This window comes from Tenrec ecaudatus, chromosome X (genome assembly GCF_050624435.1).
Source record: "Tenrec ecaudatus isolate mTenEca1 chromosome X, mTenEca1.hap1, whole genome shotgun sequence".
Lineage (NCBI taxonomy): Eukaryota > Metazoa > Chordata > Mammalia > Afrosoricida > Tenrecidae > Tenrec > Tenrec ecaudatus.
Genome location: NC_134548.1, coordinates 17,031,553 through 17,103,641, shown reverse-complemented (window position 1 = coordinate 17,103,641; position 72,089 = coordinate 17,031,553). Strand labels below are relative to the sequence as shown.

At 42.3% G+C, this 72,089-nt stretch overlaps 1 pseudogene; it reads left to right on the top strand.

The window, feature by feature from the left end:
* Window positions 1-41,898: 41,898 nt before the first annotated feature.
* On the top strand, window positions 41,899-42,976 carry LOC142433900 (mitotic checkpoint protein BUB3 pseudogene; annotated as a pseudogene).
* The last annotated feature ends 29,113 nt before the right edge of the window (window positions 42,977-72,089 follow it).

The following is a 72,089-nucleotide window of genomic DNA, read 5'->3' as shown; positions in this document are numbered from 1 at the left end:
TTTTAACATGCCATTCATGGAGAAACTGGATCTTTTTGGACTTGTGGAATGTTCCACACTTGGGATGTGGTTGACGGCTTCCTTTAGGTATCATTTAAATTTTTCCTTTAATGCTTATACAGTTTCAGTGTAACACTGACTTACAAATCAACCAATATATTAGATGTTCATCATAGTTCCTATTAGACTGTCAGAGGAGCCCTGGTCGCATAGTGGTTATACATTGTCCTGCTAACTGCAAGATGAGTAATTCACAACCTCAAGAGAAAGACAGGGCTTTGTACACCCATAGTTACAGTCTCTGAAACTCACAGGGGTATTGCTACCCTGTCCTCTAGGGTCACTATGAGTCAGCATCAATTCAATGGCAGTGGATTTGGTTGGGTTCTCAGACTAATACTTGTACACCAGTAGATAAATTTGGAGATGCAATTAAATTTAGGATCAATGCTTTTCTGGCAAGAAGACTTCTAGAAAGTGTTGGAAACATCCTATGACTTCACTTCATGAAGCATATAACGTCTGGCTATCCCACTTTGGGTGATTTTAAGATTGAATTTAGTTTAATTCTGCCATTATGGATTTCCATCTGTTTTTCTCTTACTTGGATACCCAATAGGGTCATTAGGGCAGATTTTTAAAAATCAAAATGCCCAGGATATTCTCTTGACCAATTAAATTTGAATCTTGGGGGACTGCACATGGGCATTAGCACTTGAAAGAAAATTCCCTAAGTGATTCCAGTGAGCGCACAAAGTTGATAGTCTCCAACTTAATGATTTTAGCATTCGTGGATTGCCATTGCTTTTAGATCTATTATTTCACTTAACATGTGAAGTTGATCATTTTCTAATTATATCATGTTATTCTGCATTTATTCACTAGGAAAACATGCTTAAATTCAGTAAAGCCATATGGGTTGATTTTATTCATCTGAAGTTCATATTTAATTAGTACTTTTTCATCAAAACTTTTTGTGGGGTTTCTCTGTCAAAAAGACTTAAGAACTTATATGTAGATTTAAACAGGAAGTTATTTCTATCAGATCAGTGTTTATTTGCTACCAGATGATAGCATGCTAGATCATGACTAAAACTGAAATGTCCCTCAAAATCTTTCCCTCTTAGGGTCTCCACTATATATGGCTATGTTATGGGAAATGTTGAATATCCCATGGACTTCCAGAAGAAGAAAATATCTTCCTTGAAAGAAGTAAAAAAAAACATACTCCTTAGAAGTGACTATGATTAAACTTTCTCACATGTACTTTGGACATGTAATCAGGAGGGACCTGTCCCTGAAGAAAGACATCATATTGGTAAATAAGAGAGTCAGGGGAAAAGAGGAAGACACTTATTGAGATGAACTGACACAGTGGCTGCAACAGTGAGCTCAAACAGCAATAATTGTCAGATGGCACATGATTGAGTAAGGCTTCATTCTGCTCCTAAGGTCTGCAGAAGTCAAACAGACTCAGCAGTACTTAGCAATAGTTACCGGCATGTACTATTCATAGAATGTTGGATATTTAACACACACACACGGTACACATGATGTGTGTGTGTGTGTGTATAAAATACAGTGTCTTGCAGGAAGGCTTACATCATACAAGTATCAGAATGCATGCAATATCCTGAGCTCTCAATAATGCATAGAGATGCGCACTTGAACTGGACATGGTTGGGCTGCATAAGCAGCCTTTCAGAATACTGCTCCTATCTTCCATGTACCCTACAAAGGGGAGTAGGTGTCCTAAGGGGTGTCATGCCATGAAGAAGTTGATATTTGTCGAGGTTAGAAAGAGAGATTCTAGAACTCAGAGGTTGACATTTTTTAATTCAGAGCGTCTGGGCTAATTCTCTGCAAAGCTACCAAAAAGGTGAAGTATGCCTCTAGTGAGTTCCAGATTCATCTCGTTAATGCCATAAAAATACAAAATCACACATACTTTTCCAAGACAAGCACACTTAGAAATGGCCAGTCTCTGTCTGATTTCTTTCCCTGCAATATTCACTTACAGGCTCATCTCTTTCACTTGATGTGTATTTATTTACTTATTTGGTACTTCATTTGCTGAACTTTTCAGAAGACCATTTATGAAGCAAAGGCTCCAGTAATGAGGAAACACAAGGCAAGTAACTTATAATTGAGAAGATGAAATAAGTCACCTAATATTGCATGTGAAAGTTGAATATAGAATACGGATGACTTAAGAAGGATTGATGCATTTAAATTATCATGCTAGTGAAGAATATTAAAAGTGCCAAGGAATTCCCCCCACACACACACACCAACCAACAAATTTGCCTTGGAAGAAGTACAGCTAGAATGCTCCTTAGAGACAAGAATGGTGGGTCTTTGTCTTACATATTTTGGACATGTTGTCTTCAAAGACCAATCCCTGGAGAAGGACATCATGCTCAATAAAGTAGTGGGGAAATGGAAAAGAGGAAATCCCTCAACAAGATGGATTTACACCATGGTTGAAACAATGGGATCAAGGTTGGGAACACTTGGGAGGATGGTTCAGGTCCAGGAAGTATTTCTTTCTATTGTGCTTAAGGTCGCTATGGGTTGGAACCAACTCATTGGCACCAAACAACAATAGCCACTGAATTCAGCATCAGGATTGGAAGAAGACTTATTAACAACCTGAAATGTGTAGATGACATGAAATTGCTTGCTTGGAGTGAGGACTTGAAGCACTTGCTGACGAAGATCAAGAATTGCAAGTTAAAGAAAACCCAAATCCTCATAACTGGCCCAATAGATGACATCATTGTATACAAAGAAAAGATTGAATTTCTCAAGGATTTCTTCTTGCTTGGATCTACAATCAATGTTCCTGGAAGCAGAAGTCAGGTCAGCAAACAATACACTGCATTGGCCAATTCTGCTGCACAGGACCTCTTGAAAGTGTTGAAAAACCAAGGAGGTGACTTTGAGGACTAAGGTGTGCCTGACCCAAGCCATGGTATTTTCAATTGACGTATATGCATGTGAAAGCTGGACACTACAAAAGGAAGACAGAAGACGACTCCATGCATTTGATTTATGGTGCTAGAAGAGAATATAGAAAGTACTATGGACTGCAAAAAAGAACAAACAAATATTTCTAGAAAGAAGTACAGCCAGAGTGTTCCTTAGAGGCAAAGATGTGAGACTTCATCTCACGTATTATAGATATGTTGTCAGGAGAGACAAATCCCTGGAGAAAGATATCATGCTTGGTAAGGTAATGGGGATGTGAAAAAGAGGACGACCTTCAACCAGATGAATTGATACACCAGTGGGTCCAAACATAAGAACAATTGTGAAGATGGTACAGGACCAGGAAATGTCTCATTTTGTTGTACAGTGTTACAATATCCATTGACGGCATTAGTGATAAACAAGGCTGCAGGTATTCACAGAACACCAACTGAAATATTTCAACAAGCTAGTGAATCACTGGAATCATGCACCTGTTTATGACAAGAAATTCAGAAGACATGTCCATATTTTTAGCTATTCCATTGAAAAGTAACCAACAGAATAAGGAAATTATCAAAAATATATCATTAAAATGACATGCAAGTAAAATGTTGCTTAATATCATTCAACAATAGTTCTGTCAGTCCAGAGAGCTGCCAGAAATTCAAGCTGGATATAGAAGAGATCTTGGCATGAGGGATATCATTGCAGGATACCCATCTTCCCGACATGATCACTGAAGACAGACGTGTGTGTAAGCAAATGTGGTGAAGAAAGCTGATGGTGCCCGGCTATCAATAAAAGATATAGTGTCTGGGGTCTTAAAGGCTTGAAGGCAAATAAGCAGCCATCTAGCTCAGAAGCAACAAAGCCCACAGAGAAGAAGCACACGGCCTAAGCGAATACAAGGTGTTGAATGGACCATGTAGCAGATACAAAGAACAAAAACAATCATTGTGTGATCACCTTCCTCACATAATCGCTGAAGATGAAAGTGTGCATAAGCAAGTGTGGTGAAGAAGGCTGATGGTGCCCGACTACTGAGAGATATTGCGTCTGGGGACTTAAAGGCTTGAAAGCAAACAAGCGGCCATCTAGCCCAGAACCAACCGAGCCCACACGGAAGCAGCACATCAACATAGGTGACCATGAAGGACAGAGGAGACCAGGTCTCCAACAACAAAGGTGGGGTGGTGGTGAGAATCACATCGCCTTGAAAGAGGGGGAGTGCATGATGGGGACCCAATGCCCACCTGTAGACAGCTGGACACCCCTTCCAGAGGGGTAATGAGGAGGAGATGGGCCACTCAGGGTTCAGTGTAGCAATAATGAAACTCAAAACCTTCCTCTAGTTCCTGAACGCTTCCTCCCCTCCCAATCATCATGACCCCAATTCTACCTTGCCTTGCGGAACTGGTTATACCAGAGGATGTACAGCGGTGCAGTGGGGATCTGGAGGCACAGGGAATCTAGGACAGACAAACCCCTCAACACCAGCGGTGGGAGTGGTGACACCAGGAGGGAAGGGCATGTAGAAAGGGAGAACCGATCTCGGAGATCTATGTGTAACCTCCTCTCTGGGAGATGGGCAATGGGGAGGCGGGTGAGGGGAGACGCCGGGGAGTGTAAGATAAGATATAATAATTATTTATAAACTATCAAGGGACCAAGGGTGGGATCGGGGAGGGAGGGGGATGGGGGAAAAAAAGGGAAACCGAGCTGATTCCAGGAACCCAAGTGGAAGGTGAATTATGAGAGTGACGAGTGCAACAAATGTATAAGGGTGCTTTGCTCAATTGATGTATGTACAGATTGTGATAAGAGCCTTATGAGCCCCAATAAAAAGATTTTTAAAAAAAGAGGGATATCATTAATGACCTGTGATGGATCTTAGCCAAAAACCAAGAATATCAGCAAGAATATCAGAAATATGTTTAATTGTGTTTTAGTGGCTATGCAAAGACATTTAACTCTGTGTATCACCAAAAATATAAATAGCATTGAGAAGAATACATATTCTAGAGCACTTCATTGTTCTCATGTAAAGCCTACACGTGGACCAATAGGCAGTAATTCAAGCAGAACATAGGAATGTTGTATGATTTTAAATCGGGAAAGGTGTGTGTCAGAGTTGTATCATTTCCCCATATTTATTCAATCCATATACTGAACAAATAATCTGAGTATCTGGATTATAAAAAGAATAATCTGGAACCAGGATTGGAGAAAGGCTTATTAACAATTTGCAATGTGCAGATGATACAACTTTGCTTGCTGAGAGTGAGGAGAACTCGAAATACATTTTGCTGAAGATCAAAGACTACAGCCGTCAGTATAGATTACAACTCAATGTAAAGAAAACCAAAATCCTCACAAGTGGATCAGTAGACAACATCATGATAAATGGAGAAAAGTTTGAAGGTGTCAAAGATGTCATCTTCCTTGTACCCACAATCAATTCTCATAAAAGGAGCAGTCAAGAAATCAAACAGTAACACCCAAAATAGCCCAATTCAAAAAACAGAGAACAACCAATGATGGAGAAGGTGTGGAGATAGGAGCTCATGTACTGCTGGTAGATTAGCAAATATGCGCAACCATTGTGGAAGGCAATATGGTGCTACCTAAAACAATTGGTAATAGAAATGCCATACAATCCAGAAATACCTTTGCTGGGCATAAACCTCAAAGAAATAAGAGACAGAATAGAAGCAGATGTGTACTCTCCCATGGTCATTGCAACATAGTTCATAATACCAAGAAGCTGGAAAAGTCCCAAATGCCCGTAAGTAGAAGAATGAATGAAGAAATCTTGGGCAAAGACACAACAGAATATTATGCATCCCTAAAAAACACCAATGAAAGCATGAAACACCGCGTGACATGGATAGCCTTGAAACCATTATGCTGAATGAAGTTAATGAATCACAAAAAGACAAACAATGTATGAGTCCATTTCTTTTTTAATAAGAATTGTATTTAATCAATAGTTCACTTTGAAGAGTATTGATTTTTTGATCATATTAAGTTGTACAATTCATAAGCATGGATGTTTCGGTTTATTTGGGTCTTTTAAAAAATCATTTTATTGGGGGCTCGTACAGCTTTAGCTCTTATCATAATCCATACATGCATCCACTGTGTCAAACACATTTGTACATATGTTGTCATCATCATTTTCAAAATGTTTTCTTTCTACTTGAGCCCATGGTACCAGGACATTTCCCCCCCACCCCTCCCTCATGAACCCTTGGGAATTTGTCGTTTTTTTTCCATGTCTTACACTTACCGATGTCTCCCTTTACCCACTTTTCTGTTATCCATCCCCCTGGGAGGGGGTTATATGTAGATCATTGCGATTGGTTCCCCTTTTCTCCCACCATCTTCCCCTTACCCTCCTTGTATCACTACTCTATTGGTCCTGAGGTGGGTATCTGTCCTGGATTCCCTGTGTTCCCAGCTCTTATTTGGACCAGTGTATATGCTCTGGTCTAGCCAGATTTGTAAAGTAGAATTGGGGTCATAATAGTGGGGGTAGGGGGAAGCATTACAAACTAGAGGAAAGTTGTATGCTTCTTCGGTGCTATACTGCACCCTGACTGGCTCATATCTTCCTTGGGACCCTTCTGTAAGGGGATGTGCAATTGTCTCCAAATGGGCTTTGGGTCTCCACTCCATACTCTCCCTCATTCACATTGATATGATTTTTTTGTTCTGGGTCTTTGATGCCTGATACCAGATCCCATTGACACTTCATGATCACACAGGCTGGTGTGCTTCATCCATGTGGGCTTTGTTGCTTCTCAGCTAGATAGCCGCCTGTTTATCTTCAGGGCTTCAAGACCCCAGACACTATATCTTTTGATAGCCAGGCACCATCAGCTTTCTTCACCACATTTGCTTATATACCCATTTTGTCTTCACCAATCATGTCAGGAAGGTGAGCATCACAGAATGTCAGGTTATTAGAACAATGTAAGGGCAGTGGTTCTCAACCTTCCTAATGTTGTGACCCTTCAATACAGTTCATGTTGTGGTGAGACCCCCAACCATAAAATTGTATTTGTTGCTACTTCATAACTGTGATTTTGCTACTGTTATGAAACAGGCGACCCCTGTGAAAGGGCCATTCAACCCCCCCAAAGGGGTCGCAACCCACAGGTTGAGAACTGCTGAATAAGGATAAATGCCAACACGAAGGCTGGCTTCTGCTCTCTCTCAGGTCATGTAACCTAATCTGATCTCCCAAGTAACAAGGTAGAGAGCCTTGAACCATATATCATATATATCACCTCCTTTAAACATATATCACCTCCTTTAAAAAAACATTTTGACAGAGGTTTCCTCACCTCCGCAGGGGCCAGCTGTTCAAGATGAGAGAGGGAAAAGACCATTCCACTGCTGCCATACAATATTGTGCTCAGGCCACACAAAATGAACAGAAACTCCTACCAGAGTGATAAGGTAATTCTTACTGGAAATCAAGTCAAGAAGTGAGTAGGGGACATGTATGTTTCTGAGAAGGCAACTACATTTTGTCAGCGAATAAACTCGGAGGATCAACTTCTCATAGGGAAAAAACACAATACTGACATAGAACCCAAGGAGAGAAAATACCCGATGGTATGTTCCCAATGGGACAATTTTTACCTAGTTTCTATACAGGCCTTGGTGACCCAGGCAATGGGCTGTAGAGTACTGAGATTTTAGACTCTATCCTTTCAAGATGCACAATATCCTTCACAGGTCACACCAGAAGAGTTCAATGTGGAACCCCCACTAAGTGAATTGGCCTTTACCTTAAACTCATGTATAGCAGATTTAAAGCACTGACATGCTCCCTTGGCCTTAAGGCCTGAACACCCTCGTGTGAAAAGAAGCAGGTGACTGCTATCCCAAGGTTATGGAATTGACTGTTGTTGGATTTTGGTTTGGATCTCTTGCGATGATGCCCAATAAATAGTGGCCTAGGATTACCAAATGTTTGCTACTTTAATTCCCTCCTTGCTGTCTTATGATGTGTATTAATCTGGTAGGCATGGTTCTTCCCTTATGAATGTGAGCTATTGAAAGTTTTGCCCTATCACCAACCACCATTATTTGCATAAGTTATGTTTCCAGTCACTTAAGAGCTTAGTCTGTAATAGTCAACAATCCACATATTGTGGTCTGAAGCCATCCTGTACTGGTATAATTTCCTTTTCTCAACAGTGTTTTAAATTCTATACCATTGTCTAAATTAATAACACTATAGATAAAATTACCTCCAAGGGGGTGATTTATAATGTTCTCTATAAATTATAATTATGTCTCTAAAATGAACCAGAGAAATACATAAACCATAGACATATGACTGGACTTGGGGCTCACACTTAATTCTAGCCCCAATATAATAACAACTAGTTCTCATGACATAGCCCTACTCAACACTCACCCTCAAGAAGAGATCACTGAAGATATAGGTGCTATAGAAAATTGTGGTGAAGAAACCAGATGGTGCCTGGCTATCAGAAAGAATACGATATATACTCGAATATAAGCCGACCCAAGTATAAGCCAAGGTTCCTAATTATTACCTGGGAAACCAGGAAAACTGACTGACTCAAGTATAAGCCTAGGGTGGGACATGCAGGATGTGAATTCACACAGGGACCAGAGGGGAGAGATGGAGCGCAGCCACAGACACATCCTTATCAGTTCAGCTGCCGGTGTAAGTGAATTGGAGCCGTCCACATCATAGGACGGCTCTGATTGGTTAGATGTGAGTAAACAAACATTCAAAACCCTGCAGTGTCAGTGGGGCTTTGAATGAACAGCAGAGGAACGGCAATCACCTGCGAGATGTTACACCTTGCTGGGGTACCACTGACCCGTGTATAAGCCAAACCCCAGTTTTTCAGCACATTTTTTGGCCTAAAAAACTCGGCTTATACATGAGTATATATGGTAAATGTCTGAGATCTTCAAGGTTTGGCTGCAAACAAGCAGCCATCTAAGTGAGGTGTCAACTAAGTCCACATAGAAGAACACACCTGCCTGTATGATCCAAAGACTGTAAATAATCAAATCCAAATCCAAAGCAGGGTATGGTATCAGAGATTAAATTGTGAATACCCAGTTTGCAAAAGACTATGGATGACCTTGGAAGCTTAAAAGCTTTTTGCAAGACACCACCAGTGAATCCCCTCTGACCATACTGGAGGGGTGTGAGTAGTAGCCTTGTTATCAGTCAGAGAGCATTGTAAAGTGGATAACGGCAGATACAGTTAGGTTAAAATGGAATATCTTATCATGTGAGTTCCCTTTTGACCCATTTTGAAGTTGTTTAATTTTTGTTATTTTCTGCTTTATTTTATTGAGGCTTTTCTATGTTTTGTCTAATTATTGTTGGCTTTTTTGTTTTTGTTTTATATGATTTTTTGAATATTAAATTCAGGATAGGAAGATTTATAGAAACAGTAACTGGACTGATAATTGCTTACGGGCAGGCAGGGGAGGATGAGAGGAAATAGGAAGCTAACAAAAAGGAATATAAGAAGAACATGTTCTGAAATTGATTATAATGGTGAGTGCATAAATCTATTCATGTGATTGAATTATTAAATGGTATGATATGTGAAATATATACTAATAAACTATTTTTTAAAAGAAATCAAACAATGCATTGCATTGGACAAATTTGCTGCACAAGACCTACTTTAAAGAGTTACAGAGCAAGAAAGTCACTCTGCGGCGATTGTCTCATAAACCTGTGATACTTGAACATGGAATAAAAAAGACTGAAGAATTTTGACTCATTTGAATTACAGTACTGGTGAAGACTATTGAACCTACCATGGACTCCCAGGAAAAACAAATCTGTCCTGGAAGAAGTACGGTCAGAATACTCATGGACACAAGAGTTGTGAGACTTAGTCTCATGTATCTCATGTACTTTAGACATGTTATCTGGATAGACCAGTGCCTAGACAAGGTAAATTAGAAAGACAGCAAAAAAAGAGAAGTCTCTCAATGAGATGGGTTGACACTGGCTACAACGGTGGGTTCAAACATAGGAACAATTGTGAGGATGGCACAGGAGCAGGCAGTGCCTTGTTGTACACAGGATCGGTATGAGTCAGAAGCAACCTTATGATACTTAACAACAACAAATATCCATAAGAGTGCCCTTGGGTAGTGCAGATTGATAAGCATTCGGCTAATCACCCAAAGGCTAGTGGTGCACGTCCACCCAGAGACGCCTTGGGGAACTGTGCAGCAATCTACTTCTGAAAGATCACAGTTCTATTCTACTCACATGTTGGAAGTGACTCAACAGCAACTGCTGGGTGGTAACATTTGTAACATAAGAGGGCTCTTCCGTCTGTCCCTTCTTTCTATCCTCCAGGTCCAATTTTCCTCCCTCTTGGACAGGTCTCCTTACGTTTGTTTTCTTCTTTTCCAAACCATGCTGCACACGTTTTTCAGATTACTTTCTCCAAAACCTGCTTGCCACTCTGGTCACAAATTCGGAGTGGCTCCCTCTTTGCCTCATGGACAAAATCTAAGTGTTTAATCCTTAGTTAAGCATTCAAAACCTCTTGTAGGTCTGTTTTGATCTATGCCTACCTTTTTCTTAAATTCCCACCTTTGAACTCGTCCACAGGGTATTTTTCTGTCAAACCACCTGGACTCATGACTCCCCTTACCTCCCCCTAAATCTTTAAGCTGAACAATAAAAGAATTCTACATTTCTGTCATGCTAAGATGAGGCTGTCTATGACCATAGAGCTTTATCATTAATAGTCTCAGAAACCCACAGGAGCAGTTCTACAATGTCCTATGGGGTCGCTATGAGTCAGAATTGACTCAACGGCAATGAGTTTCATTTTTAGCAGACTCCTACACCCTAAATCCATGAAGTTTTTCTCCCTTATTCCATCTTCTCTTAAACCCCTAAAACATTTAATAATTGTATTTCACCTTTTATCATCCTGTCTTGGTTTATGAATTTATTAACATATTAGACATGAATATCGCACATCCCCTACCAGAAGGTACTGCCTCTGAAAGCAGGAAGCGTGTCTCACACATATTCATTTTCTCCATACTTAATAGTGCTTCCTAGGCAGTAGGTACTCACTCAAAGCTGATAAAAATGAGAATATTGGCAAACTCTGGGAATGTGTGCTAGTGAAAACATTTTCTCGAGGATGTGGATTTTCAGCCACATTTCAACTGGTTCTTTTTCTCTTATAGAAGGAATGAATGTCTAAGCCTCTCCACCTTAAAGATGGAGATTAAAGGTTTCTTTGGGCCCCTCTGGTTACCACACTCTCTCTTGTTCCCTTCGCAGCCAGACTTCCTAAATGTGTAGCCTACACTTGCCGCCTACACTTTTTCACCTCCCATGCACTTCCTCAACCCACTGCCATCTGGCTCCCTCCACCACGCCACCAAAAATCTGCTGGCGGAGGTCACCTAACACCTCCTGGTTGCCAACGTGGATGGACAGTTTCCAGCTCTTTTTGCATCCCATCTCCATAGCATTTGATGCTGTTTCCTCCTACCTCATTCAGGAAACTCTAATTCAGTTCTTTACATTGTGCTGTACAATGTCCCTCTGCCTCTCTATTACTGCTCCAGCTCTACCATGAGCTTCTGTTTCCCCAGCCCTCCTTTGCAAGCTATTGCCAACCAGGTTTCATCTCCTTCTTCATTTGGCTTCCCTGCGAAACAGGCCCTCCAATATGATGTCTGGGCAAATCCTTTAGGAAGGAGGTGATCCCAGGAGAGTGGGGAAGTGAGACAAGAAAGAGAAGGTTGCCAAGAAAAGATGCTATAGCAAGAAAGTTACTACTGTGGGCAACTGGAGCTCAAAAACTTTCGAACATTCACCCTACAATTCGCCTGTTTGAAGAGAATGAGAGCTAATGTCTTTATCCACCTATCCCACCAATCGTTGGAGGAAGGCTGCTTCTGGAAGTGGGAGGGAGATGTATTCATCCCCTGCCCTTTCTTGCCTGCCTGCCTGCCTTCAATCACAGGCAAGTGGGTGAAAGGTTGGTGTACACAGAATGTTAAGGGCTGAAGATTATGGGCATGGCTTCTACAATACTTGCCTCCTCTCGGCGCCTTAAACATTGTCCTTAGGTTTTTGTCATCAGTGATAACAAAATTAACGATAATATGTACTGGGTTAGATTTTACCTATATTAGTTCATGTACACCTTAAAACAGCCCTATAAGGTCCCATTATCATTCTCATTTTATTAAGGATAAAATTGAGATACAAAAGGGCTAAATTCCCCTTAGTGATGTTAGCTAGCATGTTTGTGATTTGTGATGAGGTTTTTAGGCTAATGCACAACTCTTACCGCTTCTCCAAGCAGCAGACTAAAATTTTCTTTCAACAACTGAAATTCCTCACCCATTTTCTATGTTGTTATTATGGTTAAGTGCCATCAAGTCAGTGCTGACTCATAATGACCCTATTTATGACTGAAAGAAACAGTGCTCCTTCCTGCACCGTCCTCATAATGGCTCTTACGTGTGAGCCCATTGTTGCAGCCATTGTGTCGGTCCATCTTGTCGAGGGTCTTCGCTTTTTTCACCACCCTTCCACTTTACCAAGCATGATGTCCTTCTCCAGGGAGTGGCCTCTCCTGACAACATGTCCAAAGTACATGAGATAAAGTCTGACTATTCTTGCCTAGATTCTGGCTGTACCTCTTACAAGACACATTCCCGAAATTTAAAAAAAGAGAGAGCCAGCCCTGATTTTCATAAGCATCTCGATCCTAGCAATAAAAGAAATCTGTACTCATTATAAGGATTTTAGAAAACATAGGGAAGTTGGCATTGTTCTATATGTTTTAAGGTGTTTGAGCATATTCCGTGGGTATGGTGCACGTGTGTGCATTTGTGTGTGTGTGTGTGTGTAAATTTACCCCTTGATTTTGACATAATAAGCATTTCCCTGAGTCTTTGAAAAATTCGATAAACATATTTGAAAGGCTACATAAGGTTCCTGTCATGTGGATGTCCCCAAATTTGCTTAACTCACCCCTTGTTATTGAACATTTATATTGCTTCCTTTCTTTACTCTCATAACAGACACTGAGATCAATAGCTCTGTACTTCAGTCTTTATCTCCATTTTGGATTACTCCCAGAAAAGAAATCATTTTTTTAAACAACAATAACATTTTTAGAGCTTTAAGATACCGTGCTTTCAAGAAAGGCTGTACCACTCTATATAATCATTCCAGGAGGATGTGAAAGGGTCTCTCACCATACCCTTGCCAGCAAAGAGTATTTTCACTCTTTTAAAATTTAAATCCTTGTTAAAGTGAAATCGCAATAGCTGATTCCACAGCCTTTACTTTGATCTCCAGTGACAGTGATTTATTTTTTCACTTTATGAATCATTCATCTTTCTTTCTTTCTCTCTTTTTGGAAATTGCTCACATCATGTGCCAGTTTCCCCCTCTGGTTCTTGCAGCATTCCTTGTGATTGCTTCCACAAATTAGTGATAAGATGGGATCATATTTATGGAGAGAACTCTCATCTTGCCATTTGTCATTTCAATTTTTCATGATTTTTTCCTAAAGCTGCTTAATGGCTTTGTGACGTAAAATCTGTCTTCCCTTTGAGATTACTATGGTTACATTTGGATTTCTAAATGAAGTCTTTTCCCATCCGAAGATCAGGTAAATAGTCACCTACAGTTTTCCCAGTGTTTTCTGCATTTCTGCATGAGCTGAATTTCTGTAAAATTGAATGAAGTATGGCATGAAACTGATTCCCCCACTCCCGAAATGCAGAACCTGCTAACAAATTTCATTTCTTGAGTGCCTCATTCTAAATGGATCACCATGTTGCCATTATTGAAGCATTGTAGTAAGTTTTAATATGTGTTAGAGAAACACTCTTCTAATGCTTCCTCTCCCCTTCAATATTTTCTAAGCTAGTCTCACCTACTCACCCATATGAACTTTAGAATTATGTCGTTAAGTTACCAAAAAAAAAATCCAACATGTGTGAGTACTGTAATCGTGCCAAATGTAAATATTAATTAGGAAAGAATATACATGTTTAAAATATTTGAAATTTCTACCAATTAGGATAACAATGTCACTTTATATCTCAAGCCTGGGAGTTCAAAACCACAAGCTGCTCCACATGAGAAAGTCAGGCTTTCTACTCCAGTAAAGAGTGACAGTCTGAGAAACCACAGGGGCAGTTCGACCCTGTCCCCTGAGTTGGCATTGACTCCATGACAGGGAGCATGAGTTGATTCCTTTTATTTTTTCTACGTTAAATGGATTTTTTTTGTTCCATAATCTCCGGAGTCTTTCTGTTATCGAGTAAATCTCTCCAGCTTTGTTCATTTGTTTTCCATTCAGACACTATGATGAAATCTCATTACAGTAATTACAATATTTTTTCATTGATTCTTTTGAGTTTTGTCCTTTCTTGCACATCTATTTCTATTAGATCTCTTGTTTTTGTTGTACGTAGTTTTGTTTTCATTTTGGTTTCCTGGAACTTCCAAAACAAGTTTAACAATAATTCCCTTGGGTATACACAAGTAACCGGCTAAATACTGTTCTTCTGAGACTAATACGGTTATTAATGCCATACTAGGTTTTTGCTTCTTTTTAAAACTATTTTTTTAAATCAAAGTTATCCATTGAATTACCAATTTCCTTTTCAGCATCTATTACAATAGGCATGTGATTTTTCTTATTTGTCATACTGATATATTATATTAATATGCTTGTTAATATTATATTGTCCTTATATTCCTGGGATAATCCTATGGGTGATTTATTCTCCCCATATACAATTAAATTTTATTTGCTATGGTATTATTTTATTGCAGGTATATTAATAAAAAATTAGCCCATAATTTTCATTTTTGAGTTTTTTGGTCAGGCTTTAATATCAGCTTGCTGCTAGGTTCATAAAATAAATTTGGTGATAAAAATAAATGGGAAAACATTGTACTTTTTTTCCCATCTGGAATGGTTTCTCTAACATGAAATTAATTTGTTTCTGGTCCGATAGAAAGAACTCGCCATTAAAGTCATTTACCAAGGATAAATTTTTATTATGTTCTAATTATGATGAATATGTTGTTATATGTCATCGAGTGGGTCCTGACTCATACAGACTCTGTGTGCAACACAAGGAAAATCTACCTGGCTCTACACCATCTTCACAGAGGTGGTTATGTTGAAGCCTATCATTGGAGCCACTGTGCCCATTCATGTCCTTGAAGGTATTCTCTTTCTTCCCCTGGCCCTCTAGCACACGAAATACAATGCACTTTTCCACAGATGGAACTCATCTGATAGTATATAAAAAATATAGAGAGAGAGACAAGCTGAATTGATGGAAGAAATTACTTGTTAATATTAATAAAGAATAGGACTACATTTCACTGGTATTGTGCTTTCTTCACTTCTAAACAACCTCTTTGTTGTTGTTGGATGATGCTGAGTCAGGGCTGACTCATAGCCCCAGGCACAACAGAAGGAAATAACGGCCAGCCCTCTTCCATCTTCCATTGTTATGTGTGACCCCATCATTGCAGCCACTGAGTCAGTCCATCTTGCTCAGAGTACTCTGGTTTTCATTGCCCCTCTATTTTATCAAGCAGGATGTACTTCTCCAGGCACTGGTCTCTCCTAATAACATGTCTAAAATACATGCGACAATGTCTCGCTATCTTTGCTTCTAAGGAGCATCTCCCAGGTTAGATTTGTGGGTTCTTTCGATATTCTTCACCAGCACCATCATTCTAATGCATCCCATTCTTCTCTGGTCTTCCTTATTCAATGTCCAACTTGCCCGTGCCTATGACATGAGTGAAAATACCATGGCATGGGTCAGGCACACCTTAGTCCTCAAAGTAATACCCTTGCTTTTTAAAACTGTAAAGAGGTCTTGTGCAGCAGATTCACCTAATGCAATATATCATTTGATCTCTTGGCCACTGCTTCAATGCAGATTGATGATGGATCGAAGCAAGATGAAATCCTAAAGAACTTCAATCTGTTCTAAATTCATCACGATGCCCACCGATTGGTCTAGTTGTCAGGATTTGGGATTTCTTTACACTGAGTGGTCATCCACACTGAAGGCCACAATCCTTGATCTGCATCAGCAAGTGCTTTAAGTCCTCTTCTCTCTCAGCAACAATGTCGTCATCTGCATGTTGCAGGTTGTTACTTAGGCTTCTACCATTCCTGATGCAGAAATATTTTACATCTATACTAGTTATTATTACTCCCATGATATAGATGAGGCAACACTTGGTGTCATTGGATCCACAATTGAGCACCTTCAATGACCAATAATTCCTGAGGAAAAGTTATCTATTTGGGGGTCAGTCTAATGATGTTTTATGTTTTCCTGTAACTTCTTCAAAACTATTCTGGATCTAGCCCCAAGCCATCTGATATAATTCTGATGCCTTTTACATAGGATGGTTCTTCAAGTTTTTGAACCATATTTTCTTCAATTTTAAATTGTAATATAGATATGTAGAATATATATATATGATATATGCAAAACATTTGCCATTTCAACATTTTATGTGTATATTTTAATGACATTAGTTACATTCATCATGTTGTGCAACTATGATGAAGTCAAAAATTTTCATAAGATTCATTCTACCAATGTCTCTATCCCACCAAAGACATTGTGGAAATCTCTAACTCACAGATTGGTTGCTTGTGCCATTCTCCTGGTAAGACAGGCATCTCAGAAGCAAATAGACAATTCCTGGGTCCATTGAGGAAGAAGAGCCACTAGCTGAGCATGTTTGTGATCCCTGCCTGAGGCAAGGAAGCCCTGAGATAGGGCAGAGGAGCTGCAAAGAGACTATGAGACTGTGAGGAAGAGCAGTGGGTGGGCTGCCTGGCTCACGGAAGCTGAGGCCAAGGGACCACATAGCGGAGAGGATGAGGACCAGAGAGAGAGACGTGGCTGCTGGCTGAGGAGAGGTGTGTCTTTGGACCAATGACTCTATACTGAATGTTTTCTGATCCTGGCTTGTGGTCACCTGGTAACTTTCCTAATAACCGCTGCCCCTCCCCCCCATAATTGTGAGTCTTATCTGTGAGTTCTGGGTGGCCGTTGCAATGAATAATTGAATCCAGCTGAAAGCAGAGTGCTGTGGGAGGAACAACTGGTGTTGGAATGTTGTTTGTTATTAGGGGTGCCAAGGGGTCGGCTACAACCCATAGCGACCCTATGCGCAACAGAACGGAACACTACAAGGTCCCGTGCCATCCTTGTCATTGTTCCTGGGCTTGAGCCCATTGTTGCAGTCATGGTGTCAATTCATCTCATTCAAAGCCTTCCTCTTCTTTGCTGCTCCTCCACTTGACCGAGCAAGATGTCTTTCTCCAGGGACTGGTCTCTCCTGACAACATGTCCTAAGTAAGTCAGAGGATGTCTTGCCATCCTTGCCGTCAAAGAGCACTCTGGCTGTCCTTCTTTCAAGACAGATAGATTTGTCCTTTTAGCATTCCAGGGCACTTTCAATATTCTTCTCCAGCACCACAGTTCGAGTGCATCGGTTCTTCTTCTGTCTTCCTCATTTAGTGTCCACCTTCCCCGTGGATACGAGACAATGGAACAAAGCACAGAAAGATGGAGGGTGGAGGTGCATCTAACTTCTGCCTGGCCCTTGCAGCAACCTGACATGACTGGCATGGAAATGGATTCTCCTTCTCCCTCCTGCAACCAGAGAAGGTCAGCTGCCAACCTCATTTAAAAACACCAACGACAACAAACTTCCTCATCCTTAGCAGAAGCTCCACGCTCACTAAGCTGAGCTGCAGCCCATTGGGTCAAGGCTGTGTCCTTCAGAAGTAAATCACCAGGACTTTCTTCCCAGGTGCCTCTGGGTGAGTTCTAATCAACCTTTTGGCTAGTAGTCACTTAACCATTTTTGCCATCCGGGGACTTTTGTTTCTTGGTCCTCATCCCCAAATCCTTCCATTTACCTCTGTTAGATTTAATTTCTATAGTTTGAAACCATTACTTAAGCAGCTTAAGATGTTTCTGAATCCTGAATCTGGTACTGATTAGCTTCTTATATTGCCAATCAGGCCCGCCCTGCCTTCCCAAGAACTAAACAATGATTCCAACATTGCCTTTGCTGGCTCTCGTGGTCTCCTGGGATGTCATTGGACCAAATCTGGAGACTAAACTCGTTTGGAGATAATTTGGTGCTCTGTCATCTTTGCAAAGGGGCTTCTGCATTTGGGATATTTGTGGGAGCGTTTCAGCTGCAATTGAGGGGCTGCTCGCCGCTTATGAGCCATTATGTCAGCCTCTGTCAGGATGTCTGGCTCCACGTCTGGTGGGGGCGATGTCTGAGTAGCTTTCTGGGTGAGAGCACCACAATTTCCTGCCTGAGAGTTCAATATTGATCGGGCTCAAACCACTAAAGCATTTTTTGCTCGCCTTCACTTCTTTGGTGGCAGGAGACAAGGATACTTATGCCCCTCAGGTTACGCTGATTTTATAGACTCGCATGAAATAACGGCATGTATAATACATAGCGCGCTTGCGGTTCTATGCGAAGGCTAGAGAAACTAGAGATCCTCTCCGTTTCTGCAAAAACACCATGAGCCTGGAGGGAAAGGGAGAAGGAGGCTGCAGTCTGGCGGTGGACTGGCAACCTTTGATCTCCATCTCATTCAATTCTTCTCAGTCTATTGAAGGTCAGGTTCTAGATCAGAAGAGGATGCCATACATCTGTGGCAGGGAGCTATGGACAGAGGAGTGAAGCCCGTGGGCCCTGGTTGGTGAGGGGACTCCTGCCCACCATCTTCAGAGCACAGGATAGCAAACAGAAAAATGGGCATGTAAAAGGGCCTTTGATTTTTCCCCATTCTTAACGCTTCTGTTTTGGGCACTGTCTGTTCGGTAACACTTCTCATGCCAGCACCCAGTACCCACCCTCCAGAAAGCGTAAGTGTGGCTCGTGTCCATGGGGATTCTTTCTGCTCTTGGTTCCTGGTCCTGGGGCCAGGCATTGGCTGGGTGGTGAATGCGATCTGCTTATGTGTCCAGGTCTCCACCACTCCTACTACTACTCACTGCCACCAAGTCAATTCTGACTCATAACAACTCTGTAGGACAGGGAGGCACCGTCCCTGTGGGTTTCTGGGATTGTAAATTGGTACGGGAATAGAATGCCTCACCTTTCTCCCTCAGAGTGACTGGTGGTTTCGAACTGCTGACCTTGCAGTTAGCAGCCCAACGCATAACCATTATGTCACCAGGGCTCCTGGTCTCCACCACAGTTGATTTAGATCCAAAACATTAGGGACTGACAAAATGCACTGGATAATATGTAGTATACTGGCATGCACAAAATATAATCTCTTTTGGTAAACCACTTTAAAAGAACTTTCGATGTATGGATAGTGAAGACAATGTGTCTCCAAAGATTTCCTTATAATTGAGGCACATTGCCAAAGCATCACTTATTTACCGAAAAGTAGAACAATGATGGTCTTTAGTAGGGAGGAAAAGAGAAACTGATGGAGCGATTTGACTGTTGAGGTCATCGTGGGTCAGAATTCACTCCATGACAACTGGTATTCATCTTCCCTGCTTATTCGATTGATACTGCCTATTACCTGCCCATAGGCTCCATTTACTAAAGTGGAGGGGCAGCAAAAAAGAGGAAGGCTCTTGAGATAGATGGACACAGTGGCCGCAACAATGGGCTCGGGCACAGAAGTACTTGTCAGGATGGTGCAGGGCCGTGCAGTGTTTTGTTCGGTTGTGCCTAGTGTCACTGTGGGTTAGAGCTAACTCGGTGGCATCTAAAAACAACAGCCATCTCCGTGTGACCATTGACCTAAACTCACTCCCACGGAGGCGGAGTCAATCCTTACCAGACAGAGTAGAGCTGCCCCTGTGGGTTTCTGAGACTAATTCTTTAAGGGAGTAGAAACTTCTCCCATGGAGCCCCTGGATTCTGAACTGCTGACCTTGTAGTTAGTAGCCCAACACCTAACCCACTACACTACCATGATTCTTTTGATAAGAGCCTGTTGTCGAGGCTTGCTTCAATGGGCTCAGTTACAAATCCCGGCTTCCCAGACTCCTTAGCAGCTAATACCCGCTAACCCAGATTTGTCTATGGAAATGTAAACAGAGGTCTACAACTTGAGACCTCTAAAATCTGTTGTTTTCCAGAGAGAAAGGGGCAAACCGGAACAGGGTAAATCCAGTGCCTTTTCCCTTCACCCTTCCTTGGAACGTGGATATGATGCTGGGAGATAGAGCAGCCACATTGAAACCTGCAAGTCGCAGCAGAACGGAGAGAGAAAAGAAACTCGTCTCCCTAGTGACACTGACTCTACCTCTGGATTTTTCTTTTTCTCATATTATAAAAAGTTATTTTAAAAAGTTATTACTTACAGTCCAATGTAATCATGACCAATCTGACTACTTTCCCCTTGCTTTCCTGTCTTTTGTCTATAAACTGTAGATCATACAAGAAGGGTGGGTTCTGAAGCCTAAACAGGGGAATTGACATTAGAGTTGTTCAGGAAAACCAGTAGCTATTGAGTTAACTCATATTCCAGAAGCTTCATGGGTGTCAGAGTAGAAAGAACTGTGGTCTGTGGGGTGTTCAATGGCCGATGCTTTTAGAAGTAGATTGCCATACTTTTCTTCTGTGATTCCTCTGGGTGGACTCCAACCTCTAATCATTTGGTAGGCAGCTGAGCGGGTGTTCACAATTTAAGCTCTGGTAGCATTCCCTCCTTCAGATTTGGATTTTATGATTTACAATCCTTGGATCACACAGGCTTCTTCCATGTGTACCACCCAGGAACTCCAGAGTTGTCTAGTGAATCTTGAAAAGTTACTTTCCCTGGGTCCCCTGCATCCCTTCTACACCCTCACCTCAAAACCAAATTGTGCCCCACCAGCCCAGTGCTGTGGGTGAACACGTGCCTGAACCATGAGAGGCAAAATGGGATGAGTGAAAGGAGAGAAATGACTTCTTGTATATATCACTATCAAATCAAGGGTGGCATTTCTAGAGTTTGAGGTTGAATGTATTAGATGGCACCTCTATTCCATCTATGTTTAATCTTAGAAGACAGAAGCACACAGTATAATTTACTTCAAACTCTTATCCCTGAATATTGCTGTGCATTTTTTTTCAGGTGGAACTATTTAAGTCAAATAAATTTTAGAGTCCCTCAATTCTGGGGTAAAAAAGTCTATCCTACTTTAAACCACATGGGTATTGTCACATTAAGATGTGTATAGTATATGTAGACAAAATCCACAAAAATAGATCAGAATAAAACTTCCTGAGTGACTCTTATCCAGGGTGACCCTCACGTGAGAGGAATATTTATTCAGCATATTTATATACCCAGAGGGGATATTTACTGGCCTTGTAAACTAGAAAATGCTATAAATGAAGAATAATTGTTAAATAGCATCTGAAAGTTTTAACAAATTGCTCATTGTGGTCTTGTAAAATGCTTTCCTGCTCTAGGACTAAAGATGAGCACATCAAACCCATAAGCATGACTTCCTTGAAAATTAAGAAGATACAAATCAGTTTATTTCCCTTTATCATTTTTATACCACTGCAATCAAGGGAGCCGACGAATGCTTCTATGTGAAGATGAAAGAAGGGGAAAATATTCCAAAACAATAGGCCTGCTTCGTTTTTGAGATATAACTTACCAGACAACTAGGGGTAGTGATAGTTAAGGGGATAATGTTAGTCCATTTTGTGCCTCCTATTTGGGCAGGATGTGGCCAAGTGAGCCTGTGCAGGAGCTGTGGGTCACAGGGAAGGATGGAAAGAAAGAAGCTTATGGGGGAACATGGAAAGCATTTTCCTGCCCACGTGTCTGTCCAGAATCTCAAGTGATTTCATCCTAGACCCCACCCTAAGACACCTTGGAAGAACAGCCTAGCCATTGGCTTCGGAAAGACCCTCGTCCTGAAAATGCTGTGGAGCACATTTCAAGACTGGCACACTCGGGTCACTCCATGGATTGGAATCGACTTGATGGCAATTGCTTAATGGGTATGGTTCTAACCAGAAGAGAATTCTTTTATAGGAAATCAATTGGGAAGTCTCTCTTTGCCCAAAAAGGACCGAAAGAAATAGCCCCCTCCTCTCTGCTGTTTTTCAGCATTGACTCCCTGGCAGTGCATTTGGTTTGCTTTTTGGTCTCTGCTATTGGAGCTGAGTGTGTACCAACTACACAGTGGCAGAGCCTGGACTTTGGACTGGTTCATGCCAGTTCCACTCCTGCCAAAAATTGCCTTTCCCTGCCTGATCTATGAATCAGAATCTCAAGTGTGATAAGATTTGAAGGTGATTCTAGGAACCCTGGTGGTGTAGTGGGTTATATGTTGAGCTGCTAACTTCAAGGTCAGCAGTTTGAAATCACCAGCCTCTCCTTGGGAGAAAGGTGAGGTTTTGAACTCTGGGAAAAATGTACAGTCTCAGAAAGCAACAGGGACTGTTTTACCCTGTCCTATAGGGTCGCTGTGAGTGGGAACCTATGCGATGGCAGTGAGTGAATAGATGACTCTTAAAGACACACATACACAAACACACACAGTTTATGTAAACATCAATGGGGATCTTGTAAACTGGAGCTTCTGATTCAATTTATCTAGAGTGGAAAAGCAAATCCTCAGCGGAGAGTCACACCAGAAGGAACTGGTTCGAAGCTCTGGGCAGAACACAACAAAGGAGCCTAGAAGACTTCTTACCCAGATTTCATGTCATTATTTCGACTGGCTCAACTTTGAACCATCTAGTATGGACTGAAGTGTGTCATCCAAGAAATCAATACTGGAAGCAACCCTTATTCCTGTGGATGTTATCCTGTTTGGAAGAGGGTTTCTTTGTGATGTTAATGAGGCTGTACCAATGCACAGCTTGTCCACAACCTACTCATTGCTGAGTTATTAAAAGACTAGAACAGACAGAGATTGCCAAGGACCAGCGAACGCCCAGAACTACCAACAAGGAAAGATTTGACCCAGCTGCAACCCAGCTTCGGACTGTTAGCCTGTAAAACTGTGAGAAAATAAATGTCCATTGTTTCAAGCCATCCCCTCACGGTATGTGTGCGACAGCAGCTCTAGGAAGCTAAAGGTTCCCTGCCATCACATCAATTCTGACCCTGAGTGACTTTCTCGGACAGGGTTGGACGGCCCCTGTGTGTTTTTTAGACGGTAAATCTTTACAGGAATAGAAAGCTTCATCTTGCACCCAAGGAGAAGCCAGTGGTTTCAAACTGCTGACCTTATGGTTAGCAGCCCAACATGTGACCCACTGCACCACCAGGGCTCCTTTTAGGGAAGACAACCACTTTAAATAAATAAATAAACTCACTCCCTTTCCTTAACTTCAGATCCACCTCCAACTGCCCCCCACCCTGCCTCTTTCTTCACTTTGCAAAGGAATAATTTTTGAATCGCTTGTTGGGCAGAGTTAGGAGTCCAGTGCGCTATCCGCTGCGCCACAGAGCCCAGCTAAATAAGTTTTCATTTATCATTAAATCCAACCAAACCCATTGCCAGCATGCTGATTCAGACTCATAACAGCCTGATAGGACAGATTGCCTCACCTGTCTCCTTGAGTGAGTAGTGAGAGCTCCTCTTTATAATGCAGCAAACACAAGTGTAATAGAGTTTAACAAAATGATACTAATAGAGAAAATTGGGTAAGGGGTAGAGGGATCTCTCGGTTATTTCTTACATCTATATGTGATTCCAAATATACAACCACCTATATTTCCTTTTTTTTAAAAGTAGAGGGGAAGGGCGAAGGAGGGATTATTGCTTAAGGGGTTGAGCTTCTGTTTGGGGTGATAGCAAAATTTGACAAATGAATAGTGATCATGGTTGCACAAATTAGTGAATATAATTTGTGTCACTGCATTGTACACTTAAATGGCATTTTTTAATCTGTAAGTGGGACTTTTAAAATCTCATGGAAAAAATTCAGTCTTTCATTTCATTCTTCAAAACTTTGTGATATCTATATATCTATATCTATCTATATTACAGTGAAAAGGCATTTAAAAAACTATGCACAATGTAAAACATGTAAACCATATTAATTCCAGAATCCATACAATCCCAGTACTCCACAATATGGTTCACCTGTGTTAAAGAATCACTCATAGATACAGCATGACTTTGTATTCAAGTTGCATGATAGGGAACTAATTAAAGAACAATGAAAGAAAATTGTCCAAATAGGATTGATAAGAGCTACAGAAGAAACAAACAAACAAAACCCCACTAATCTGTTGCTATTACATCTATTTCAACTCATGTGAGTGTCGGAGAAGAACCCGTCCATAGGGATGGCTTGATTATCATCTTGATGGGAGGAGACCACCAGGATAGGTTCACTGGGTAGGTTCAACTGCCCATCTTTCAGTTAGTAGTTAAATTGAAGCCTTATACCCAGGTGGAGGAGAAGGTGAGAGCGAAACTTACAGGCAATTTGAGAAACTAAAAAAACGGATTCTGACTCATAGGGACCCCATAAGACAGGGTTTCTGAGATTAACTCTTTATAGGAGGAGAAAGCCTCAGGAGCCACTGTTGGGAATGAAACGGATGACCTTATACTTAACAGAGTAAACTGATGTGTTGGCAAATAGTAAAAAGGACTCTCTGGGTATCTGTCTTGGGTAAGCGTTCCAAGGAAAATGGTTTCAGTTGTTCATGGCTTCTTCATGCCCAATGGACATTTTAAAATGGGCTTTCTAGGTCATCTCGAATTGCTATGTCAGCCCTTTCAACAAAAGTGAGACCACTTCTGTACCATCATGCTCATGGCCTTGCAAGCCTTAACTTGCATCTTGATTCCAACGGTGACTCATCAAAAGACTTGGACCAACTAGATTCTCTGAACCTCCAATGTCCTACCTGTAAAAGAAGCTTGAAATCCCTGGGTAGTATAAATGGTTAGATATTGAACTACTAACTATGAAGTACAGGAGCCCTAGTAGCATAGTGTGTTAGGGATTGTGCTGCCAAGATCAGCAGTTCAAAACCACCAGCCACTCCTTGGGAGAACGATGAAATGCTCTACTCCTGCAAAGATTTACAGTCTCCAAAACCCACAGGGACAGTGCTGTCCTGATGGATAAGGGTCACCCTAAGTGGGAATTGACTCAATGGCAGTGAGGTTGGTTTGGGTTTAGCTATTTAAAATGAGAGCTTGGTAGTTGGAACCCACCCAGAGGCCACTCAGAACTAAGCCAAGGTGATTAGCTTCCAAAAGATCACAGTCTTGTAAAATCTATGGAGGTTCAGTGCTGTCCTCTGGAGTGCATTCTTCTGGGGAGAGGTTCCACGTAGCTGGGACTGGGGCCGGCCCCACAGATAGCACTGAAGTTACAGCTCAGAACACATCCTGGCCCACCAAGCCCCAACGACAATATTCTTGCTCAGAGCAACCAATACACAAAGAGGACCATAGGGCCAACCCCATCAAGAAATATGACATCCCTCACTGACCCATAGTGCTACCAGAGACAACACTGGAGACACAGTGCGGGAATTGTGCCCGATGAACGCATTACACTTGGATGAAACACAAAGGGGGTGCAAAAGAGCAGCAAGGGGGGCAAAGCAATGAAGTCCCTGAGGAATCAAAAAAATAGACTTCAGAGGGCAGGGCTTGGCACCCCATCAGACTCCACTTGAAAACACACATACAAATCAACAGAAAGACCTGAAACTATTTATACGCATTTCTTTTTTTATTTTTTTGTAGTTGTAGTTTTTCTTTTTCTATTTTGTTTGTTTTATTTTGTTTGGGTGATTGTTCTTGTTTTTGCATGTCTATCTAGATAAGATAGATGGGATAAACAATCCCAAGGAGAAAAAAACTGACCAGGGGAGCCAACAAACCCAGGGAGAAGGGAACCAGTGATCTAAAATCGATGGCAAGGAGGCCATAGGAAGCATGGTAGGGCTTGATAAAGTGTGGTGTAGCCAAGAGGAATTAATGAAAGTCAAATGAAGGTCAAATATGATAGTGAGACAAGAGGAAAGTAAAAGTAAATAGAGGAAAGAAGTAGGAGGCATATGGGCATTTAGAGAAGTCTCAATAAAGGCATGTACATATGTAAATATTTTACATATAACAATAGGGAAAGAGATCTATGTACATGTACTTATATGTTAAGTATTAAAGTAGCAGACAGACATTGGGCCTCTACTCAAGTACTCCCTCAATGCAAGAATACTTTGTTCTAACAATCTGGCATTTTGTGATGCTCACCTTCCCAACATGATCACTGAAGACAAATGGGTGCATAAGCAAATGTGGTGAAGCAAGTTGATGGTGCACGCTTTCAAATGATATAGTGTCTGGGGTCTTAAAGGCTTGAAGATAAACAAGCGGCCATCTAGCTGAGAAGCAACAAAGCTCACATGGAAGAAGCACACCAGCCTGTGAAATCACAAGGTGTCGATGGGATCAGGTATCAGGCATCAAAGACCCAGGACAAACAATCATATTGATGTTAACGAGGGAGAGGGCAGAGTGGAGACCCAAAACTCATCTGTAGACAAATACTCTGTAGACCCAAAACTCATCTGTAGACTCATCTGTGGAGATCCCCTTACAGAGAGGTCACAAGGAAGAGAAGAGCCAGTCAGAGGTCAGTATAGCACTGACGAAACATACAACTTTCCTCTGGTTCTTTAATGCTTCCCCACTCCTCTATCATGATCCCAGTTCTACCTTACAAATAAGACTATACCAGCGCATGTACACTTGTACAGATATGAGTTCAGAACACAGGATATCCCGGAGAGATAAAGCCCTCGGGACCAATAATGAAAGTAGCAATACCAGGAAGGTGGGAAGGAAAAGGGGAAACCAATCACAGTGATCAACATATAATACCTCCCCACCCCCAGGGGGATGAACAACTGAAAATAGGGTGAAAAGAGAGCAGTTGATGTAAAACATGAAAAAAATTAATTATCAAGGGTTCATGAGGGACAGAGGGTTGGGGAGGGAGGGGGGGAAATGAGGAGCTGATACCAAGGGCTCAAATAGAAAGCAAATGTTTTGAAAATGATGATGGCAACCTATGTACAAATGTACTTGACACATTGGAGGGATGGATGGATTTTTATAAGAGCTGTAAGAGCCCCCAATAAAAATATTTTTTTAAATAAAGAAAGAAAACCATGGCAAAAAAATGGGAAAAGAGGAAAACCTATGGAGCACAATTCTCCTGAGACACATGGGACCATTAGGCACTGGAAACAACATGAAAGCAAGAACAAAACTCGGAAGTCCTCTCTAGGTACCATTTTCATCTACTGCTGTGGGATACGCATTCAGTTTGAGAAACATACAAACACACATGGTCCATCTCTTTGCTTGTTCTTCCCACAAGGAAGTTGTAAAGTTAACATATCTCCTACCTCTTTAATGCAGACTCCTTAATGAGATCTATATTATTGATTACAAAGAGCTTTCAGTGGCTGGTTTAAAACCCAGCTAAAGAGGATATTGCCTTTACTTTTTTTTTTTTTTGCTGAGACACTAGGCATCACTTTTTTAAAAGGAAGCAAAAAAATAAAAGCCTGTGTCTGTCCACCTCAAGACCTTTGATGCAAGACCTGCAGCAGACACACTGAGGCCCAACTGAGTCTCTGAACTCTGTTGGCAGGGCTGACACATTGTCAGTGTTCCTCATGGCTTTGGAAAGCTCCCGAGAGCTTACTGAGCAGAGAGCTGCATCTTTTCCAGAAACTCTGCTCTCTCTCCTGTTTGATTGAGCCTCTGGCAGTCACCACATTTTTTGATCCATGAGCTTGATTGGGCAATTCTCTGTTAGGTTACCTCATAGAACTGTTGTGCTAATTTGTCTAGTTTGACAGAGTGGTCTTAAAAAGGACTATATTTTTGGCGTATGAGATCCAATTGACAACCAAAAGCCAACCCAAACCAAACCCACTACCATCAGGAAGATACAGACTCATAGTGAGCCTTATATAGGGTTTCCAACAAGGCTGTAAATCTTTAGGGGTATAGGTAGACCTATCTTACTCCCTTAGTGTAGCTAGTGGGTTTGAACCACCAAACTTTGTGTTAGCAATCCTGCACCCACCAGAGCTCCTTTACATTGATAATAGCAATTAATGTTAGAGACAAAAGTCAGGGGAGTTTAAGTTAATAAAGGAGGAACAATTCAGAATAGGAGGGTGAGGATGGATGTACAAAACTTGAAGAATAGAATTAATCAAAGTCACGAGAATGTAAGCAATATCACTAAATTGCACGTTTAGAAATTGTTGAACTAAAAAAAAAGAAATTGTTGAATTGGTGTGTGCTTTTTATGTAGATTTTCAGTGACAGCCAAGAAATAAACCGAGTTGGTTTTTTTATTTTGTTTTTTCATTGTCCAGTTTAACACACTCCTTGACTCATTCCTGCCTCCCTTCTCATTCTGCATTGCATTGGCCCTGAAACTGATCACAAAAATAAAGATGGAGCCATGTCCTATACATAATACTTCATTAATACCCAGTATCTCAAGATTAAACTAGCTACTTGGATGGTCTCTTGCCCTGAGAACACAGTGTTTTTGAAAACCAAGCGCTGTCATGCTGGCAGTCATTTGAAAGGTTTGAGCGAATCTCTGCCAGGTGTAAGTATTGATCTTGGTGACAAGAGGAGGAGGTGGAGAGAATAATGGAGCACACAGGCTTAGCGAATAGGAATCAAGAGGCAGAGAACACTGCTGGGTTTCTCTGTGGGGAAAGTGCTGGTGTGAAGAGGAAAGTGAGCCAGGCAGGCTTATAGGAACATTCTGTGCTTCAATGATTTTCTCAAGAACTATCCTAATGGTTCTCAGTGCCCAGGGAAGGTACTTTGTTAATATTAGTGAGAAATTTCTCTTTGCCACCTTCAGTTGAGAGTAATCTATGCCATAAACAAAGCCTTTTGCCTACAGAGGCTGAATTGGTGTGAATCAATTTGATATCATTTGATATCTTGGTCACTGGCGTTCAGATCTGCAATGGATTATTGGAGCATCCTGATAATGAGGTCATGCTGACACAGAGATGAAAAGCGTTCTGCTGTTAACTGAAAGGTCATCAGTCTTAACCTGCCAGCCTCTCCATGGGAGAAATATGTGAGAGTCAGCTTCCACAAAAAATTGAGAACCCTCGTACCTTGCTGGTGGGACTATAAAACGGGGCAGCTACTGTGGTAAACAGAATGATGCTTGCTTACCAATTTGGGACTACAAATACCATATGATCCAGCAATCCCACTCCTCGGTATAGAACAAGGTAATTATAAAATAAGAGTCATGTTATACAATAAGGGTCAGGAAACAAGTAGCTCTGTGCACACACCTCCATCAGAGTACTATTCACAATAGCAAAAGGGGACGGAAACCCTAACTTCTCCTCAGTGGCAGAGTGGATAATAAACACAGTGAAACACTAAACGAGGTTAAAGAAGAAGAATGGATCTGTGACAGGCCTTCCGACATGGATGAGCCTGGAGGACATTATTCTGAGGACATTATTCTGAGTAAAGTAAGTCCACCATAACAGTGAAAATACTGTATGAGACCACTATTGGAAAAATTCAAGAAAAGTCTTTCCCACTACAAGACACAGTATTTGGTGGCTGCCAGGTTTGGGAGGAGAAAGAACAGTCCTTTGCTAACTAACTCATAGACACCTGAGTGAAGGTGAAGGCAAAAAAATTAAAATAAATAAAACTTCTCTTTAAAAAGGGAACTTGGTAGAAGGATGAATAACATCAAAACAACATGGTTTTGCAGTCAGATAGAATGAAGTTCAATGTTAGCTTAACTACTTACCAACTATATGGCCTTGATCAAGCTACTGCATCTTTCTGAACCTCAATTTCAAATTATGCAATATTGAGGATATTAATAAAGACCCTCCCAAAGGGTTGTTGCACAAATGAAAATAAAATATCCTATTAAAAAAACAACAGAGCCCTGGTGGTGAAAGGGCTATGCATTGGGCTGCAAACCGCATGGTCAGTAGTTCAAAACCACCAGCAGCTCCACAGAAGAAAGACTGGGCTTTCTACTCCCATAAACAGTTCCTGTCTCAGAAACTCACAGGGGATGGCTAGGAGTTAGCATTGACTCGGTGACAGTGAGTATGGTTTGGTTTGGGTGTGCGGGCGTTATATTTAAAAAGAAAATGTACAGCCTTGGAAACCCAGTTCCACTCTGTTCCATAAAGTTGTTATGAGTCTGAATTGCATCAAGGGCAGTGGGTTAATATTGTCACCCAGTGATGGTTCATTATTTTATTCTAGAAAAAAAAAAGTCAGCAGACAATGGTCTGCCATCTGTTTACATATGATCCTGTGTGCTAAGAGCAATTTCATATTTTGAAATGGCTGCAGAAAAATCAAAAGAAGGGTAATACATTTTGTAACATGTGTAGATGACATGGAATTCAAACTCCAGTGGAAATAAAGTCTTATTGGTACACAATCATACTGTCTATGACCGCTTTCACACTACAGCAGAGATGAGTAGTTGCAACAGAATAGAGTAGTTCGCCTGAAAAGTCTAAAATGATTACTCTTTGAACCTGTGTAGAAAAATGTTGCTGATCTCAGCTCCAAACCAGTGCTGTCAAATCCTCAGCATACTTCAGTGGCGGGCATGTGGCTGGAAGCTCAGCCAGGGTGAATGGGCTTCACTGGAGCTTCCATCCTGAGAACAGATGAGAAAGAAAGACTAGAATATCCACTTCCAAAAATTACCACTGGTGATAGTTTTTTGTGCCAACATGCCTCCTGTGTGAGGGCAGGTTGACTAGAGAAACAAATCCAGTGACACTAATATATGTGTAAGACAGAGCATTATCTCAAGAAATAATTATGCATCAAGAAAACATCCCAGCCCCGGCCAACTCAAGTCTGTAAGTCCAATGCTAGTCCATAATGTCCCTCTTCAGACTCAAGAAGCCACATGCAACAATGCAGAATGCAGGAACATCACTGACCAGTGGGTGCAAAGTCTTGTGGGCCCAATGGCAGTGGGAGCATCTCCAGGGTTCTTACAGGCATCAGCGTGGCACCTCAATAGGAAGGTGAGGGCAGAGAGAGAGGGGAGGAGTTTCCAAGGACCCTCTTGATAAGGAAGGAGGTCACACCCGAAAGAAGGCACCAGCAGGCTGTGACCTGTTTGACAGGCTAGACTCCACCCCTACACTTGAAGTTGATGGGAAATTATGCAACTACCACACCACTGGAAACTCACAACAAGAGGAGAACTTTGTCTGATACAGTGCCAGAAGATGAGCCTCTCATGTTTGTAAGACACTCAAAATACAGCTGGGGAAGTAATACCTCCTCAAAGTAGAATCAATCTTGACCGCCCGCGACTGGCAGCAAAGGGGCGGCTGCTGGGCATCACCACCTGGGGACCAAAGGAGGAGATTCCCTTTCAGAAAACCCAGGTAACCTATACGATTAAAATGAATTTCATTGTAGGTGGTTCTGAAGAGATGGTGCTCTGTGAAGGGTTGCCATTTTGAAAACAGATGGTGGAAGGTGGAGGTGTAGCTTGGAGGAAGAGTTTATAAAGCAGAAATGTGAATCCTGAGGCTGGACCCTCTAAAGGGCCTGTCCAAAGTAATAGACCTTGGGCGCATTTACACCCAGTCAGCTTGAAGAGTCCCAACTGGACCCTAACTCTCTGCAATCAAGATGGCTGCCAATTTTAGGCAGTTGAGGAAAATGGATCAGCCCCAAGAGATGTGGTGAAAATCAACAACCAAGGCAGGGTTCTTTTAACATGGACCCCATGAATTAAAAGAAGACAATAGGTTTCTTAACCCAAAACAAAGGAAGCATGAATTTGACTTTCTCAAGACTTTTTGTATCATTAAAACAAGGACATTTTTGGAAAAAAATTGGGGGGAAAAGGACTTACCTTTGAAGAAGGTGGCACACTAACATAGATGATAGCTTGTGTGCCTGGATGTTTTCACAATTAAATGTGTATGAGTATGCTCTCATGGAATGTTAACTTTAATAAAATATTTAACATAAAAAAATAGAGTCACCCTTAATAAGATGGATATAGCAAAACTTTCGGAACCTTCCATTGCTGATGGAGAAAGACTTAAGATGAGAATTAACACCTGCTGCAAACATCCATTAATAAGCAGAACATGGAATGTTCCAAGTATGGAATTAGGAATTGGAAGTTGTCAAAAGTGGAGCAGAATGTATAAAGATCAAATTGCTGAGCTGAAAATGACTGGTGTTGGCCTTTTTGAGTCAGACAGTCATATGGTTAGCTATGGAGTGAAATATTCAAAAGGAATAGAGTCGCATTCACAGTCAAATAGAACATTTGAAGATCTATCTTGAAATACAAGCCTGTATGTGATAGGATAATATCTATAAAACTAAAAGGAAAACCAGTTAACACAATTATTATTCAAGTTTATGTACCAGCCACAAAAGCCAATGATGAAGAAGCTGAAGAATTCTATGAACTTTCCTTGTCTGAAATTGATCAAACATGCAATCAAGGTGAATTGACAATCACTAAAGACTGGGGATGTGAAAGTTGCAAACAAAGGAAAGGACCAAAAAATCTATCGTCGATGATAGAAATCAAGCCGGAGTTCTTGTGAAAGGAGTTTGCAAGACCAACAACTTCTTGATTAAAAATACCTTTTTCAACAACTAGTGACTAAATTGTGAACCTCACTGGATGGAATATACAGGTATCGAATTAACTACATCTGGTAGCGTAGTGAGTTACAAGTTGGGCCACTAACTGCAAGGTCAGTAGTTCCAAACCAAATGAGAACATTGAGGTTTTCTATTCACAAAAAGATTTACAGTCTCAGAAATCCACAGGGGCAGTTATACTCTGTCTTGTAGGGTCACTATGAGTCAGAAGCAACTCAATGGCAGTGAGTGCGTGAGTGTGTGGAAACAGTGGAGAAGCTCAATATCATCAGCCAAAACAAGGCCAGGGGGTAATTGTGGAACAAACCAGCAATTGCTCTTATGCAAGTTCAAGTAAGAGCTGAAGAAAATTTATGTATGTCCATAAAAATCCAAATCAACCCTTGATTACATCCAACCTGAATTTAGAGAGCATCTCAAGAAGAAATTTGCTGCATTGATCACTAATTACTGAACGCCAGACCAGCTAGGTGGTAACATAAAGAACATTATACATGAGGAAAGCAAAATATTATTTTTTTTTTAAAAACCCAAAAAAGGAGGAAAGGCCAAAGTGGATGTCAGATGGCACATGTCCTCACAGAAGGGTCACAAGAAAGGGATGAGTCAACTAGGGCTCAGTATAGCACCAATGAAACACACACTATTCCTCTGGTTCCTTGAGGCTTCCCAGCCCTCCATTATCATGACGTAAGTCCTGCTTTCCACTGCCGGCTAGACCAGAGCATGTACACAGATAGACAAGAGATAATAGTTAACAACACATGGAATCCAGGAACAGGAATGGGAGTAACAATACCAGGAGGATAGGAGGAAGGTGAGGAGAGGAGGGGAGGAAGGGGTCACAAGGGTGGGGGGAGGAAAAAAAGAGGAGCTGATATCAAGGGCTCAATAGAAATTCAATTTTTAGAAAATAATGATGGCAACATATGCTTGATAAAATTGATATATGGATTGCTATAAGAACTGTAAGAGCCCCAATAACATGATCTTTTAATTTTTTTAAAAAGTGGATGACAGAAGAGACTCTGAAACCTGTTTTTAAACACAGAGTAGCTAAAAAGAGTGGAAGAAATTATGAATAAAAAGTGTTGAACAGAAAACTACAAAAGGCAGCTGGAGTAGACAAGGCATTCGAATGAAGTGTGCAACTTGGAGTTAGAAGAACACGTTCAGTATATCTCAAGCTATAAGAAATTGAGAGAAAATTTAAGCTTCTGGTTGCAATTTAAAGGATTCTGCACTATAGATTAAGAGTTGGATTGCTAACCAGAACGTCGTTGGTTCAAACTCACCAATCACGTGCCATAAAAGAAATATGAGACTATCTAGTCCTCTAAAGAATGTCAGCTTTAGAAACAGTGTAAAGCAGAAATCAATCCAATGAGAGTACAGTTTTCCAAATTATTTCCAATTCATTTGAAAAGCGTAATGCCTATTTGTCCAATATAGACTCAAACTTCAAACACTATAATCTCTAAACTTCTGTAAGAAAGTGAACATTTATCCATATACATGAGGTTTGTATTGATGTCAGTAAGATAAGAGTAACTTTTAAGGAGGGCAATACATTTGATTACATTACCACATATGTGTAGTGAAAACAAGGCCACATTCTTTAAGTAACTGAAAGTATAGCATGTTGGTCAAATATCAAAATTATCATAATCTGATCTCGAAAATGCAACCCACATTGAGATGTGGATGAGGACAATCATTTCCGGATGAGTTTCAAAAAAATGCAGCCTTCAGTATAGATTAAAACTCAATGCAAAGAAAACAAAAATCCTCCCCGCTGGACTGCCTCCAAAGAGGAGGTAGTATGAGAGACATCACCGCTGACATCAGCTGAATCTTGACTGAAAGCAGAGAATTGCAGAAAGATGGTTGCTTGAGTTTTCTTGACTATTCAAAGTCATTTGTCCAGGTAGATAACAAACTATGGATCACATGAAGAAGAAGGGGAATCCCAGAGCACTTCATTGTGCTCAAGTGGAACCTGCACATAAACAAGAGGCAGTCGTTCAAACAGAAGAATATTGGGTGGTTTCTGATCACCGAAAATGTGCCTCAGTTATTTCCTCTCACGCTCTGTAGGCCAGGGGTCCTCAAACTTTTTAACCAGGGGGCCAGTTCACTGTCTCTCAGACCCGTTGGAGGGCCAGACTATAGTTTTTAAAAAAAAAACTATGAGAAATTCCTATGCACACCGTACATCTTATTTTGAAGTAAAAAACAAAATGGGGCAAAAACACCCAGCGATCTGAATGAATATCCTCGGCGGGCCGCACAGACATCTGCTGTAGGCGGAGAAAACCACCTGAGAAGACGGACTCGGTGAATAAGAGAGCACGCATGTGACCCAACCTTGCTTGCTAAAAGTGAAGCGGATTTGAGCACGTACTGATAAAGTTTGGAGCCTTTTGTGCAAAGGTTGAGACCTCGGGGATTGCTTCCTGTTCTTTTGCTGAGTTTGGGGGCATCGTTGCCCTGCTTCAAGCAGAAGAAAGTAGGCTTCTTCGCTTGGGGTGCACTGGAATCATATCGTGAGACAAGGATGTGGGTGGTGGTGGTTTATTTGGAAGCTAACCCCTAAGAAACATGAGCAGAGGAGTGAAAGACATGAAATAGAGAAGGGAAGAAAGCCAAATAAGAGCGTGATGTTGCCTTAGGGTCCTCTGGAGAAACAAGCAAAGAGGAAATGTAGGTAGCTAGACACAGAGAGAGACTTACTTCAAAGGATTGGCTCACATGGTTTTCGGGACTGGCAAGTGGAAGATCTGAAGCTCCAGGCGAGAGACTGAAGACTCCTGCAGATTCCATAGGTCAGGCAACCAAAAAACTAAAGGACTAGTGTGTTCTAGACAAATGACTACTCGTAGTCCGAAGGCAGAACACGTCTAGGGAAATGTTCTTTTTGTCTGAAGATCTCAACTGCTTGACTGAGGTCCATCCTTACTGTGGATGGTCTTGTTACCTCCTGTGTCATTGCTGTGTAATCAGCATGTGTAAGAGAGTAGAACTGCTACATAGAGTTACCTTGGCTGTGATCTTTAGAAAGGCAACTCACCAAGCCTTTCTGTCTGGGTGCAACTGGGTGGGCTGGAACCACCAAACTCCGGTTTACCAGCTGATCACAAATCACCAATGCCACCTGTAACCCACTGACATTAAGTCCATTCTGACAACCCAGCCCAATAGGACAGAGCAGTCTTGCCCCCTCGGGTTTCCAAGGCTGTACTCTTTGCGGGACTACACGGCCACATCTTTCTCCCATTTAGCATCTGGGGGGTTCCAAGCACCAACCTTTCGATTAGCCCCCAAGTGTTTAACCACGGTGCCATCAGGACTCGTTCTCACCGCCCAGGCCTTATTTCAAGCCCAGTGATTGAATTGCATGTGTCTTAGTGCTGCCATATAGAAATACCGTAAGTGGGTGACTTTAAGAAACAGACATTTGTTTTCTCACACTTTAGAAAGGCCAGAATCTGAATTGAGAGTGCTGGCTCTAGAGGAAGGTTGTCTCTGTCCGCTTTGGGAGGGAATCCCTGTCTCGGCTTCTCCAGCACCCTTCTCAGTGTTCCTTGCAGAGATTCATATGGCACCCAGCTTCCTGCCTTACTTACTTACTTCTCTGTGACTCATCCCAAAAGTGAGTCGCTTTGGGACACACATGACTCATTAGCATAACACAGAAAACTTTCAACCCAAATGAGATTAGGAGTTAGGTTCCAACACATAGTGGGGGAGGGGGCACAATTCAATCTATAACAACATGTAACTAACTCCTTTATAACCTAGCGACCATGTTTTGATTTGCGTTTTAACTAACAACCCAAGTTGACATATCAAATTAACCATCCTAGTTATCCAGCCAGATACCACTGTGTGCGACTAGAGCTCGATCCCACGGGGGAATTCTAAGAAACTATGTAGGATTCGTTTCAGAGCTATTCCACTGAGAGGTGAGGACGTTTGGATATTTACTCACTACTTACTCAAAATTCAGTGCCATGGAGTTGATGCCGACTCAGAGCGACTCTATAGAACAGGGTAGAAGTAGCTTCTGTGAGTTTCTGAGACTGTAACTCTTTGTGGGAAGAGAAAGCCGAATCTTTTCAACCGTGCACTTAGCCGCCCAACCACTCCGCCACCTCACTCCCCACTGAATGCTGGTGGAGAGCTACTCCTGCAGGTGTTGACTATCTGGCACTTCAGGCTGAATATGCTTTGCAGCCAGAGAACGCGCCCTCCAGCTGGAGTCACAGGTGTTCACAGGGAGCAGCTCACAGTAAGTAGCAAGTAGCCAAAGAGATATGGGCAGGCTACCAATAGCATCTGGTATAGTAGGCAGGGAAAGGCATAATGCAGGAAACTCATATTGGGGGCTATGTTCTTCTCTAATAGCATTGGTTTCAAAAAAAATTACTGCTGAGAACCACCGGATAAGCTAGTAGCTAAAAGTGAGGCTTGAGCTCCTCTGTAAATGACTGCTATTCTTTGTACTGAGGTTTCCATAGATGTGCCTGTGTTATCACAGCCTGGCTATGCTCTTTGATATTCCACAGGGAAATACCCCCTTTGGCCAGTGCATGAACACTTTGAACACCTGAGCATTGGTTGCCAGGTGAGCTTTGCCAGAGGCCAGGCAAAGACATTAGATGAGGGGGTCCAAGAGGGATAGGTAGAAAGTGGGAACTGTGCAATTACGTTAAAAAGTGGTCAAGCAACTACAAAACCAAATGAGGATGAAAAGCAAGTCGACCAGTGGAGGTGGCCTGGAGAAGCTCCAAAGAGGCTCGCAGATGCCTTGAGTAGTTACCAGTGTAGTCCTTGTGGGCTTGCTCAGACATGCTGGCACCCTGACGCCGGAGAGACAAATGAGTCTGAATCAAACAATGGAGGGCAGCAGAGCCAGCTTGTCATGGAAGGCCCCACACAAAGAAAGAGCCTACACTGGATACCCAAGAGTCTCCAGGAATTCAGTACAAAACCCCAAGGCTGAATATCAACTTCAGTGTGGAATTGCTCCGTTAGGATCATGTGTTTCTAATTACATGGAGGGTTGTTAACCTTCTTTTGAAATGTATGCTTTTCAAACTTTCTAAATCTATATATATATATAGGCTGCTTCAATGGGAATTAACTTTTCGAGAAAAATCAAGAGATATCACTCTTTTTCTCTGAATTTTTGCGATCAGGAGAAGTGAGGTCACCTTATCTTGTTCTTTCTGGCATGGCGCTGTGTCCCAAGGACTGCGCCCATTCTCCAGGTGCTTAGGCGTTGCGCCTAGCCTGGATCTGAAACCTCTTCCTTCTAAGCAGTCGTAAATCTTTCGAATTACATAATCTCAGTAGAAAAGGAAAAAAGAACCACCTAAACAGGTCAGCAAGGAGAAACGAATAAATATGACAAGCATATAAAAGTGTTTCTTTTACTCTGTTGAAGTCTGGATTAAGGGAAAACTAGCTGTTGTAATAGATTAATCCCATCATCTTGGCTGTTTGAGAAAATAGAAGATTTTTTCTTGTTAATGAAAAGTAGTTGGTGCAAGGAGTTCGGGCCAAGGGTCTCTGGGGCCACAATCATTCCAGGCCTTGGGCCAAAGAAGGCTCGAAATTAAGTGTAAACAGGTGGCTTCCAAGATAAGTCTGAGCAGGGATTCTGAGCAGGGATTCAGCCTACAGATAGGGGAAGGGACGCAGGTGCGTGCGTGTGTGTGTGTGTGTGTGTGTGTGTATGAGAGAGAGAGAGAGAGAGAGAGAGAGAGAGAGAGAGAGAGAGAGAGAGAGAGAGAGAGAGAGAGAGAGAGTTTATGTTGGAAGTTTTTTAAGGGGCAGCCAGAGTGGCATATGTAAAATTTCTACCCATAGTTCATTGACCATAACTCAGTCCTGTGTCTTCACCTAACTGCAGAGGAGGCTGAGAAATATAGTCTAGTCAGGTGCCACAAATGCCATTTTCCTCTTTTTGCCACTGCCTTTACTTCACCACTAGGGTAAAGTGAAGCCCTGGGTAGGTATGTCTCCCTAGATCCCTTAAGACCTAGATTCTATATTCTAAACCGTTCTCTTGCTCTTTCAAACTTTGCTAATCTGTCTAGCTTCAGAGATGAGTCTGAGGACAGGCAGACAGTGAAGGGCAGGAAGTGAAAGGTATAAATCCAAAGCATGGCACCAGAGCCGTAGCTGGGTCCCTAGCACCATACCCAGAGGCACGGAGATGGGAGTCTTGTGAGCTTCAGATCTCAAACCTGTCATGAGTCAGCAAGCTGCTCCCACTGTCCTTGAAATGCCTGGCACTTTGGTCTGAGATGATCGGCTCCATTGAAAATGGATCCACTCTCCCAGGGATGAGAAGAGGGCTCATTCTTCATAGGGCATAAACAGCAAATTCTTTTTTCATCTCCTATGATACAGAGTAGGAGTGCTGTGAATGCCAAGCAGTATGGATTTTTAGAATGATGAGTCACTGCTTCAAGTTTTTTCAAGGCAATTATTCATCCAGTCTGAATCTCTTCATGATGAGCCAGTAAGTCTGTTATATAGACTAAGAGAATGGCTGAGATCCCCAAAAGTCAAAGGATTGATTTAGGTCAAATAGTTAAGCTGATGCAACCTATATTTAGAAAGAGTGCATGTTTTGAGAAAATCTAAATTCCAAATTTAAGGCTTAAGACAGCTGATCAGTGTAAACCCTTGTTTCCAAGAACCTCTGATACCAAAGGTTATCTTGGTGAGAAGGGAGTACAGCTTATGCAGGTTCACATCTCCTAGAATATGTCTACAGAAGAATCCCGTTTGAAGGTCAAAGCTACAGAGGGAGATTCAATCAATGGGCAACAATATCAAAAACATCTTCTAATTGAATAAGGAGATAGATCATCCTAACTCCAATCTTGTAACTACCTCCACTTCCTCAATTTCTCAGATCTGTTGTGCACCCACTATCCCTATCTGTGATTTCACTCTCCAGTTTTCCTCAGCCTTGAACCACCAGCTTTGGGCTCCGATATTTTAACTCCATGCTTAAGTGGTTCTCTTAGCATCTTCATGTGCCCATAAAATAACTGCTGATGGTCTTCTGTCCACCCTTAAATCTGGTAGGGAAAAATAAAAAGCTGGATCTGTTTCCATTTTTCAACTCCATTTGTTAAAGACTGAGTGATAAATCATGGATTGCTACCAGACAAGAAAACAAAAACTTCCTACCCCTAATTCCTACTGGAAGCCCTAGTGGTGGCGCAGTGGGATAAGCAATAGGTTGCTAGCTGAAAAGTCAGCAGTTTGAACCCACCAGGCACTATTCTGAAGGAAGATGAGGCTGTCTGTTTCCATACAGATTTGCAGTCCTAAAAAAGCTGGGGAGCAGTTCAACTCTGTCCTAAAGGGTCCCAATGAGTCAAAATCACCTGGATTATAATAGGCTTGATCGCGGGGGGCGTGTTTTGTTTGGTACACCATTCTAGGGCAGAACTGCTGACTAGCTTATGTACAGACATATACAAGGATATAGCTATCACTGTCTTACATGGACCTAAGAAATCAGGAGCCTGAATGTATTTCATGAAGAATCACTGTGGGTCCTGAATGTGGAAAGAATGGGACCCTGTACACTATGGCATCAACCCCCACCATGGACCTCCTTCCACAACAGACTATACAGAGCCAGTGTTCTTGTTGTTGTTCGGTGGTGTCTGGTGGGTTCAGAGTCACAGAAAACCCATGTACAACAGAATGAAGCACCGCCCGGTACTGCACCAGCCCCACAATTGTTCTTACATTTGAGCACATGGTTGCAATCAATGTGTCTCACCAAGGACCTTCTTCTTTTTTGCTCCCCCTCTACTTTACCAAGCATGATATTCTTCTCCAGGGACTGGTCTCTCCCAACAACCTGTCCAAAGTACGAGAGATGAAGTTTCAATATCATTGCCTCTAACAATCATTACAGCTGCACTTCTTCCAAGACAGATTTGTTTGTTCTTCTGGCAATCCATAGTACTTTCAATAAGCTTCACCAGAGCCACAATGTAATCCCATCAATTCTTATTCCGTTTTCCTTATTCAATGTCCATCTTTCACATGCATATGAGGCGCTTGAAAATGCCATGGCTTGGGCCAGGTGACATCCTTGCTTTTCAATGCTTTATAGAGATCTTGTACAGCAGATTTACACAAAATCCTTAGTAATTTTATTACCAATTTTAACACTATAATAATATGTAATAATGTTATTGAAATTGCTTAAATATAACTTTTATTAGATTGTAAATAGTTAATAGATTGATTATACTCAGCTGAAAAGAACTGGTATTGGCCACTTTCAATCATAAAATCATATTGACTGCAATAACGCAATCAAGAGGAATAGCACAGCATTCATCACCAAAATGGACATTTCAAGATCATCTTGAAGTATCCACAATATGTCTGTAAGTTTGTTATGCTGTGGTGGCTTGTGTGTTGCTTTGATGCTGGAAGCTATGTCACCGGCATTTCAAATGCCATCAGGGCCACCCAAAGTGAACAGGTTTCGGCAGAGCTTCCAGACTAAGAACGGATTATGAAGAAGGAATCAGCTGTCCATTTCTGAGTAATTAGTTGCTGAAAACTTTATGCATAGCATGGAAACATTGTCAGATATTAAAGGTCTAATGAATGGAAGCAGAACATTGTCAAAGACAGCGCTGGAGGATGGACCTCTCAGGTTGGAAGGCACTCAAAATATGATTGGGTGGGAGGCTGATTTCTCAAAGAAAGGCCTGTGGGAGTGGAGCCTTGAGGATCTTCATTGACTGATGGGGCACAATTCCAGATGAGAAGAAACAGCTGCAAAATCTAATAATAGGAACTTGGAATGCACAAAGAATGAATCTAGGTAAATTGAAAGTTGTGAAAATAAGGTGTCATGCATAAAAATCAACATACAGGCCTTCGTGAACTGAAATGGACTGATATTGTCTATTTGGAATCAGAAAATCATATGACTTACTGTGCTTGGAATGACACAATCAAGAGGAATTGCATGGCATTCATCATCAAAAGGGACATTTCAACATCTATCTTGAAGTACAAGGCTGTCTGTAATAGGACTATAGCTGTACGCTGTCAGGGAAATACAATCAAGAAAATAGTATTCAGGGGAACGGCGGCGGTGGCAGCGTTGTTTCTGAGCGGAGCTTAAGATGACCGGCTCTAACGAGTTCAAGCTGAACCAGCCGCCCGAGGATGGCATCTCGTCGGTGAAGTTCAGCCCCAACACGTCCCAGTTCCTGCTCGTGTCCTCGTGGGACACGTCCGTGCGCCTCTACGATATGCCGGCCAACTCCATGCGGCTCAAGTACCAGCACACCGGCGCCGTCCTGGACTGAGCCTTCTATGATCCAACTCATGCTTGGAGTGGGGGGTTAGATCATCAACTGAAAATGCATGATTTGAATACTGATCAAGAAAACCTTGTCGGGACCCATGACGCCCCCATCAGATGTGTTGAATACTGTCCGGAAGTGAATGTGATGGTTACTGGGAGTTGGGATCAGACAGTTACGTTGTGGGATCCTCGAACGCCCTGTAATGCTGGAACCTTCTCGCAGCCGGAAAAGGTGTACACCCTCTCTGTGTCTGGCGACAGGCTGATAGTGGGGACGGCGGACCGCCGAGTGCTGGTGTGGGACTTGCGGAACATGGGCTACGTGCAGCAGCGCCGGAGTCCAGCCTCAAGTACCAGACGCGCAGCATCCGGGCCTTCCCCAACAAGCAGGGCTACGTGCTGAGCTCCATTGAGGGCCGGGTGGCGGTGGAGTACTTGGACCCGAGCCCTGAGGTACAGAAGAAGAAGTATGCCTTCAAGTGCCACCGGCTGAAGGAGAGTAACATTGAGCAGATCTACCCCGTCAATGCCATTTCCTTCCACAACATCCACAATACGTTTGCCACAGGTGGGTCTGATGGATTTGTAAATATCTGGGATCCGTTTAACAAGAAGCGACTGTGCCAGTTCCACCGGTACCCCACCAGCATCGCATCCCTTGCCTTCAGCAGCAATGGGACCACGCTGGCCATAGCATCGCCATACATGTATGAGATGGATGACACGGAGCATCCTGAAGACGGTGTCTTCATTTACCAGGTGACAGATGCAGAAACAAAACCCAAGTCTACCTAACCGTCCTGCGAAAGTGGTTTCTCTGTGGAAAGCGTGGTGTGCGTGCTACAAAGACATGATTACCCCCTAAGGGACGTGGCGTGGTCCTCGCGACACATGGTGTAGCGTGTGCGGGTCTCCTTTTTCTGTTGTAAAAAGAAACTTGTCTGTGTACCATGTGCTACAGAATGCCGTTTTAGGATCAGGGGTCTTTGTATTCTTGTGCAGGGGTCTGAAGAATTGTTCCGTGTGTCCCTTACCGCCTGTTCCCCCCCCCCCCCCCCCCCCCGCCCAAGCCCAAGGCTTTTTCTGAGCAGCCGTGTTCTGTTTGTCTCACCATCTGACCGGTTATTTGTGTGCTGTCTAATAAAGCTGAGGTTCAGAGCCCTTCAAAAAGAAAATAGTATTCAGATGTATGCAAAAATCATCAAAGACAGTGATTAAAGTTAAAGAAGTCTACCAATGTCTTCTGTCTGAAATTGATCCTACATTTAACTAATATGCATTGATAATTATTGGCAATTGAAATGCAAATGTTGAAAGGAAAGAGGAGGGAACAATAGTTAAAAAATAAAACCTTGGTGATGCTGGGGATTGCATGATAGAATTTTGTAAGACCAAAAATTTTTTCATAGCAAATACCTTTTTTACAATAATCTAGAATGCAATTTGTGATTGTCACCTAACCTGGTGTCAATTTAAGGATTAAGCGTGTAGGGGTGGTGTCTAGGCTGTCAATGTTAGCCCATGAGACTTCTGTGTGGGCATGGCCTTCTCCTGAGAATTCTGGGAAATCTGGGAATTCCTTCTTGGAGGCAGGAGACACTGTCTTTCTTGGTTCATTCCCTTGAAGACTCTCTACTGACAAGGCTGACTTCCTGCAAGGTATCCCTGAGGAGATGCCACATGGACCTACCCTGATGCAGTCCTGAGAACTGGATTGGCCACTTGGAGACCCCTGCCAGCACTGAGATGCTTCTACCACCAAAGACTTTCAACCCACTGGCCTGTGATCTTCTACATTCAGCGTTATTGCCTGTGTTTCGTGAGTCTGAAGAGGACTTTACAGATTGCTGCCAGACATCTGGGCTAATATCAGACTTATGACCTTGGACTGGACTGAGTTGGGATGTTTTCTCAATGTTCAATTCCTTTTATATATAAACCTCTCCCTTATACACATATGTGTGTCTATGAATTTGTTTCTCTAATCCAGTCAGACTAACAAAAAATATATATGTGGACTTATCCAGATGGCATAAACAGATATCAAATTTACTACATCAATGTGAAGAGACAATGGAGAAGCTCAGTATCAGCAGTTAAAATCAGGCCAAGAACTGATTGCAGAACATACCATCAATTGTTCATATGTAAGTTCAGTTTGAAGCTGAAGAAGATTAAAAACAAATCCATGACAGCCAAAGTACAACCTTGAGTCTATCCCACCTGAATTTTTAGAACATCTCAAGAAGAGATTTGAGTCATTGAACAGAAGACCTGATGAGCTCTGTGGGACGGCATCAAGACCAACACTCATGAAGAAAGGAAAGGTAATTTTAAAAAGAACAGTAAATATAGAAAAGATCAAAGTAGATGTCAGAAGAGACTCAGAAACTTGTTCTTAGAGTAACTAAAGCAAATGGAAGAAATGATGAAGTTAAAGACATGAACAGAAAATTTCAAAGGGCTACTCAAGAAACCAAAGTAAAATATTATAATGAAATGTGCAAAGACCTAGAGTTTGAAAACCCTAAAGGAAGAACACAATCAGCATATCTTAAACTTAAAGAAATCAAGAAAAAAATTCAGGCCTTGAGTTTCAATATTGAAAATTTTCTTTGGGCAAACTATGGAGTGATGCAGGAAGCATCAAAGGAAGATGGAAAGAATATACAATCACTGTAGCAAAAGGAAATAGTCAACATTCCAATTCCACCATTTCAGGAGGTAGCTTTTGAGCAAGAACCATGGTGCTGAAAGAAGTTCGATCTACATGGAAAATATTTGCTAAAAAGAAAGTCTCCAAGAATGGATGGAATACCAATTGAAATGTGTCAGCACACTCCTCAAGCACTAGAAGCACTTATTCATTTATGCCAGGAAATTTAGAAGAGAGTTACTTGGCCAACTGAATGGAAGTGATCTGTGTTAGTCTGGATTGACTAGAGAAACAAATTCATAGAGACTCATATGTGAATAAGAAAGAGGTTTATATACAAGAGCAATTGAATATTGAGAAAACATCCCAGCCCAGTCCAGATCAAGTCCATAAGTCTGATATTAACCGATATGTCCGATACCACTCTATAATGTCCTCTTCGGACTCACAAAACACATGCAATGATGCCAAATGCAGGAAGATCACAAGCCAGTGGGTTGGAAGTCGGGATCTAGTGGTGTTGTAAGCAACTCATCACTGACAGGGGTCTCTAAGTGGCTTCTCTGGCTTCAGAGGGCTCGTTGCATCAGGGTAGGTCCATGTGGCTTCTTCAGTTCCCAGGTCGTAGCACCATGTGTCTTGTCAGTAGAGCATCATCTCAGGGAGTGAGTAGAGAGAGAGCAGTCTCTCCTGCCTCCAAGGAGGAAATTCAAGAGTTCCCAGAATTCTCAGGGGAAGGCCATGCCCACACAGAGCAGAGGCCTCATTGGCTATATCTTGATTGACAGGCTAGACTCCACCCCTTCACTCTTAATCCTCAAATTGACAAATGAGATATAAATGACACAAGATCCAAATTTGCACCCATTCCAAAGAAAGGTGACTCAACAGAATGTGAAAATTATAGATCATTATTACATACAACTAAAATTTTGCTGAAGATCATCCAGCAACAACTGTAGCATTACATTGACAGAGAGCTTCCAGAAGTTCGGACCAGACTCAGAAGAAGACTTGGAACAAAGGATATTATTGCTAGTATCAGATGTATCTTTGCTGAAAGTGGAGAATACCACAAAGATGATAATTTGTTCTTCATTGACTATCTCAAGGCATTAGCCTATATGGAACCTAGCAAGCTATGGATAGACTTGAGAAGAAGGGGAAATTTGTGCTCATGTGGAACTAGTATGTGGATCAAGAGGAAGTTGTGTGATAGAACAAGGAAGGTCATACAGCATGGTTTAAAATTAGGAAAGCTATGTGTCAACTATGTATCCTTTTAGCATACATATTCAATCTGTATGCTGAGCACATAACCAGAGGAGTTGGATTATATGAAGAATGCAGCATCAGGATTGGAGGAAGGCATACTAACAACCTATAATATGAAGATGACACAACTTTACTTGCTGGAAGTAAGAATGCCTTGAAGCAGTTGCTGATGAAGATCAAGAATTACAGCCTTCAGTATGGATCAAAAATCAATGTAAAGAAAACTGAAATCCTCACAATTGGACCAATAGGCAACGTCATGATAAATGGAGAAAGGATTGATGTTATCAAGGATTTTGTCTTGCTTGGATCCTAAATCACTGTTCAAAATAGCAGCAACCAAGAGATCATTTCACTTTGCTTTAGGTATATATACTACTCAAGACCTCTTTAAGGGTGTTAAGTAGCAGGGAGGTTACTTTGAGGATTAAGGTGTGTCAGACCCAAGCCATGGTATTTTCAATTGCCTCATATGCATGCATGGTCTTCGACATTGAATAAGGAAAGCGTTTGAATTGTGGTGCTGACAAAGAATATTGAAAGAACCATAGGCTGCCAAAAGGGCAAACAAACCTGTCTTGGAAAAAGTATGGCCAGAGTGTTCCTTAGAGGCTAGACTGGTAAGACTTCGTCTTACATATTCAGAGATGTTCTCAAGAGAGACCAGTCCCTGGAGAAGAACATCATGCTTGGGAAAGTAGAGGGGCAATGAAAAAGAGGAAGGCCCTTAAGGAGATGGATTGACAGTGGCTGCACCAATGAGATTGAGCATAGGAACAATTGTGAAGAAGGCTCAGGACCAGACAAAGTTTCATTCTGTTGTGCATAGGGTCACCATGGGTCAGAACGGACTCAATGGCACCTAACAACGAGTAGGAATTGACTCAGTGGCAATGAGTTTGTACATGCCATGTGGCTCAATCTCTCATACTCATACTTTGCTCTACTCAAATAGTTTGAAAGGAGGGAAGTTGTCAGGTTGCTATGAATTGGAATCCACTCAATAGGCAAGAATTTGGTATTCTTTGTTCTTTGTTTTAGCTTTCAATGATCAAAGGGGAAAAAAAACATATACCAACTCAGGGTTTATAGAAAATGTCAAGTTTTTAATCTTCAGCATCATCTCTCAAAGACTTCAAAAGTACTAAATATAATTTCATGTTGCAAAGAATTCAGAAAATGAGTTCATCACAGACAAAGTGATTGTACAGATGTTAAAATTCCAGTTACATAGTTAACATTTTGTCAACTGGGGCACCCATTAAAATTGGAACCCTTGATTTCAGCAAGATAAAGCCAGGTTAGAGACACACAGTACAGGGTGAGGAAGGTAACACCTTGGTGCCAAGTGTTGACATTGGCCCAGTGCCTGTCAGGAGCCACTTCTACCCGTGTTTTACCACTCCTTTTAAAAGTTTGGATACTCTATACCAGTGGTTCCTAATGCTGTGACCCTTTAATACAGTTCCCCATGCTGTGGTGACTCGCCCCAACCATTAAATTAGTTTTGTTGCTACTTCACAACTGTAATTTTGTTACTGCTATGAATCAGCCAACCCCTGTGAAAGTGTCATTTGACTCCCACAGGGGCCACGACCCACAGGTTGAGAACCTCTGCTCTAGATCCATAATTCTCAAACTTTTATGAGGGAAAGAATTTCATGAAGTGATTCTTAAAATGCAGGTTCCTCAGTTTCATCTTCCAGAAACACTAAATTCAATAGGCCTGGGCAGGAGAAAGGAATTCAGTGAGTTCACTAAGATCCTAAATGTAAAGGCAGTAGTGTGAACCTACTAGCCGCTCCACAGGAGAAATACGAGGCTTCTTATAAGGATGCACTGTCTCAGAAACCCTATGAAGCAGTTCTACTGTTTCCTATAGGTGGTTATGAGCAAGAACTGGCTCGATGGTAGTGTGTTTGGTTTGGTCCAGGCTCCAGTGTATACATTTTAACAGGCTCCTGTTCTAAAAGTTGTTGGGGTCAGGGACAAGCTAACAGTTGCCCAAGAGTGGTACCATGTTCAGGCTTCTGTTCATTCTCAATTTTTTGATGGGAGCTTATAAACCAGAGACTCCCCTGCAACCTTCACAATTAATCCTATCTCCACAATGACGGTTGAGTCAACTATTGAGGTCATTTAGTCTCAAGCCGAATATATTTTTCTTGTTTACAAAAAGTTATGTTTTGAGCATTAAAAGATTCATCAGGGGTGTGAGGGGCGGTGCTGGGAGAGTGGAGGGTGAGTGGGTTGGGAAGGGGGAACTGATTACAAGGATCCACATGTGACCTCCTCCCTGGGAGATGGACGGCAGAGAAGGGGGGGGAAGGGAGACTCCGGATAGGGCAAGATATGACAAAATAACAATGTATAAATTATCAAGGGCTCATGAGGGAGTGGGGAGCGGGGAGGGAGGGGAAAAAAAGAGGACCTGATGCAGAGGGATTAAGTGGAAAGCAAATGCTTTGAGAGTGATTAGGGCAAAGAATGTACGGATGTGCTTTATACAATTGATGTATGTATATGTATGGACTGTGATGAGTTGTATGAGCCCCTAATAAAATGTTTTTTAAAAAAGATTCATCAGGTGAGTTATCATTCAAAATGGTTCTATGACAATTAACCAATTAGCTTACTTCTCTTTATTCAAACAACACTGAATTCCTTAGTTTCATTCTTTATTTTATTTTATTTCGGCTCATAAAATTAGTCCTGATAGAGTGTCTGGCTGATTGTGGTTAAAGAGGCAAGGTGGCCCTTCTATAGATCCCAAACCTGAAAAGCAGCTCTGTTCAGATCTGGTGCCAGAGGTCGACCAGAATCACACTGCCTGGTTTGTTGCAAAGAAATCAAACCCAAAGCAGTGGGACCCTTGGGGACCAGAAGAAGGCAGGGGAAAGTAAGAAACTAAGCTCAAGACCTTAAGTTTTAATAACTCAGCCTCTGTTTTCCCTTTCAACCAAAGTGGTTTAAATAGAAGGGTCTTTTTGAGGAATTATGTCTTGTTGCAACCTGGATGTCCTAATAAATTTTTCTGTCCTCTACATAAAGATAAAGGGCATGGTAGTTCAAGAAGCCATGACTACAATAAACATATATGCACCCAATGAAAGACCCTCAAAATACACAAATCAAATCCTCACAGAATTGAAAATGTATATAGACACATTGACAGTAATTCCCCGTGATCTTGCCTAGGAGGGTAATTCCCCCCAGCATCTGTGGGACCCTACACCAAACGGGCACATCACCCCTCTACCTTGAGGCAGGGTTGGAACTCCTCCAGCCCCATGGTCAGGTGATCAGGGCTCAGCTATCTCCTTATTTTCTATTCTTTTTCTTCTCTCTTGATTCTCTCCCCCTCTGTCTTTCCCACAGCAGTCAATCTCAGCAGGCCCAGTTCTGTTTTGGTGGGTTTTTTTCCCTTTTATTTATTTTTTCTTCTTTTCCTCTCTTTTTCCTCTTCTCTCCCTCTCTTTCCTTTCATATGCCACTGCTGGCTTCCGGGCCACTCCCCTCCACCTAGGACAACTCCACCCAAACAGTAGGGGGAACTACAGCCTGTCCTCTGTGGGAGCGCTGCACACTGCACAAGGCAGCTGCGACAACCCTCTCCAACACTCCATGCTGCTGAGGAAACCTTAGTCTGGCCTCCATGGTGATCTTGCCAACTAGTGTAATTCCACCCAGCACCTGTGGGACCCTGCACCAAAAGAGCACGCCAATCTGCCACCTTGGGGCAGGGTTTAAACCCCTTCAGCCCCGCATTCAGGGGATCAGGGATCTCTTTACGCTTCACTTTTTTTCTTCTCTTTATCTCACCACAGTCAGTCTCAGTGAGCACAGCTATTTTTTTTCCTTCTTTCTTATCTTTTTCTTTCTTCTCTATCTCTTTTTTCTTTTCTTTTTTCTTTTTCTCTCTTCTCACTTACTTTCCTTCCACATCCCACTGATGGCTTCCAGCCCCCTACCCTTTGCCTAGGGCAATTCTGCCCAACCAGCGGGGAGAGCTCTAGTCTGCCCACTGCAACAATACTACGCACTACATGAGACAGTACTGCACACAGCACAACACAGGGCTCAGGTATCACTTTATCTATATTTTTCTTTCCTTTCTTCTTCTTTCCCTTTTTCTTCTTTTTTCTTCTTCCTCTATCTTATCTCTCTTTCCCACCACAGTCTCAGCAGACTTGCTTGTTATTTTTTGTTGTTTTCTTGTTTTGTCCCTTTGTTTTTGTTGTGTCTTTTGTGTGTGGGGGTGCAGGGGTGTGTGTGTCATTGCTTTAAATTTTTTGCTCTTGTCTTTGTTTTCTCCTTTCTCTCTTTTTCTTCTTTTCCACCTCTCTTTCCTTTCCCAAGCAACTACCAGCCTCCAGGTCACTCCACTTTGCCTAGGGCAACTCTGACTGCCCAGTATGGGGAGCTCCCACCCACACTTGTTGGCTTTACATGCAGCTGTGGAAATCACACCCGCCCTCTGCTACACCCCAAACAGCTGTGGGAATCTCCTGCCTATACCCCAAGGTCCTAAAAGTGGCTGGGGGGTCTCCTGCCTGCCGTTTGTGGTGTTCCTTGCTGCTGCAGAAACAACCGCCCAACCTCCATGGTAATCTCTCTGACTATGGTAATTCCATCTGCCATCCACAGTGCTCTACACCAAGAAGGGTACACCCACTCGCCCTCCATGGCACTTCACTTGCAGAGGGAAACACCACATGCCATTTGAGGCACTCCACACCCATGGGACACACCACTATGGCTACCTGGGAGATCAGCCAGTGAAGCACCATTCTCATGGGCCCACAACCACCAAACCAGTGTCCTGTGAGAGGACTACCCAACTCACATTCCAAATAATGGAATACTAGTTGGCCAGGGTAAGAGTGAAACCACAGAAAGATACAGCCTGACACCCCCTCCCCCACCCCGCCCAGTGAAGCTACCTGCAGGTATTTCGAAGAAGTACTCATACCAGTTCCCTAAGAGATAGCCCAGTTCTCTTCAACTCTGGAAGATGGTGTCGGACTCCTCTAAAAGAACACATAAACAGTAACCAGCCCCAACAGCCTCAACAGAACAGCAGGCGAAACAGAAGACAATGCCAGAAGAAGCCATTAACCTAACAACATGCATAGAAGAAACAGACATTGAACTGCCACAGAAAGAAATCTTCAGAATGCTGCTTGGAGTCATACAGGATATGAGGGAAGCAATACAGAGAAAGGATGAAATGATAGAGGAGATAAAGACAATGCACCAAAGGGAAATGCAAGAGCTAAGGGATAATATAACAAAATCCTTTAACAAATTTACAGGCTTTGCCAACAGACTTGAGGAGGCAGAGAATTGCATCAGTGACCTATGGGATAACCCGGCAGACATCAACAAACTGGAAAGGCATTCCAATGAGGCAGTCAAATAAGACAATCATAGAGGCTGCAGAAAAACTGAGAGCCATGCCTGATGCTATGAATAAGAACAATATTAGAATAATTGGACTACCATAACAAGACATAATAAAGTCAACAGCAAATAGAGCGAGGGAATTCCTACAGGAATACTTCCCCATCCTAGCCCACCAAACCCTGAAGACAATATTCCTGCTAGAGCAGACAATGCACAGAGAGGACCATAGGGCCGCCCCCACCATGAGACACGTTTCTCACTAAACCATAGTGCTATGGGGGACAACACTGGCGACACAGTGTGGCAATAATGCACAATCTGACCCAATCACATTGGGCGAAACGTTAAGGGCATGCAATAGGAAAGCAAGGGGGCAAAATGATGAAATTCCTGGGCAAAACCAAAAATAGACTCTGGAGACAGAGTATGGCACTCCATTAGACCCAAATTGAAAATACTCATAAAGGCCAACAAACAGACCGTGAAATATTTATAGGATTTTCCATTTTTGTCAGGGTCTTGCTTTTGTTGTTGTTATTTTGTTTTTGTTTGGTTGGTCTTGACTTCCTTGCTTATTTTGTTTGGCTTTGTCTGGTCTTTGTGCTTATTGATGTCTCTGCGTGTCTATCTAGATAAGATAGGCGGGATAAGTGGTTCTGGAGGAGATATGGGAGAAAGGGAGGTGGTAGAAATATGGTGCCGGGACCAACCCAGGGACAAGGGAACAACAAGTGAACTAATATCAATAGAAAGAAGGGCACAGGATGCCTAGTGGAGCTTAATCAAGGGCAATGTAGCAGTAAGGAATTACTAAACCCGAATGAAGGCTGAACATGATGGTGGGACAAGAGGAACGTAAAAATAAATAGAGGAAAGAACCTGGAGGCAAAGCACATTTATAGAGGTCTAAATTCAGGCATGCATATAAGTAAATATATTTGTATATAATGAGAGGGGAATCGATCTATGTACTCATATAAATTTAAGAATTAAGGTAGCAGATGGACATTGGGCTTATACTCAAGTACTCCCTCAATGCAAGAACACTTTGTTCTAATAACCTGGAATTCTTTGATACTCACCTTCCCAACATGATTGCTGAGGACAAAGAGGGAGCATAAGCAAATGTGGTGAAGAAAGCTGATGGTGCCCGGCTATCAAAATATAGAGCATCTGGAGTCTTAAAGGATTGAAGATAAACAAGTGGCCATCTAGCTAAGAAGCAACAAAGTCCACATGGAAGAAGCATAGCAGCCTGTGTGATCGTGAGGTATCGATAGGATCAGGTATCAGGCATCAAAGACCCAGAACAAAAAAATCTTATCATTGTGAATGAGGGGAAGTGCGGAGTGGAGACCCAAAGCCTTTCTGTAGGCAACTGGATCTTCTGAACCTTCTCTGTGTTAATTTCCTCATCTATACAATTGGAATAATATGGCTTACCTCATATAATTGTCATAGATATTATATGACAAAATATATGTAACACTATTAGCACAGGGCCTGAAACCTAGTAAACCAACAAAACCAAATCCACTGCCATTGAGTCAATTCTGACTCATAGGGATCCTATAGAAGAGAATGCAACTGACCCCTGGGGTTTCTGAGACTATAAATCTTTTTTCAGCTTTAATAATGTATTTCATTAATTCAATCTATCTAAAATATCATCGATTTAACATGTAACCAGAATAAAAATTCTGAACACATTCTTGCACAATCCTTTTCTAGCGAAGCCTTCAGAGCACACCTCAATCAGGCACATTTAAAGCACTCAGGAGCTGGTGCTGCCACCTCAGCCCCTCTCAGCTCTCGCAGGGCAGAGAAGCATTTTATGATTGCACAACTCTTTTTAATATATTTGAAACATTGACATGTAAAGTATGTGAAATATAATAAAACTGTTTAAAAATAACCACAATCTACAAAATCATGTTGTTGTTGTTAAGTGCCATTGGGGCAGTTCTCGTGAGATCGTATAGCAGAATGAAACAATCGCCTGGTCATGAGCCATCTCACCTCATGGGAGTAAGTACCAACCAGAGCCATGCTACAAGAACTAAATGTTCTTGTACTAAGGCTGTGATCAAGTGAGAGCTCAAAATCTATTCAGATATGTCTCTGCGTCACTGTAGCGGCACTATTATCATTTTATTGGAGCACATAAGCATCCCCTAGATATATTTTCTCATTGAAACCTTTGCAGCATTAAAATAAATCATCGAAAAAGTTCAATAGAACTTTCAAGAATTTTTTCATTTTTTTAAAATAATCTTATTGGGGCTCATACAACTCTTATCACAATCCATCCATACATTAACTGTGCAAAACACACCTATACATTCGTTGCCCTCGTCATTCCCAAAATTTGCTTTCTGCCTGGATTCCTGGAATCAGCTCTTCATTTTCCTTTTTCCCCTCCCTTTCATCCCCCTCCCCTCCCCCAGGAAACCCCAACAAGCCATAAAATATTATTTTATCTTATCTTACACTGCCCTGAGTCTCCCTTCACCCACTTCTCCGCTAACCATCCCCCAGAGAGGAGGTTATATGTAGATCCCTGTGATCAGTTCCCCCTTTCTACACCTCCTTCCCTCCCGGTATCGCCACTCTCACTGCTGGTCCGGAGGGGTTCATCCGTCATGGATTCCTTGTGTTTCCAGTTCCCATCTGTACTGCTGTGCATCCTCTGGTCCAATCAGGTTTTCAAGGTAGAATTGGGACCATGATAGTTGGGGGGAGGAAGCATTTAAGTACTAGAGGAAGGCCGTGAGTTTTCTTATTGCTACACTGAACCCTGAGTGACTCATCTCCTCCCCACTATCCCTCTGCAATTATGTCCAGTTGTCTAGAGATGGGCATTGGGTCCCCATCAAGCGCTCCCCTCATTCACGACATGAGTCCCCCCCACCCCCGCCTTTGGTGCTTGAAACCTGCTCCCCTCGGCCCTTCATAATCACACATGTCGATGTGCTGCCTCCATGTGAGCTTTGTTGCTTCTGGGCTAGATGGCTGCTTGTTTACTTTCAAGCTTTTAAGACCCCAGACACTATATCTCTCGATAGCTGGGCACCATCAGCCTTCTTCACCACACTTACTTATGCATACATTCATCTTCAGCATTTATGTGGGGAAGGTGATCACACAATGATGGTTTTTGTCCTTTGGTGTCTGCTACCTGATCCCTTCAATACCTCGTGTTCACACAGGCTTGTGTGCTTCTTCTCTGTGGGCTTCGTTCCTTCTGAGCTAGATAGCCGCTTGTTTGCCTTCAAGCCTTTAAGACCCCAGATGCTATATCTTTTGATATCCGGGCACCATCAGCTTTCTTCACGTTTGCTTATGCACACATCTGTCTTCAGTGATCATGTCGTGAAAGTGGTTATCATGAAATGACCGTTTAGCTGAGCAAAGTGCTCTTGTGTTAAGGGAATGCACGCAAGGAGGCCCAATGTTGACCTGCTACCCTACTTCTAAACTTATAAATAGGTGCACATAGGTCTATTTGCCCCCTAATCCTATATATATTTACATAAGTACATGTCTGTATTTAGGCTTCTATGGGTGCCCTTTACCTCCTACTCCTTTCCTCTATTTCCTTACGCTTTCCTCCTGGCCCACTATCATGTTCAGCCTTTATTCTGGTTTCAGTAATTCCTCTCAGTTACCTTGCCCTTGGTCACTCCCTACCAGTCCTCCCATCCCCTCCCTCCACTGGTTTTGAACCACTCGTTGTTCCCTTGTACCTGGGTTGGCCAACACCTCCTCCCTTCCCCTACCTCCCACACTCTCATGTCCCTCCAGGACCGTTGATCCCGCTATTTTCTTCTCACCTTGTTTGTCCAGCCTATCTTTTTTATAAAAAAATCATTTTATTGGGGGCTCGTACAATTCTTATCACAAACCATACACTCATCCATTGTGTCAATTACATATGTATGTTTGCTGCCATCATAGTTCTCAAAACATTTAACTTCTTCTTGAGCCCTTAATATCTGCTGCTCATTTTCCCCTTCCCTCCCCACTCCCCGCTACCTCATGAACCCTTCATCATTCATAAATTATGATTATTTTGTCATATATTACACTGTTTGATGTCTCCCCTCGCCTTCTTCTCTGCTGTCCCTCCCCCAGGGAGGAGGCTATATGTAGATTCGTGTAATCAGTTCCCTCTTTCTACCCCACATTCTCTCCACCCTCCAGGCATCGCCACTCTCACCACTCGTCCTGAAGGAGTCATCTGTCCTGGATTCCCTGTGTTTCCAATTGCTATCTGTACAAGTGTACATACTCTGGTCTAGCCAGATTTGTAAGGTAGAATTGGGATCATGGTGGTGGGGGGGAGGGGGGGAGGAAATATTTAAGAACTAAAGGAAAGTTATATGTTTCATCATTGCTACCCTGCACCCTGCCTGAACCATCTCCTCCCCACAACCCTTCAGTAAGAGGTGTCCGGTTGACTAGCATTGGGCTTTGAGTCACCACTCTGCACTCACCCACATTTTCAATGATATGATTTTTTTTGTTCCTTGATGCTTGATACCTGTTCCCTTCGACAGCTCGTGGTCATACATCTTATCTAGGTGGACCTACAGATATATTAATATGTGCATAAAATTGGGGATGGCTTTGACAGCACCAAAGTGGCACATAAGAACATGGTCACGACGGCAGCAACACCGTCAAGCTAACACACAAAAAAACACTGACATACAAAATTTAAAAGAAGAAAAAAAAGAAACAAAACAAAAAGACAGGGGCGGGGAGCTTGTTAGTAGTTCAAGGTCTGTTTGTTGACCATTAGGAGTGCTTTCTGGATGAGTCTGATGGGGTGCCACATCCTGGCCCCAGAGTCCATACTTGATACTCCCTCGGGCATTCTTTGCTTTGCTTACCCCGCTGCTCCATTGCACACTCCCAGTGTTTTGCCTCAGTGTGGTGGGGTCAGCTCAGTCGTACATCCCCCACTGTGTCTCAGGTGCTGTCCCGTGTAGGGCCATGGGTCAGTGCAGGATGTTGCACCTTGCTGTGGGGCTGGCTACATGGTCCTCTCTGTACATTGGGCCCTCTGAGCCGGGCTCTCGTCCTCTGAGCTTGGTGGGCCCAGAAGTGCTCTGCTCCATCCTTCTTCCTTCCTTTGCTTCAGTTTTGTTCTGGGTGTGGTGTGGTAGGTCAGTTCCTTTCCCACACCAGACTATCTATTTTCATTTTCTGTGTTACTCCCTTCCATGGTGGGGATCGGACTAATTCAGGTTAGGGCCGGCATATGGTCCAGTCTCTTTGTGGATTCCTCCATGCGTTACGTTGCCCTCCTGGTTTGGCGTGTCATGGTGGGTTCTGTATGCACGTTCCAGTTCTGCGGGGACACAACGAATATTCTCCCCCTGGGTGGGTTAGTGCCCTGTTCCCCCCGTGCTACCAACTCAGTTTCTCCCCGCCCTCCACCTGCCCCCTTCTTTATGTTGGGCTCTCATGTACCTCCCTAGGTGTGGCCTGCCCTCCCTCCAACTATCTATGCTTCCACATGTTTATTGCAAGATAGGTGTTTATTCTTCTATTTCTGCCGTGCTGATTGTACTTGCCTCAGGGGACTCATGCTGTACCTGTCCTTTTGAGTTTGGCATACCTCACTGAACATGATTCCTTCCAGCTCTTCCCACAAAATGATGTGTTTCATGTGATCATCCATGCTTTTCAGTGCTGCATAGTACTCCATTGTGTGAATGTGCCAGAGTTTACTAATCCACTCATCTGTCAATGGAAACTTAAGCTGTTTCTAAGTCTTTGCAATTGTGAATTCTGCCGCAATAAACATTGGAGTGCAGATGACTAGTCGTGTTTTATTTGTTGCTTCCACCGGGTATATGCTCAGTAGAGAGATGACTGGGTCATAAGGTAGATCAATTTCCATTTTCTTTAAGTATCTCCAGATAGCTTTCCACAGTGGCTTTAAAAATCTACACGTCCACCAGCAGTGGAGGAGCATTCCTACTTCACCACGGCCCCTCCAACGCTTGTTTCTCTCTGATTTTCTGTTTGGGGATAACCTCGGCGGTGTTAGGTGGTATCTCATGGTTGTTTTGATTTGCATTTCTCTTATGGCTAATGATCTGCAACACTTTCTCATATGCTTATTGGCCATATGGGACTCCTCCGTATTGAAAGTTCTTTTCAGTTCGTTTGCCCACTTCCCTAGGGGGTTAACTGTTTTTCCTCTTTTTGCAGGTCATGATGGTGTTGTAGATTTTAGTAATGAGCCATTTGTCCGATGTGTCATTACTAAAAATCCTCTCCCAGTCTGTGGGTTGTCTTGTCACCCTCTTGGTGAAGTCTTTTGAGGTGCACAGGTGCTTTATTCTTATTAAATCCCATTTGTTGATTTCCAGTTCACCTGTGTGGGTACCCTTCCCTATTGCAGTGAACCTATGAGTTCCCTGGGCCAGTGCTCTGAGGTTAGTCCCAATTCCCTCCTTGATGGTCCTGATGGTTTGGGGTTTAAATTCTAGGTCTGTGATCCACCTTGAGTTTATTCCAGTGCATGCGGTGAGGTAAACGTCTTGTTTCATCTTTCTACATGTGGATATCCATTGTTTCCAGCGCCACTTGTTAAAAAGGGCATCCGCTTCCCACTTGATGGTTTTGGGACCCTTGTTAAAGATCAGATGCTGCCACTCTTCCATATTCCATGTTCCTCTATCGCTGTGAGTACTCCAGGTGTGGAGCTTTTGGGGTCTTCAATGTACAGGATCATGTCCTCTGCAAATAGCAATAGTTTCACCTCCTCCTCTCCCATTTGGATCCCTTTGATGTCCTTCCCCTGTCTTATGCTGTTAGCCAGAACCTCCAAAACGATATTGAATAGAAGAGGGGACAGGGGGCATCCTTGTCCTGTACCCTTTTTCAATGGGGTTGTTTTTGTCTTTTCTTCATTGATTATGATGTTGGCCATTGGCCTTTCATAAATAGCTTGTATCAGCTTGAGGAACTTACCTTCCAATCCCATCTTCATGCATGTCTTTATTAGGAATGAGTGCTGGATTTTGTCAAATGCTTTTTCTGCCTCTATAGATATTATCATATGATATTATCCTTTTTCTTCTCAATGTGATGTATAATATTGATGGATTTTCGGATGTTAAACCATCCCTGCATCCCTGGGATGAATCCTACCTGGTTGTGATAGATGACAGGTTTTATTTATATACTTTTGTATGCTATGGGCCACTACTTTGTTAAGGATTTTTGCACCTATGTTCATTATAGATATTGGTCTGTAATTCTCCATACCCATGGGGTCTTTGCCCTGTTTGGGGTATCAAAGTAATGCTGGCTTCGTAAATTGAGCTTGCGAGTTTGCCATCCTCTACTATGTTATGGAATACTTTGTGGAGGATCGGTGTCAACACTTTACTGAATGCTTGGTAGAATTCTGTTGTGAAGCCATCTGACCCTATGGATTTTTTTGTTGGTAGGTTCTAGATGACCCTCTCTGTTTCTTCTTTTGCTATAGGTTAGTTGAGGTTCTTGATCTGTCTGAGATAATCTAGGGAGAGACTGTTTTTCCAAATATTTATCCATGTCTTCCATATTTCTGAATTCATTAGAATACAGACCTTCATAGTACTTTGTGATTATCCTTTTAATCTCAATGGGGTTTGTTGTTATTGTCCCTGTTTCATCCCTCATCTTGGCTATTAATGTTTGCTTCTTTCTATCCTTAGTAAGCTTTGCCAGAGGACAGTCAATTTTGTTAATTCTTTCGTAGAACCAGTTTTTAGCTGTATTTATCTTTTGCATTGTTCCCTTGTCTTCCCACTGGTTTAACTCTGCCCTTATTTTTATTATTTCTTTTCTCTTGCTATTGGAAGGGTTGTTCTGCTGTCTCTGCTCTAGTTGTGGGAGGTTTTGTGTTAACGTATCTGTCATACACCTCTTTTCTTTTTTCATATATGCGTTAATGATATCAAGCTACCTCTGCTAACTGCCTTCGCAGTTTCCCATAAGTTTTGATATGTTGTATTCTCGTTCTCGTTAGAAACTTCCTATATCCTTTCTAATCTGGACCTGTACCCAGTCATGTCGCAGGAGATTGTTGTTGATCCTCCAATTGGTTGACCTTGCTTTTCTGAACATCCTCATTAATCTCCAGCTTTATAGCATGGTGATCTGAGAAAGTTGTCTGGATAATATCTATGTGTTTGAATTTACTCAGGCTGGACTTGTGTCCCAGCATGTGGTCTATTCTTGAAAAAGATCCATGTGGACTTGAAAAGCATGTGAAATCCCTAGCAGTTGGATGGAAAGCTCTATAAATGTCTATCAGGCCCTGTTGCCTAATTACATTGTTTAGCTCTATGACCTCTTTGCTGAGCTTCTTTCCCAGTGATGTGTATTTTACTGATAGTGGAGTGTTAAAGTCACCTACTATGATTGTTGATTCCGTGATTTCTTTTTTCATTTTTTAATAGTTTGTTTGACGAAATTCACTGCACCATTATTTGGAGCATAAATATTCAATATGCTAAGTGCTTCTTGGTTTACTGAGTCTTTGAGCATTTTGTAGTGTCCCTCTTTGTCTCTTTTTATGGTTTGGATCTTCAGGTCCATTTTGTCGGAGATTAAGATAGCCACCCCTGCCTTTTTTGAGTTACAATTCGGTTGGTAAACTTTCTGCCAACCCTTTATTGTTAGAATATTCTTCTCTGTTAGCTTATGATTTGTCTCTTTCAGGCAACATATTGATAGATTATGTTTTCTGAGCCAGTCCTCCAGCCTCTTTTTTTTAATGTATGAATTGAGTCCATTGTATTTCAGAGTTATTATCACTATCTGTAGATTCATAGTTGTCATACACTGTCTTGTGTTTTGGGTCTTTACCTATCTCATTTCATATCAGTGTGCTGTGTTTGAGTGGAGAGTTTCTATTTTGTCTTCTTTTCCATCTGAGACCCTGTTGTCCTGGTAATTGTTGCTGGCATGTTGGCTTCTAGATGGAGATGGGCTATATGGTGGTCTCCTGTTTTTTCTTGGTGGAGATTGATCCTCTGGCCATAGTGAGTCAGCCAGTATCTTCCGCAGGGTCGGGTGTCATACAACATATTTTTCTGTCTTTCCTTGTCCTGAAAGACCCGTATCTCACCATCTATCTTAATGGATAACTTGGCAGGGTACAGGATTCTGGGGCAGGCATTTTTTTCTTTCAGCTTTTGGAAGATGTTGCTCCATTCTCTCCTCTTCTTCATGCTATCTGCTGATAGGTCTGAACATATTCTTACCTGCGCTCCTTTGTATGTGACTTCTTTCTTTTTCTTTCTGCTCATAAAATTTTCTCTTTTTCCTCAAAGTTGGATATTTTTACTATTATATGTCTTGGCGTGTTCTTCTTTGGGTCTAATCTAGCTGGCATCCTTTATGCTTCCTGTATGAGTGCCTGGTTCTCCCTTGTTAGGGTGGGAAAGTTTTCTTCCAGAAATTCTTTTGCTATCTTGGCTGTTGACTTGTGTGTTCTGTTGTGCTCCAATAGACCGATTATTCAAATACTATTCCTCTTCATAGCATCTGTCATTGATCTCAGGTTATCTTCTGTTTCTTTAATTTTCCTATCTGACTGTCTTTCTCGCTTGCTTAGGTCTGTTTGAGTGTTCCCGAGATCACTTATATGGTTCTCTGTCTCTTCAAGCCTAATTGTAAATTCCATGACCTTGTGTGTGGCTTCTGCTACCTCCTCTGTTAGCTCCTGCGATTCCCTTTAGTGGTGAACTTCATCCCCTCTATCGTGGACTTCATTCCCTCTATTGTGGACTTCATCTCCTCTATCATTGCATCCTTGTTCTGGGTTGCTTCCCTCAGCTCCTGTATTACTGCGAGCAGACTTCTGAAGATTTCCTTCTGCGACAGACCTGTATCTGTTTCTTCTATGAGAGACGTTAGCTCTGCTATGTTTTGTCTCTCTAGTTTCTTTTGCTGGGAGTGATGTGGTCTGTTAATTTTTCCTCAATCATTTCATAGGCCCCATGTTTCTGGGAAGTCAGGGGAACCTTGTCTGTTTTACTGTTAAGGATTCTTTCAGGGGACTGCCTATGACCTACTATAAGGATGGGTCAGACTGCTTTGTTGGCGGAGTTCCCCAAAGTCTTTGTGACCCGCAGTGCTGAGATGTTTCAGCGACCAGAGTGGGGGCTAGACCCTCAATTAGTGCCTCCAGGCTGCTTTGACCTGGTCTGTCAGGGTACCCTTAGCAGCCCTATCTTTGGTTTGGTAATAAAAAAAGCAAAATTTAAAAATTTAAAAATATTTTTTTTAATTTTGGGAGGAAAAAGAAAAATGGAGAGAAAGAAAGAAGGTGAATCTATAAAAGGGGAGAGAAAAAAGTGATAATAGTGAAAGTGGTAGAAGGAAAAAGGGATAGAAGGAAAACCTATAGAAAAGGGGCATAAGAGAAGTAATAGTAATAATGACAAAGGAGGAAGAGAGAAGAGAGAAAAGAAAACGCAGAGAGTAAAAGAAAAAACAAACAGAGAAACCAGCATGAGATAAAAGATTTATATATTTTTAAATTTTCCCCTTCTTTTCCCTCCAAGTTCTTGTGATACTTAATAGAAGGCAGAAGTGGGTGAGGCCTCCCTGCAACAGGACATGGTGCTTATCTGGGCTCCAGAGCCAGGCTATGTGAGGGGACAATGCTCTTCAGATCAGCAAGCACTCCCAGATCCCTGAAGGCCTGTAGAGTTGAACCTGTGGGGAGAGGCTACACATGTGGGAACAGCCCCACAAGGCGGGCCTCCTGCACCTGGCTGAAAGGGCTGTGGCCACAAGGGGTACTGAGGGAGGCACAAGCCTCAGCACCCACCTCCTATGCTGGCTGGGAAGGGCTGTGGCAGTCTTAGAAGCTGGCACTGGAGACCCCACAGGGCATCGTGGTGGTGAGAGCAGGCCAGAACACACAGACAGCTCTGGCGGGGACCACAAAGCTGTGGCCTAGGCTCCCTAGCAGGCGGGCGTTTATCGCTTGAGCCGCTGGCCCTGTGAGTGGAGCAGGCTCCTTAGCGACGTGTTCCCAGCCGGTTTGGACAGGGGCGGCTCTGGTGGGAAATAGCGGCAATGGCGCTTGTCCTCTGCCCTGGGAGGAATGTGTCATGGCAGGCTCAGAAGTTGGAGCCGCTGGCTGCTGGAACTTCCACAGTGCGCCAGGGAGGGCAATGCGGCTCTGGCAAGAGTGCAAGGCCCTGTCGCTCACGCTCCCGTGGTCACGCAGGCCAGAGGTCAGCCTGAAGTGGCTCCGAGTAGAAGCGGGATGGGCTCCAGCTGCAGGCCCCCAGCGAGAAGCGCTCAGTGCAGGTTCCTGGCTGGGAGTGGAGCGGGAGCTAAGCTGACAGGGGCGGCCGGGCAAACGGGGTGCTGGTGGAGGGGTCCCAGGCAGCAATGGATGGTCCCCCGTGGTGTTCGCCCAGGCAGCCCCCAGTAACTATAAATCTTTACAGGAGAAGACAGCCTCATCTTTCTCCCAGGGAGTAGCAAGCGAGATTAAACCACCAATCTTGCATGTGATTAGCAGCTGAACTCTAATTCAGGGGCCCACCGGGGCTTCTTTAAAATCCAGTAAGTGTCAATAAATAATAGCTATTATAAATTTATCATTATTATCCTTCTAGTTAGGAGTTGTAGAAAACACATTATTGCTGTAGTGTGAAGAATGGATTGTATGAGAAAGTCATCATTGGGAGATGCATTTAAAGGGTTGCATCAATTCAGGGAGAAATTCTAACAAGACAGTGTCAATAATGAAACAGAAAAGAGATAATGCTACAAGGTATTTAAAATGAAGTCTGCTGAATAGGTCACTAATTTGATGTGGCTGGTGAGAAAGGAAGTTTAAATAGCTACTGGTAAATATTAAAGACTATTAATTCCATAAACTCTAACACACTGCCTTCGATTCAATGCTGACTCACAGTGACCCCTGTAGGTTTCCAAGACACTAACTGTTTACAGGAGTAGAAAGCCTGGTGTTTTGAACATCCAATGCGAGTGGCAGCCCAACGCATAACCACTAGTGTCCATTGATTCACCAACATCTGTATCAGGGCATTCTTTAAGAAGCCCAGAAGCTAGTTAATTAGGGTCATCAATAAATGAGGAGCCTAAAGAGTCTTTATTGTAATTCATATCGGGTCTTCACAACTAGAATGGTTTGTTCTCAATGCTGCTGAGAGTGCCGCAGAGGAAATTTGATCCTTGGGCCCCTCCTTACGCCATCATCGTGGAGTCATTCTAGATTATCTAAGGTTCTCAACAAAACCCTGAAGAACCACTTTACAGGAGTATATCCACAAATTTCCAGGATCCTAATGAAAGAAATACAACCAGAGTGCTTCTCAGAGACAAGGATAGTGAGACATTGTCTTACATACTTCGGACATGTTTTCAGGAGAGACTAGACCCTGGAGAAGGACGCCATGTTGGTAAAGGAGAGGGTCAGTGAAAAAGAGGAAGGTTCTCAATGAGATTAACGCAGTGGCTGCAACAATGGGCTCAAGCATAGCTACACAATTGTGAGGATGATACAGGACAGGGCAGTGCTTCCCTCTGTTGTGCATAGGGTTGCTATGGGTCGGAATTGATTCAATGGACCCTAACAACAACAATGTATAATCAAGAAGCCTAGAATCAACAGGGATGCCAGGATAATTCACTGAGGAAATAATAGTCTTCAACAAATGGTGCTGGATTCTTGAATCCAGAAGAATAAAGTTAGATCAATTGTTGTTAGATGCCATGGAGTCTGTTCCAATTCATTGCAACCCTGTGTACAACAGAATGAAACACTGCCCAGTCCCCTGCCATTCCCTCTTTTTTTTACATTTTATTTGGGACTCATACAACTCTTATCACAATCCATCCATGCATCAATTGTGTAGAGCACATCTGTACATTCTTTGCCCTCATCATTTTCAACGCATTTGCACTCCACTTAAGCCCTTTGCATCAGGTCCTCTGTTTTTTCCTCTCCCCCTTCCCCCCTCCCTCATGAGCCCTTGACACTTTGTAAATTATTATTTTGTCATATCTTGCCCCATTCTCATTGCTATGTTTGAGGCCATTGTTGCAGCCACTATGTCAATCCATCTCATTGAGGGTTTTCCTCTTCTGTTGGATGACCCACTACTCTACCGGGCATGCTATCCTTTTACAGGGATGAGTCCTTCCTGGAACAATTGTAAGAATGGCACAGGACCATTCAGTGTTTCATTCTGTTGTGCATAGGCTTGCTATGGGTCAGAATAGACTGGATGAGAACAACAGTTCTTCCTCATAAATGCCCAATGTAAGCGAGATAAAGTCTTAGCAACCTCATTTCTATGGAGCATCATGGCTGTACTTCTTTCAAGACATATAGGTTTGTTCTTCTAGCAGACCATGGCACATCTAATATTCTTCTTTAGCACCCTAATTCAAAGGACCACCCTTATTCATTGTCCAACTTTCACATGCATCTGAGGCTATTGAAAATACTGTGACTGGGGTCAGGTACACCTTAGTCTTCAAAGTATCATTTTAGGCTTTTAACAACAAAGAGATCCATAATTTGTTAGTCAATGTTATCATACTAAATGAAACGCAAGTGAGCATCTTTTCAGTACTCTCTGCTCTCAGCCAAAATCCATATGGCATCAACAGTGATATCCTTTGTTCTAGGTGGTCTTCAAATCCAGCTTGAATTTCCAGGAAAGCTGTGTCAATGTCCTGCTGCCACTATTTTTAAATTATCTTTGGCAAAATTTTACTTTTTGGTGATATTAATGATATTGTTAAGTAATTTCCACAATCTGTTCAATCACTTTTCTTTAGAATATGGCATGAATCTGGATCTCTTCCAGACGGTTGGCCAGGTAGCTGGTCTTCCAAATGTTTTAGCATAGACAAGAGAGCACCTCCAGTATTGCATTTCCTTATGGAAGCATTCCAATTCGTGTTTCACCAATTCTTGGAGCCTTGTTTTTGCCAGTGTCTTCAGTGCAACTTGAACTTCTTTTGCCAATACCATCGGTTCTTGGACATACGCTTCTCTTGAAATGATTGGATGTGTTAGACCAGTACCTCACACCATATACAAAAGTGTATTCATAATGGATCAAAGACCTAAATGTAAGAGCTAAAACTATTTTAAAAAATCTTAAAAGAAGAAGAAAAACATATAAATCTTCATGACCTTGGATTAAGCAATTGCAGTCATTTAAAATAATTGCAGGGCCTTTTATGTTCATCTTCCATTTGTATCACAGCTCGATGTCAAAAGCAATGACTCAAGGGCTAACAAGTAGATATTGCCTTATAATAAATTTATGAAGAATTTATCAAGTGTGTGCGCTGTTCTTTGTCAAGCATCTTGTAGCTAAACATAGCAAGCAGACCATTTAAAGTAACGATATTCATGGTAGAAGCTTTTAAGAATCATCACAGAACGGAGCTTCTTGAAAAGGCCAAGGTCTTTTTTTTTTTTTAATCAACTTGTGATCCATTTCTTTTAATGCCAAATACTGTGCTGGCAACATTGAGTTTTTCTGTGCTGAAAGAAAAAAATGTTTTCATTCCCTATGTTCAGTTGTTTTAAAGAGCCCTAAAATGTTATAATAATTCACATTGGTTGAAATCCTGGAATGTGTCACCTAACTGGCTGCTTAAATACTTGAAATCCATTATTTACACTATACCTTAGACTTGTTCAAGGAAATGCAGGAATTTGGATTTTAAAATGCTGGGCCATTCAGTTCAAGAAAACTATACATATGACTCGGAGCTTTTCCCCAAAGATGAACTTTCGAATCTGACTTACATGCAAAGCACACATTTGTTTCCTCTGCACTGAATCAAATGATGGAATTGATTTGTTTTACAGATTCTATGGAAATGTAACTGGCTTCGAGCATTGGGCATACTTAACTGGGAGTGCAAAGAAAAGGTTCTTTGTGTTATGTCTTCATATGTTCACCTCCCAGAGCCCCTGAAGCAATATCAGCTAAGTATGCTACACTCTGATCTTGTAAATAAAACATGACAATCTGAAGGTCAGAAAGTGTTTTACCAGAATTCTCTGACTGCTAAAAGTAGGACCCATGATTAGCACACATCTTTCATACAATTGTGCCCTTTACTCTGATAGGTCATGGGCGTTCAAAGGAGAGTCAATGCAGATCTCACATGTTACCCTACTAGGAACTTTGAAAAACATGTCCAGTGATTCTTAGCAGTTGTTCTTTTAAAAGAAAACTGCAAACATCACAGATTTTTCTAATTTGTTAACCGTGTATAAGTTTACATGACGGCATCATTTAAGAAAGTTAGTATAATCTAGAAAGCTGGTTAGAAAGGACTGCTATGACAATATACCCATTATTCCCATTCAAAATAAAAGAAAATATAATGTGGTGACTCACTAGAATAAAAAATAAACAGCAGACTCCTTTCAGAAAAATAAATCTCTATCTGGAAAGAATAATGCTATCATGGATCAAAACTGATTCAGCACCCATCACATGTCATGTTATTTGTTATTAAACCCCCTTTCTCACCTCAAAAAAAGTTCCCATCAAGTGTATTCCAACTCATTTAACAATATGTGTTATAGACTAGAACCACTCCATATGATTTTCTTTAAACACATAGGTAGGCTTGTCATCCACTGTACCACACAGTGGTTTGAACTACCCACCTTTAAGTTAGTAGTTGAGTAAGAACTATTTGCACCACCCAACATCATACAAATGGACAAAACTAAAGGAAATTTTGCAAAGGAAGCATTCCCCCATGCCAGTAGATGGCAGATACTGGCAGTGAGCAGAGTTAAGAAGGGGCTCCTGAAGCTCCTGAGTAGTGCCCAGCAGTGGGTGCAGGACATAGAGATCAATTCAAATGAGACCCTTAAAATAAAAAAGAGTGCACTCCTGACTTTCAGGAAGCTGATGAGAACCCACCCAAGTCTGCAATCAAATTAGGAGTGACCCTTCTAGAATGGATGACCTCAGTAAAAATGAAAATGGTACAACTGAGTCTCAGAGAAATTGCCCAGAGGTAAAACCAGTGGTTGAACCATAACATTGCTAACTATCTTCCTAAGCAGAGAAGAACCAACACGGATCTAGCTATGACTCAGTGGAATCTGGGTGAGTTATGTTCCTCTGCCACAGCTCTGGTTTGCCCCTTCATTCTTCCAGAACAGCACACTAGCTAGCCTTAGCTCTAGAACATTGTGGGACGAGAAATAGTTGATGCTAGGTCCTTCTAGAGGACCCCTGTGCCCCCCATGGTTTAGACAAAAGGTTGGTGGATCAAATCCACTAGTCTCTCCAAGAGAGAAAGCTGTGGCAGTCTGCTTCCATGAAGATCACACCTTGAAAATCCCATGAAGCACTTCTCCTGTGGTCAATGCGTCTATGCGTCGGAATGAATTTGATGGCACACACCATGAGGACCATCAGTGGTGGGGGTTTTAGAAAAACCTCTAAGATAGTTCACTTGGAAACAACTTCTGCAGTTCTGAACAAAACTAGAAGCCATTTCGTTTAAGTAATCATCCTTTGAAAGGACAAATGCAGTGTTACAGTGGAACAGCAAAGGGTTTATTTATGGAGACTGAAATCATTCATTTCAGTATAAGAAATAAGAGAGGTAAATAAGAAATATGTATTCCAGGCAGAGTCAGGATAAAAATAAAACTCCTTTACAAAACTGGAGGGAAATACAATGACACATTCAAGGCATTTAACAAATAGCTGGTTAAGAGTCAGAATAGTCAAGTGTGATTATATATATTTTTAAATTAAAGTTATCATAAAGCCCTTGTGGCGTAGTGGTTATGCGTTGGAGTGCCAACCAAAAAGTCAGCAGTTTGAAACCACCAGCCGCTCTGCAGGAGAAAGATGAGGCTTTCTACTCTCCATGAAGGGTTACGGTCTCAGAAACCCACAGAGGCAATTCTACCCTGTTCTATTGGGTCACTAGGAGTTGGACTGGACTGCATGGCAGGGAGTTTGGGGCAGGGGGATGGCTGTCATGATTACGTTTGTTAGAGTATTCAAAGAGCTGTTATTTCCCTATTCTATAATATACCCCCCATGGTGTTGTTGTTAGGTGCCATGAAATCAGTTCTGACTCATGGCAACCCACTTTACAAAGTATGATGTCCTTTTCCAGGGACTGATCTCTCCTGACAATATGTCCAAAGCACATGAGATGAAGTCTCACCATGCTTTCTTCTAAGGAGCATTCCTGGGTGTACTTCTTCTAAGACAGATGTGTTTGTTCTTTTGACAGTCCATGGTACTTTCAATAGTCTTCCCCCAGCACCATCATTCAACTGCATCGATTCTTCTTCAGTGTTCTTTCCTCGGTGCCCTGCTTTCACATGCACAGGCGGCAATTAAAAAGACTGTAGTTCAAAACTATGTTTTGCATGTGACCTTTGTTATGTCAAATATGCCCCAAAATAAGAAACCCATTAACAGTGAGTTGGAAATCATCGCCGCTTTTCCATTAGCCTGTATGCTATCACTTAATGTGTGTTCAAAATATAGCAGGTCACCTTGTTCTACTCTGAATTATTTCTGTGCTTGGTCGCTTTCCACACACACCAATCTCGTTCCCTAAATAATTTAGGCTAAGAAGCACTGAGTGTGGCATTTACCTGTGGAATATTTCTTTCAACCCTCCTTTGCAGATGCTGCATGCGAATCCTTGGTGCAAATTCAGCTCGGAGGCGATGTTCCGTTTGCCCTCCAGGGTGTTTTAAAAACAGGCTTTAAACGCCAACACACAGCATTGGCAACCACCCAGCTCACATTACGCACAGCACCTGGCGGTCCACCTTCAGTTTCTTACCCAGAGCACCCCGTTATTATGAAACTGTATATGGAGTCAGATTCACCCAAGTTCGAATTTTAGATCTACAGCAGATTTCTCTGGTGCTTCCCGTGCATCCTAAAGAGGTGGCTGAAATGTGCTGAGGCTGTTCCCTTGTTTGTAAAACGCAAACGATAATACTGAGATCCTGGAGATCTTGGAGAGATTGAATGTTTGAGTGGGGAAAATGGTCAACAGCTCGGCTGCTGATCAAAAGGGCGGAGGTTTCAGTCCACCCAGAGGCGTGTCATAAGAAAGGCCTGAGTGTCTCCTTCCACTAAATCAGCCACTGGAATCTCAATGAAGCACAGGTATATTGAGGATTCAAGACAGTCACCTTCTGGTATGGCCACCTACCCATGCTTCATTACGCCTGCCACAGCCCTTTCCCCTGCGTTTTGCCCCCTTAGCATTGTGCCTGCGGTGGGCTGCCAGCTTCTCTCTGCTGAAAAGGAGGAAAATGAATCCTTCACGCTAAGGAGAGCGGAAATGTTGTGCTAACACGCACAGCTTCAGGACCTGGGAGGCCAAAAGATGACTCAAAAGGGCACTCAGTACAAATTAAAGCTCTCAGAGAAAGAGCTGTTTAAAGTATCTCTCTCAAGATATTAAAAAAAATCCCTAAAAGAAAAGGAAAGCAAGCACGAACCTGCTGAGTGTTCAGCCACTCGTGCAAGCAGCTCCCGCTCCCTCCAGCTCTGCCGATCAGCATCTGGGCATGAACCGAGCTGCATGGTCCGTGGCGCCTTCGACCTGCGTGCTAGTTCTAATTCTTAATTAAGAAACGTGTTTGCCTATTAAAGAGGAAGCTTTCTGTCAATTCCGGCAATTCCTTTAGTGGGAGTTTACGTTTTTTTTAGGCTTTCTGTTTCTGAGGAAAACCAATTTTGAAGATATTAGCTCTGCACTGAAATGATCCCATCCATAATCATTTCATTCAAATGTGTGTTTGAGAGACTGCCTAGGGAAAAAAAAATCCAATCCCGTGGCCGCGGAATGCCAGCATAGCCCGTGGGAAGACGCTGTTGATGTTTCCTGGCCAGTTGACTAAGTGGGCACTAAGTCCCGCTGCCACACTCTTGGTTGGATGTGTTCACAAGGCAATGGGTATTTTGTCCTTCACTTTAATTAAACAGGACTACAAAGTGTTTCGTGTTAGTCATACAATCAATACAGACTGTTGCTAAAAATCTCCAACATTTTAATGACATTGGGACTTGACGTTGGTCTCCACCACATTCAATCTCCTCACATATACAGTTGGGGTGGCGGTGTGCCATCAGAGACCGTTTTCTGATTCATGTCGCTGCTGTTGAGTACCATCCAGTCACTTCTGACTCACAGCTACCCTGTGTTCAACAGAAGGAAACACTGCCCTGCGCTGCCCCATCCTCACAATTGTTCTCATGTTGGAGTCTGTTGTTGCAGCTACTGTGTCCATCCATCTTGTTGAAGGCCTTCCTCTTTTTCACTGCCCCTCTACTTTACCAAAAATGAGGTCCTTCTCCAGGGACAGGTTTCTCCCAAAAGCACATCCAAATATGTAAGACAAATTCTCACCATCCTGGCCTCTAAGGAGCATTCTGGCCATACTTCTTCCAAGACAGATCAGTTTGTCTTTTGGGCAGACCATGGTACTTTCAGTATTCTTCACCAGCACCACGATTTAAGCACATTGATTCTTTTTAGTCTTCCTTATTCAGTGTCTAACTTTCACGCTCAATAGTTTTTTTTTCCAGCATGATAATTGAAATGCATTGATTCTTCTTCAGTCTTCCTTATTCAAAAAGGTACAATTTTCACATACATATGAAGCCATTGAAAAACCCATGGAGCTTAGGTCAGGCACACCTTAGTCCTCAAAGTAACATCCTTGCCTCTCAAATCTTTAAAGATGTCTTGTGCAACAGATTTACCCAATGTAATGGGACATTTGATCTCTCGGTTGCCGCTTTTATGAGCATTGATTGTGGAGCCAAGCAAGATGAAATATTTGATAACTTCAACCTTTTCTCCATTTATCATGATGTTACATATTAGTCCAGTTAAGAGGATTTTGATCTTCTTTACTGTGGTAGTCACATAATTTCATGTCAACTTGATAAATCGAGTGAGGAGTGGAGTTTAGCCTGTCAATCAGGTCACAACCTGATGATGCCTCCTTGTGGGCGTGGCCTTCTCAAAAGGATTCTTGGAACTTCCTTTCTTCCTCCCTGGAGGTGGGACACACTCTCTCTCTGCTTCACCTTCTTGCTGGCAAGCCACTCTGAGAGCTGGAGGAACCACATGAAGCACCCATGCCAGCACTGAGAGGCTTCCATTGGCATTGGCTCCACAAGACTTTTCACCCACCAGCCTGTGATTTTCTTGCATTCAGCATCATTACATGTGCTTCGTGAGTCGAAGAGGAAGTTATGGACTATTATCAGACAGATGTGCTAATATCAGACTTACAGACTTGATCGGCACTGGACTGGGATGTTTTCTCAATACACCGTTGCTCTTTGATATAAAGCTCTCTCTTATACGCATATGAGTGTCAATGAATTTATTTCCCTAGTCAACCAGGCCTAGCACATTTACATCGACTTGTAATCATACTCAAAACTGCAATCCTTGATCTTCATCAGCAAGTCCTCATCACTTTCAGCAAGCAGAGTAGTGTCATCTGAATATAGCAGGTTGTTAATAAGCTTTACTCCAATCTTGATGCCGCATTCCTCTTCATATAATCTA